General features: G+C 40.9%; 3 protein-coding genes and 2 long non-coding RNA genes across 10 annotated transcripts in view; 3 read left to right on the top strand and 2 right to left on the bottom strand.

Annotated features, from left to right (window-relative positions):
• The window catches only part of LOC135096727 (uncharacterized), a 9,860-nt gene extending 7,615 nt beyond the window's left edge, over positions 1–2,245 (bottom strand). Inside the window, exon 1 of the long non-coding RNA XR_010264966.1 lies at positions 1,830–2,245. This is a non-coding gene — a long non-coding RNA (uncharacterized LOC135096727). The remainder of the gene's footprint in view (positions 1–1,829) is intronic.
• A 16,353-nt stretch (positions 2,246–18,598) lies between these two features.
• LOC135096748 (uncharacterized) lies at positions 18,599–20,946 on the top strand. The gene is made up of 2 exons (XM_063998484.1): positions 18,599–19,301; positions 20,479–20,946. Exons 1-2 carry the CDS (start codon positions 18,696–18,698, stop codon positions 20,872–20,874), a joined length of 1,002 nt encoding a protein of 333 aa, XP_063854554.1. The 5' UTR covers positions 18,599–18,695; the 3' UTR covers positions 20,875–20,946.
• On the bottom strand, positions 19,375–21,955 carry LOC135096747 (uncharacterized). Its single transcript, XM_063998483.1, has 2 exons — positions 21,230–21,955; positions 19,375–20,288 (listed from the first exon to the last, which is right to left on the bottom strand). Exons 1-2 carry the CDS (start codon positions 21,761–21,763, stop codon positions 19,521–19,523), a joined length of 1,302 nt encoding a protein of 433 aa, XP_063854553.1. The 5' UTR covers positions 21,764–21,955; the 3' UTR covers positions 19,375–19,520.
• Positions 21,956–24,320, top strand: LOC135096749 (uncharacterized). The gene is made up of 2 exons (XR_010264989.1): positions 21,956–22,634; positions 23,852–24,320. It is a non-coding gene; the product is annotated as an uncharacterized LOC135096749 (long non-coding RNA).
• A 32,772-nt stretch (positions 24,321–57,092) lies between these two features.
• The window catches only part of LOC135096750 (GTP-binding protein 10 homolog), an 80,692-nt gene continuing 65,695 nt past the window's right edge, over positions 57,093–72,089 (top strand). For all 6 annotated transcript variants that reach the window (XM_063998492.1, XM_063998489.1, XM_063998493.1 and 3 more), the window contains exon 1: positions 57,093–57,484. The gene's annotated coding sequence lies outside the window, so the exon portion shown is untranslated. The remainder of the gene's footprint in view (positions 57,485–72,089) is intronic.

The following is a 72,089-nucleotide window of genomic DNA, read 5'->3' as shown; positions in this document are numbered from 1 at the left end:
TACGCGCCAGTACGGTACACCCAATAACGGAAGGTCTAGTCTGGCTGAGGAGGCGAGGCTGATATGGAGGAAATGCTGGCCTATGTTCAGAAACTCTCTGCTTTCCCACCATGACTATTTTCAAAGGCCACAGATGATTAACAGTATTCAAGAGTGTTTCTCCTGTTAATAATGTAGAAAATGTTACTCTGTCTCTAGAAGCATAAAAACACTCTTAAAAATCCTTTACATTCTGAAACTTTTTGTAATTAGGGAAGGTGTGGTGAAGGGTGTCAGAATATGGTCCATTACCGCCTCCGTCACAACGCCCGGGTCACTGCAGCCAGCCAGGAAAGTATTACTCTGATAAATCTTATACGACTTCATGCTGCTGAGGACGAATTGTTCATTGCCACCCTGTTGCTGAGGCGTCTTGCGTTAGCGAGTCTTGTTCGTGGCACTAACACTGACAAACGTCTAACACCAGCAACATACTATAAAGAATATCAACAACCAACACTGATATCGCTAAGGAAGCTCTGACACGAATAGAATTATACACCTGAGCACATCATTAGAATATACAGCGCAGTGTGGCGTCCTTGTCTAGCCCAGGTGTCATTCGTTATCCTCATTATATATCTATTTAATATTTATTCTGCTCATGGCGTGTTGAAGAGAACAAGAAGGATGCGACAAAACAACAGTCCCTGTAGAATACAATACATGACACGTTCTAGAGCACATGAACACAATTGTCACTAGACCAGTGGAGTTTTCATCCTTGTCCTTGAATTTATCTGGTCTTAATTTTCCTATAGATTCTGCATTAACATCTCAATAAGTAGCATTTAGAGAAATCAGTTGGCTTATCATCCCTGTTCTGGAATTTCCCCAAGTAATGTTCCCTATTCATTCTACCCGAAAAATCTGACAAGTGAAACCATCGTTGCTGGCTGGTTACAGTGGTGGTGATTGTTTTGGTTACCTTGTTAGTGGTGGTGGTGGTGGTTGTGATGGGGGTGTGTTGGTTACAGTAATGGTGGTAGGGTTGGTGATGGTGGAATTGAAGGTTACAATGGTGGTGGTGGTTGTTACAGCAGTGGTAATGGTGATGGTGATTATGCTGATAACGACCACCACGGCCATTATGATGACTGTCACGTCGTTCACACCACAATGGCAGCCACTCACGCACTCTCTCTCTCTCTCTCTCTCTCTCTCTCTCTCTCTCTCATTGACATTCACCAAGACAGACATGACCTTCGGTGACCTGCTCCAATGACCTCCCTCCTCCCTTCCCTCACCTCCTGACCTTTTCTTGACCTCTGCACCTTCCCTTGATACAATGCCCTTACTTCTTGCCTGACCTACTCTCTCTCTCTCTCTCTCTCTCTCTCTCTCTCTCTCTCTCTCTCTCTCTCTCTCTCATATCAGTACAAGAATATAGGAAGTCAAGCATGACTGTCACTGCATCACGCTGTCCCCTCAACCCTTTCCTCCCATGCCCTCCTCCCTTACAAGTGCAATGATACACGCGACTAAACTATTGAACAATGGTAACGACCAACAATCATTGCCACTAAATACAATTGCAAATAACAGCTTCAAACTATCCGTGACACCACTACACGATATTCATATGTACAGCATCACGGAAAACACAGTAGCGGGGATACAAGCTGCCGTGGGGAGCGGCAGGCTGTGGGGGGTGGGGGGAGGGGACTAGTATCAGTGACGTCACAAAGTCTACTTACCCTCAGTTATCATGTGAACACGTGTTATGAAATAAACAAACAAAACATGGTGACTGCACACCAAAGACAACAAACATGAATCAACAACTGTACCTCGCTCCTACTGCTGTCCGGCGTCGCCACGGAGTAAATCAGACAGGGAACACCAGGCCTCCAGCACCACACTCCCTGCTGCCAGCGCTCAGTACCCACGCAAAGTCAGCTCCATGGAAGCTAGAGAGTCTAACGCTTCCTTTGCCTGCACTACTGCAAAGTACAATTAACGACCACTACACAAACTAATGACACCGGTGTTCAATTACTGAGGTGATTAACGCGCAATTCAGATATCCACGTGACCGCGCGGCGCCTCGTCCCTCGAGTGGTGACGCCAGCGTGGGACCTCCGCCTGGCCAATCTGGGACTCGGTTCGTTCTCGAGGTTCACTGCTTCGAGTCTTTCTCATACCTTTCTTTATTTCCGGTATCTGGTATGCCGGGATATGCCACTCAATTGCTGAATATTACACGGTATACAAAGGACGTATACGAGAGCATGAAAGGTCTACGAAAGGTTTATCTCAGCTCGGTTTCAAACCGCTGACTTGAATCCATACCTCAAACGTCACATTGACAGATTCACCACCAAATTGTACTCCTGTAGTGTTCACGAGGTAAGTATGAGATTACACCTTATACAGAGAACATTTATCAGCATTGCAGGTTCAAGAAAGGCGAATTTTAGCTTGGTTTCAAACGGCAATCCATCCTGACCCGAGTCCTCAACTTTAGCATTACGCTGCCAGATTCACCACCAAACTGTATAAATGTACTATGTATGCAGTAAGGATAGGATTACACGTGTTTTCAATGGAGATATGATAGCATTACACGAATGTGAAAGATGTATATCAGCTTGGTTTCAAATGCCTACTTACGCTTACTCCAATACGTATGTGTGTTGTGTATGTGTGTTGAAGTGCCACGTGCCTGATCCACAACCAAAGTGTATTGTTGTAGTGTGTATGAAGCAAGGATGAGATTATACCTCATACAAAGAACATTCAACCGCATTGCAGGGTTAAGATTACACACTATTCAAAGGACATGATACATTATTGGACTACGGAAAGTAAATCTTACCAAACGGGATCCACCCTGACTCGAATCCCTAAGTTGAAGCGTCGCGTTGCCAGATTCACCAGTAGATATCAATTCAACGCAAATGGTGACCTCCCAACACTATAAAAGAGAACAGAGAATACATACTCTTATCTACTTCTAAGTCATCACGTATCACGAGTGTCCAAACAATGAATAGCGTACGAATTATTTGTTAGATGTTCATTTTCTTGAGGCAGCGGCGACTCGGCACATCTAATCATCCTACTGAAACACTTCTGCGCCGCACCACCTCCACCAATCAAAAGGCTCTACGTAGTTAAAGTTACACTCATTTTTGAGGGTGTTTTTATGGTGCTAGTGACACACTAACAAGATTTCCACATTATTAACAAGAAAACTTTTGAGAGAGAGAGAGAGAGAGAGAGAGAGAGAGAGAGAGAGAGAGAGAGAGAGAGAGAGAGAGAGAGAGAGAGATTTAACTTATTACGCATAAAGGCGTCAGTCCTGACCATATGCAGGGAACAAGCACATAACAAGTGCATAATTGTTTGAAAGACGTATACAATATATAATTCAAAAGAAGTTACAAACACTAAAGCAAACGGACGTCAGCATCCACCAAATTTAGAGAAGCGTGCGAGGATGTCGTCGAGGTTATCACCCATCAAGAGGTGGCGGCACACATCAGTGATTGGGACTCCATGGGGTAGCAGACTGTCCAGCTGAGGGCAGTGGAGAGAGTGGTGCTCCAAAGTGTTGTTATCAGGGGCACCTCAAAGGGGGCAGGAGGAGAAGTGCTGCACGTGTGGCAGTCCCGCAATCTCCCACACCGACCTGTTGGTAAGACGAAGCCTAGGTGACACCATATTCTGCCTCCTCACCAGAGAGAGAGAGAGAGAGAGAGAGAGAGAGGTTTACATAAAAGCGTAGCTGCATTATTCCCAAGCATTCCTCGTGGTGACGCCTCCTCGCTCGCCCAGCATAAGATTTTTGTAAGCCACAGACAGCTTATGGCGAGACCTTTTCATGGTAATTTGGGTTGGTAGGGGGAGCGCGCGATGGGCAAAGGCGAGGGGCGTAGGGAGGGAGGCATCTTTGAGATAAATATAAAGAGATGACACTCAGCGGGAATACGGCTCCTCCGCGCCACCTGGCAACCTCGCCTCCCCCTCGCCTCGGCTCGGGATAAAGATTTAACGCTAAACTTTCCCAGCACAATATAATGAGATGGAGAAATGAGCGCACACTAACCTGCCCGCCTGGCAGCCTGAGCCCGTGGTGTGTCTGTGTGTGTGTGTGTGCGTGTGCGTGTGAGAAAGAGAGAGAGACTGCGTTCACCACTCCCAAAAAGTATTCAGGCTAACAGCACTTGTCACCAAAGCTAGTAACACTCTCTCTCTCTCTCTCTCTCTCTCTCTCTCTCTCTCTCTCTCAACTATTATTAGAATCGTTAAGACAACCTTGAAAAACCTAATATTGTTCACTGGGGCTAAGGCACTAAAACATTTCAGAGTGCGCTTCATTTTGCGAAGGTTCACGTAAGTATTTTCATTTTCTAGACATCCTTCCTTCAGGGCAATCACACACAGAGACAGAGAAACACGTCTCTCTCTCTCTCTCTCTCTCTCTCTCTCTCTCTCTCTCTCTCTCTCTCTCTCTCTCTCTCTCTCTCTCTCTCTCCCCTTGTCCATAGAGTAAGGGATTGGCATCATGCACGAGACTCCTCCAGTTGTTTCTCTCCCTTGCGTCTTCCTCTGTGACTCCCATCCTTTGCAGTTCTACCTATATTCCATCCCTTCATCTCACTCTGTCTCCCCCTCGTAGAAGAGATAGGAAGGAAAGCATGGAAAAAGTGGATAGGAAAAGGAAGACTAAGAAAATATGAGGCTAAAAGTTAGTAGATGAACTGCTTAAAGGCCTCCAATCTTTACCTGTGATCCTCCAGTCATGAAAGATACACAGTGCAATGTTTCAATAATTCCACGCCTTGGTCCGCCTCCTCGCAGCAGCAAAGGTCACAGCCAGTAGTTAAGGGACGTTGAACTCATCTAATGAAGACACATGGGGGGCGAGGCGACCATTTCACGAGGGCTAATGAACGGTGAGTCAATAGTAGTGATAGTAGTGGTGCACGCGAGGGTTGGAGAGAGAGAGAGAGAGAGAGAGAGAGAGAGAGAGAGAGAGAGAGAGAGAGAGAGAGAGAGAGAGAGAGAGAGAGAGAGAGACTATATGAAGGCAAAAAATTATTGATGGGTATTCACTAATCCCGAAAATGGTGGTGGTGGTGGATGGGATGATAGAAGAGGAAGAAGAGGAGGAGGAGGAGGAGGCGCGGAGAGAAGGAAAAAGGAAGAGAAGGGCAAAAAAAAGCTACAACAACAACAACAACAACAACAACAACAACAACAACGCTTAGAAAGAGAAGGTAATTATAATAATAGTAGTGGTGGCAGTGGCGGTCTTCATGGTGATGGTAGTGGTGATGGTGGCGGTTTCATTCTTTCCAACCACTGAAGTACAAGACAAAAAACAGAAAAAAAAAAAAAAAACTTCCTTCACCAGTGTAGTAAGATCTTTATCTCATCTTCCTCTCCTTCCATCTTCCCTGCACCAAAAAGTTAAATACCGTCTGAAACCACACACACACAGATAAAAATAGCGCAAAGAATGTATGTAGTAAAAGCATTGAGTTACCAACGAAATAAAAAAAAAGCAATACCTTTCCTCATCAGTTTACGTAGTAAGATCTTTAACTCACCTTCATCTTCCTCTTCCTTTCCTGCATCAAAAAATTAAACACGGTCTGAAATCACACACCGAAATAACGCAAAGAATGCACGTAATAAAAGCAGTGAGTTACGAACTTCCATCTCATACCTGCAGACCTCAAAAGAATCCTTAATTGCTCTCCTCGGCGAGAAGAGACAATCATTGAGTCAAAAGCTTGGCATCAGCATAAATCTACATGAAAAAGACAGCATTCTTTCCTCCTAATGTCACCGCCTCGCCCGCTGCTTAAAGGGATGCTCTTGTCCTGCACACACAGTGAAATCTCGTTGTGGGAACCAGGGACGCAGGGCCTTTCTTTGACCACGTTAAACCCTTTCACTTGGGTATGTAACTATTCACAACACTAAAAGCAATGTATGGAGCCTTTACAAACATCTACAAGAAAGAAAAAAAATATACAAAAAAGAGTAGATTTTGCTATTTCCAGCCAGCACAAAGTTTGCATGTGGCTGTAGAATAAGAAAAGTTGCATTTGGAGTGATAGTGATTAAAGAAAGATGTGCCAAATAGCAGGAAAATTATTAAGGCAAGGCTAGTTCAGGCTAAGATAGGTATGTCTTGATCCATTCAATAGCTATATCAAACTTATAAAAAGGAATATGTAGGTGTATATAGGTAGGTATCTTTTTATACACCAACTGTCAGTCGTATGTCTGGGGGGGCTTCTTACAGCTTCCATTATTTTTCTGTATTTTTAAAGGTTCAACTTACTCGTGATTATTGAATAGGTTATATTAGGTTGGCTTAGGTTAATATACAATGCTAAATAAGGTGATGAAAGAGAGAGAGAGAGAGAGAGAGAGAGAGAGAGAGAGAGAGAGAGAGAGAGAGAGAGAGAGAGAGAGAGAGAGAGAGAGAGAGAGAGAGAGAGAGAATGATTATGAAAAAAATACAATTCTAATTTTTGTGTGTTACTTTGAAATATCACCAGCATTTCTCCAACTAACACATTTTTATTATTTATAATTTAATTAATATTTTTTTATTTCGTTATCCACACTTAATTAGCCTGGAGTTTATATTTAGCGGTAATTAATTATCAGTATTTTTGTTCATATATTTATTTATTTCATAGTATTTTTTGTGTTTGTATGTATGTGCGTGTGCATTTTTTACTTGGTACTCCATTCATTATTTGCATTTTTATTCATACAGTTGCATATATCATTGAATTTTGTTTCGCGCGCGCGCGCATGTGTGTCTGTGCGTGTGTGTGTGTGTGTGTGTGTGTGTGTGTGTGGTTTGTATGAAAAAATATGTGCTATACACTTTAATTATTGCCATCCTAACAGTGCCCCATCATTATTGTTTATAGATTAGGTAGAGAGTGTCCAGCAACTAACCACAAGATGTACACAGACAAACACAATCCATCTCGTGAACAAGGAACTGTTATGAAATCCGCGAACACCTAATAACTCACTACATCATGTTAAACTATCAATAAAACTATAAACATCTATGAAGACCGTAGTTTCCTAAAGAGCTTGTTTAACTATCACTAAATTCATGCAAACATCCTTGAGAACTCCAATATTTTCACAAAACCCTACAAAACTATTACTAAAATCATGAAAACACCCTTGAAACCCCCAATAACTTCAGCTAGACCTTGTTAATGGTAAAGTTAATACGCTTACATCTTTAATCATTCAACATTATTACTAAAGATTTGGGATGCTGTGTCTGTCGTTTTTCATAAATAAAATCTTAACAAAGCGTCGGACAAGGATGCTATTTTGACAGTGGATGTTTGAGACCCTGACCTAATTGGCAAAAATATTCGTTGGTGTCATATGGAGATAATAAAGGCAATTATAAGAGTAAATTTAGGGTAAACTTAGCTAAAACTTACAGGCACTGGTAGCGAGACTAGTAAGTGTCGTCAAGATAGATGACCTCTTCACTGTGGACAGCGCAGTGAAGGGGATTTCTTAACACCAATAAAGTGAGTCATGTTCCCTTGTTTTGTATTGATAATGTTCTGACAAAGCTCATAGTCGCCATTATTGAAGATGGCCCTTCATGAAACACTACTGATATGCTGCAAGACTTAATAGCAATAGTGTAGGACAAGGACGACAGCCTTCCAGAGTGTTCCCCCCGCTTTACTTTCCATTACTACAGGAAGGAGGTGATTGCAACACAAGCACGACAGGAATGACAGCTTCATGCAATAAATTGTCAACATACTGGATACGCATTTTCATATATTCAGCTGCTTTACATATGTTATTGTGAAAATTATCTGGGGTTTCCTACCGGTGAGCGTCAAGATAATATTGGGTGACTTCAACCACTGTGACTTTCAGGAAAAGGTACCAACATACGTACAAACGGTTAAGTGCCCCACAAGAGGAAACAGAACACTAGATAAGCTGTTCTGTAATGTTAAGGAGAGTTATCGTGTTTTAAAAAGGCCCCCCCTAGGTAATGGAGACCATAATATGTTGTTCTGTGTGCCAGTGTATAAACAAGTTCTGAAGAGAGAAAAGTGTGAACAGGTAACAATTAGAAAATGGGATGAAGATAGCAGCATGAAACTTCAAGCATGTTTCGAGTGTACCGACTGGTCTGTTCTTATAGACAATGAGATGGATATCAATACAAGCGTAGACATCTTTAATTCCTATTTTCAGTTCTGTTTTGATATGCTAGTACCTACAAAAGTAATCAAGATATACCCTAATAATAAACCGTGGGTGACTAAAGAATTGAAAACTATGTTGAATGAAAAAAGAAGGTACATGGTTAACGGTGATAGCACACAACAAAAAGCAGTACAAAAGAAAATCAATAAGAAAATAACTGACTCAAAAAAGGACTATAAAGAAAAGATCGAGGGTTTATTTAGAACGAACAGTACTAAAGATGCTCGGATAGGACTGAAAACTTTATGCGGACATAAAGAAAAGACAAATATACCATATCCACAAGACATAACCACTTACGTTAACGAAATGAATTCCTTCTTTGCTAGGTTTGAGAGGTATAATTTTAGTGAGGAGTGTAATAATATTATATCAGACACTCAGAACATTTCAAGTGAAAAGATTTTAATAACAGAAAAATGTGTATTGCAATCCCTAAAGCGGGTTCGAGCTAGCAAGGCGACAGGTCCTGACGGTGTGCCAGCCAGGGCACTCAAGTGTTGTGCAGAACAGTTAGCTCCAGTGCTGAGGTCACTCTTTCAGCACTCTATAGACCACGGTATCGTGCCACTCAAATGGAAGGAGTCCGAAATTAAACCCATTGCGAAAGTGAAATTTCCCAAAGTTTTTAATGACTTTAGACCCGTTGTTTTAACTTCCAATATCATGAAATGCTTAGAAGATATTTTAAGGAATATTATATGTGACAGTGTTGACAATTTTAAGGACCCCTTTCAATTTGCATATTGTAAAAACAGATGTGTTCAAGATGCAAGTTTAACTTTAATGAATGAAATAAGTAAACATTTGGATAAACAAAATACACAAGCTAGAATCTTGTATGTGGACTTCAGTTCTGCATTTAACACTATGCAACCCCACATTCTTTTAAACAAATTAATAGCAATGAACGTAAATAGCTATGTTTTGAGATGGATTTTTAGTTTTTTAAGTGAAAGACCTCAGTATACCACGTTGTACAATGTTAAGTCCAATATATTAACAACTAACACAGGAGCTCCACAAGGCTGCGTCATGTCCCCTGTTCTTTTCAGCCTATACACTGACGACTGTAGAAGTGTATGTAGTAATTGTACAATTGTTAAATATGCTGACGACACTGTAATACTTGGTAAAATTTCGGATGATAAGTGTGATGAATATGTGTCCCAAGTCAACCAATTTGTGGATTGGTGCAAATCAAACTATCTTGATCTCAACATAAAAAAAAACAAAGAGATGATCATAGATTATAGAACCAAAAATCGCAGCATACCTGATCCTATTATAATTGATTCAGAAACTGTAGACCGAGTAGAAGAGTACAAATATTTAGGTCTTATGATTGATAATCAACTAAAAGGTAGTGCAAATACCAATATGGTATTCAAGAAATGTAAGCAGAGACTTTATTTTTTACGTATTTTAAACAACCTGCATGTAGATAGACATATAATTAGCCTCTTTTATAAGTCTACAATAGAGTCACTATTAGGTTTCTCCTTAACCACTTGGTATGGCAAGCTAACATGTCATGATAAAAGTAAGCTTAAAAAGATTGTGCGAAAATCACGGAAATTAGGTGCAGAAACAAAACCATTAGATAAGCTGTTCCTTGAACAATCTATGAAGCAGGTTGAAAAAATCATGAACGATTCATTTCATCCCCTCCACTCCTGCTATGTATTCCTCAGGTCAGGCAGAAGATTAGCTCTGCCGACTCAACGCACGAACAGATATAAGAACTCATTTGTGCCAAAAAGCATCATGCTCTATAATCACCAACACTAAAACAGCAATTGTGCAATAGATGTGTGACTGTGATATATCTAATACATGTATGTAACCTTAGTATGATGTGCAATTATCTTAACTTTCAATCATTTTAACTTTTATTTTGTAAATACTTTTTAACATAATTTTTATATACTTTTACTCAACTTATATTGTACGGAGCTCTGGCCAAAGCAAATTTCAATTTGTAAGCTTATTATGCTGCATCTTGACAATAAAGTTATCTATCTATCTATCTATCTATCTATCTAATTAATATTTCTTTCACGTATTCCATTTTGAAAGTGTGTGTGTGTGTGTGTGTGTGTGTGTGAGTCTAGCACCGACACCAACTCAGTGCACCTAAACACACTGAGCTGTAATGTGCTGTGATTACTGGTGTTGGTGTCACATGCTGTAATATAATTAATATTAACAAGTACCTCGTGTCATAATGATGGCGCTAACAATACTAAATGAAACACTTCATTATTCATGTTGTTATTATTTCTTACCTATTTGCTTATTTATATTCGAAATAAGCTCACACCCAAAGTCAGTGATAACACACGTCATCTTCCCACATCTCAGTATATTTGGTAACTTGAAACACAACTTGATCATCGAATGTGAGGCAAAAAATACGATGTTTATTCCTCTCCCAGCAATGCCAGCAAAGTCTAATCCTCTCTTTTTCCTCTCTATTCCTTTCTCTCACACAATCCAGCACTGTCCTTCATTAAATTTTATTCCTGTCCTTCCATTTCTCCTGTCATGTTCAAATCATCTCATTCTCTTCTCGACCCTTTTCTCTCACTTAATCCAACACTCTGTCCTTCATTTATTTCCGTCCCTGCATTCCCTCCTTGCGTGCTCCAATTATCTGATGCTCTTTTCTAGCATTCCCCTCCTACTCCAACACTCTACTCTTCTGTTTCACTATAGGTTTATTTGACATGTTTACTTTCTTCTTTAATTTTTGTTCTTCTGTGTCGTGTTTGTGAGGTATTTTGAAATGAGATGCCTTGTCAATTGTATGATGGCGTGAAAATTGGTGAGGTTTGCGGTGTGAGAGTTTGTAACAGCGGAAGTAATAGTGGTAGCAGTAATGTTGGTGTTGGTGGTGATGATGCAGGTGGGTGTACATCGTTGAAACTGCGTCCGTGTATAAAGGAACACGTCCCTACATGTCGCTCTTCACTGCTAAGGCAACAGGCTACACAAGACGAGGCTATCTCTCATCAGCCAACACGCCGCGATCTTGTCACGGCGGCGTCTTCTTGTACCATTGAATCATTACTGAATATCTGGGGCCGTGTCGAAGGAGATGTCTGATATAGTGGTGACGTCAGCAGCGTGTGACATCACCTGCTACACCGCCACCAATTGTCCATAGTCTACTACAGTCTCTCTCTCTCTCTCGTGATAGCCCTTTCCTGCCTCTCATTTTCTTTAATTTCCTCTTCCTTTTGAGTCCCTCTTGCACTCAACACACTTCCTTCAGTTCCTTTCTTTTTCTTTACTTCCTTCGGACCTACATAATCTCTCTCTCTCTCTCTCTCTCTCTCTCTCTCTTGAACTAATGGTTGCTGTGTGTTGTGTAATCGTCTTTACCGAAGCCAATTGATTCAGATATTACCAGTATAAGAGAGAGAGAGAGAGAGAGAGAGAGAAAGAGAGACTGCTTCACTCACTGATTCACTGACAAACAAGAGGACGAAGCTGCTTCGCTTATATTTACGAACCATATTTAAAGGTCAAAAATACACACTAGTCATCATCGTCAGCATTTCAGGAATCCCCCGCCAGAGTTAAATGCAGCTGCCAAATTAATTCGTTTCGTACAGGCGTAGTGTATAATTTAGTGTGCATAGTTTAGGCAGATACATAAGTAGTGTGGGTGACTACAATGGGCACGCATGAGGAAGCAAGTTTACATTTAAATAAATATGAATGCTGAGATTCTTCCTTCTTTCCTTCTCTTCGCTAAGTGTGTCCAGACATAAAGCTGCGAGTCTTGTACCAAAAGTTAGGACGCGGGGCAGAAGTTGCCTCGTTACGGGCTGCGGGACGCGGCGGGAAGAGGCGGCTGAGGTCCGACGCTGAACAAGTAAACAGCAGCATTACTCACCATTACGAATACTTACCGGAGGGACTTTATGGAAATGCTCTCTAATGTTCACTTAAGTCGCGCCAAATTGCGGTTTTCCGGTAATAAGGTCGACATGTATTAAGTGGAGAAAAAACAGACAAAACCGGAAACTGGTGCCACTGTGCGGGCATTAGTGCAATGACAGCTTCCCACGCGCCAGGTTCTCAGCGCCTGTCTGCTTGTACAAGACGGTTGGCTCCCGCTCACTTTCACTCGGTGCCAGCGGACAACTTACGACCATAACAAGAACGTAAGAATATAAAAGACGCTGCAAGAAGTCAACAGCGGCAGTTCGTGTATGTATATACAAACGTAGGTCCAAGTATATTTCTTGAAAAAAATCACTTCAGCTAGAGCCTCTTGAAAGTAGTGGTGGTGCGGCGCGGAAGTGATTCAGAATAGGCCTATGTTGCAGACATTTGCCGCAAGAAGCATTGGCACGGCACTGCACCTCGAGCTGCGCCAGATAATTCTGTCACCGTAATTAATTACTCTTCAGATAAGGATGTTCATGCTGACTTGTGTAAATGTGTTGCTCTGCTTTCCAGGATCCTAGAGAGAGAGAGAGAGAGAGAGAGAGAGAGAGAGAGAATAAATAAAAAGAGGAAGAGAATTACATACTGAAAACTTTGCTTTTATTATTGCTGCCACCACCATCGCTACTTTGGACGTGTGGAAAGTAAGGTGGAGGGGCAGAATACCAGAGTGGCAAGCATCTATTATTCCTACAGCATTATTAAATACTGATTGTGCGAACCTGCCCACCAATACACAGTTTTGCTATTACATATATACTGTTAACCTTACCTGCACTGGGGACAGACGAGAAATGAGAGAGTGTTCCTCGTGTTTGGTGATGAGGGACTAGACAGAGCAATGGTGTACTTGTAACACGTGGTGTTTGATGGTGGTCACTATACAAATTATTTCTGTATATTGCTCGTTTCATATTTGTTTGTTTCATAGTATTTGCTCGTTTCATATGATAACTACCTGGGAATAATGAGTGGTAATGAGTGTTTCATTCGTGTATGAATCCCTCGAGCGGTAAACCGAGGGAAGGTAGCTCAGGGAGGGAGGTCAAGCCGGCAGTCTATCTGTGGTATAGCAGCCGCACACACCTTGTTGCAGTGAAACCTGTGGAATTATTCCCTGTGAGCGCCAGAGATTGGTGAGTGTTCCTCTATTACATTTGTGATAGGATTAGGAATATATTAGGAAGGTGTAGTAATTTGTTGCTTGTTATTCTCTCCTGTTGTATTTACTTTACCTTACACCTAGAACTGTTACATATATGTTGTGTTTTTGTGATATTTCAACGTAAATTGTCGTAGTTAGGTAATTGAACATTCATGTGAGATTTGTGACCCAGAAGGGTCTTTACACCGTAAGGATAGTCACCATAGCTTGTTAGCTAGTAGTTTATTTATCATCTAGTAGTTTATTTATCATGTATTTGTTATTTTTTTTTCTTTTTGACACGTGTTCATAGTGATTTCATTAATGTGTTGCTCCAATGCCTTCATGTGGACTTTGTGATGTTACTTATGTTAATTTTGTATTGCATAGAGATTAATTAAGGGTCCTTTTCCAGTTGGACCGTTCACCCTCGCGTTCACCCTCACGTTCACCCTGTCGTTCACCCTCACGTTCACCATATGGGACAAGTAAACACGCACAAGAATGAACGAGTGTCAATAACGAGGCGTAATAATATACCAAGAAGAAATACCCTTGTGTGACGCCCCTGAGTGGGTGTTACAGTACTCATAACCTAACCTGCAGCTTAGACAGGCGGGAACAAAACCAAGTATTCCTATATTACATTGTGTTTTGTCATAAGCAACAAGACAGAACAGTGGCGGAGGGACAGTAAACTTATTCAGTTAAATGTGCAGTCATGGTGAATAGTTGAGTAACATACCGCTCCGTGCTTACTGTTTTTAGTGTTATTCATCTAAAGTCCTTTAATGTGCTGACTAATTAGGATAAAGAGACTCGTGAGGAGGGAAGTTGTTGTGTGAACAGGACGTAAATGCTGCGTTGTCTGTGATGTATAAAAATAAGAGTGGGAAGGGGAAGATTTTACGTTTGTTTCGTTTTAGCATGAGCGGAAGGTTCCAGCCAGTGTCATTAGTGCAATAAAAATTTTAACATAGGGAAAAGTGCTAGAGAAGCTTAACGTAGAAATATTGACATCAAAGAAAAAAGTTGAACAGAAAGATAATCTTTCTTTGTCTGAGCATGAGTGTTTGTAATCAGAATAAAAATGGTTCTGAAAAAAAAAATGTATGTAATGTTTCTGGATGAATTTTGAGACCAAACTAAACCGCAAGGGAGAAGAAAATATTTGAGTCAGATTTGAAGAGTAAAATCAGTCTTGGCTGGGAAAGTTAGTGGGAAAGAATGTAGTTAGGTATTATTATGAACGATCCGCCGCTGGAAGGTTAAGAAGGTAAAGGAGGCGCATTATTTTAAGGATAAGAACAAAAACACACGAGGAGAGATAGATAAGCATTAGAGCTTATGAGCCTGCGAGTGGGAAGAAGTGGAGAGAGAGAGAAAATCCTTGGATTCCAGACATTTATTAGAAAAATTTAGCGAAATGAAGTGACTGCAATAAATCTAACATGAGAAGAGAACAGTGGATACAGATGAGAGAAAAGAAGTGGAGAAAGAGAGGAGAGAAATTCTTTGCAGATTTCAGAGACTTAACAATATGTAGAATTTTTAAACGGTGAAGAGGGTGAACTGGATAACTGATGCCGAAATAAGAGACACTATAAAGAATGAGGGAGTTGGATAAGTGAAAAGAAGTAAACAAGAAATACATTCTTAGAGGTTTCACATACTTATCAGATAATGTTAATGGAGTGAAGTGACTTATCTAGGAATTTCAGGTGAAAAAAATAACAAAACACCCCTACTTTAATATAATAGGTTGCGGAGGCAGAAAAAAGAAAAGGCCAGTAACATCTTAACCTAAAAGAAGACAAGATGAAAGACGGACCGCCGGTATTTCAGCTAGATCAGATTGCATGAGCTTGGGTGTTCTGGGTCATTGCCCTCAATTACAGATATTCTCCTTCCTCCGCCGCCGCCTCCTACTCGCTGCTGCTCATGATGGAGTGTGCCTCTCCCGTGTGTGTGGGAGGCTTTCACACACACGGGATTACCAAATAGAGTCGGGTCAAAATTCATCATCTCATTGTCTCCTACTACCGCGTACGCTTAATTAATCACAGGACCAACAAGTGTTTTTACCCTGCCCACGAACAATACCAGCTTTATTTTGTACCTTTGCGCTCGCCCCGCCTCTCTCTCTCTCTCTCTCTCTCTCTCTCTCTCTCTCTCTCTCTCTGCAGAACACAGCAGCGAGTGATGTTTTTTTTAATTCGTATATATATTAAAATTCCAGAATATGATTAATATGTTGAGGAAAACATGGCCGAATTTTTTACATCCGCTCCGCGACTCCTGACACACACACACACACACACACACACACACACACACACACAGACAGAGAGGGAGTTACTACTACTATTATTCCTTTGGTCTCAAAAGAAATATGAAAAATTATAGATAAATATGAAATAGATGTAGCAAAAAAGTCCTTGTGCCGGTATTTAGACAAGTGAGACAAGCACCACTCTCTGCCTGCTTCTGTATTACCTCCTGCTTATCACCTGAACTGTTTCGAGAGGAAATGTTTCATGACACTAGTCCTCAAATTTTGGACAGCCCTCTTGACTGCACTTTTTGTGGACTAGAACCTTCAGTGGGCCTTTTTATTTATTTATTTTTCCTATACCCTCTTATCAATAAAAAGTAAATAAGAACATAAAAATACAATATGGAAAAACAAAATCTTAGAGAGGAACAAGAGAGGTGAAAAAGAGACCAAAGCAACATTATATATATATTTTATTGCAAAAAGCCTCAAAAGTGTGCCAGCGTTACAAATATGCTTAGTAGTACTCGTATATCTGTAAGCCTACCAGTACTTAATTTCACTTTCATATCACATCCCATGAATAGTAAGAGGCCTTTTTGTCCCCTGGTGGAGAGCAGAGAACGAGGATTTGAGTACCTGGCTAGCCTTTCACCTCGTGTATTCGAGAAGGATGAGGAGCGAAGCAATGGGGCAGAGAGTCAGCGAGCCAGCGAGTCAGCAGTGGACGTGAGTGACGCTCGAGCGACTGAATCTGGTTGAGGGTGGCCGTGGTTAGTTACTGAACATGTGTGTGTATGGGTCAGCGGTGTCTTTTGTGCTAAGAGGAGGAGGTAGAGTATAGTGATTCTTGTTCGTTATCGTTGTCATGTTGTTCATCTTCTGTTTTTACTTGTATTTTCTTTATCGTCTTTGCCGTCATTTTATTATGCATTTGCTTCTATTTCTTGTTTCTTTTTACCGTTTCTCTCTCTTTCTCTCTCTCTCTCTCTCTCTCTCTCTCTCTCTCTCTGAAATAATAATAAAAAAGAAAGCTAAAAATAAGGACAGGCCAAACTGATTTATTGTTTATGTATTAAGTCCATTTTCACCTTCTGAATTATTGTCTCCAAGTGTCAATTACTAACACTCTTCCTCCGCCTTCTCCTGCTGCTGCTGCTATTATTGTTGCCGTTCTTGCACACCGGTACACACGCGCCAGTCTTTATGTAAGAACTCATCCTTCCCTTCAGTTACCTTCCCTTCAGCAGATAGAATCCTTCTCTTTAAGACGGCCCCGGGCAGACAGCTCGGTGGGCAGCTTTCATGGTCCTCGGAGGGGCGGGAGTGGATACTTTTCTTAGGGCGAGACGACTGACAATCAATACCTGATGACGCTGATGACTGGTTTTGTGGGCGTTGTGAAGGCGAGGACGGGGCTGATGACTATCTGCTACTTGCTGCCGTGCGTCTTGCCACACTGACTTTGGTGAGCTGATGAGGCTGTTCTCTGGCTTACGTGCGCTCAACTTGACCGCCTTCCTTGCTTCCAGGGCTTTGCTTTTTAAGTCAGCTTTGGGAAGTGTCCCCGCCGGTAGGGTAGTGACGCAGAGCTACTCCTCGTTGGGCAGCGCGGCAAAGCGGCCACTTTTTTGTGAATGTGTGGAGAAGAGTCAGGAGATGGTGATGCAGGCCCTTCGTTAAGCATCGTTAGGCATCGTTAGGCTTCCTTTCCTTCACTTCTTGTAAGAGTGCAGCGAGTCACCGTCAGTGGCTGTGATGCAGGTGTCGTCCTCAGTGAAGAAAACGTTACATTGCAATTTCTTTCATTTCTTTTTTCTTTCGTGACGTCAATGTAACGTTCAACTATAACCTAAGAGTAATCAACCATCAAACCAATACTTCCGTTTTTTTGCCTCGCATACACACACACACACACACACACACACACACACACACACACACACAGAGCAGCTATCCAGTTAAACGCGCGCATACACACACACACACATACACAGAGGGCAGACACATAAACATCACAGTATCCTTGGGGCCCAACCTGCCGAGCCCCGCTGAGCCCAGCCCAGCCCCGCCCCGTCTCTGCCACGGTAACAGTTTCTCCTCGTCAATATTTAGCGTAAATTTCAGGATTTCTAGCTGTTTCTAGACTCGTGTTATATAGCAGTAGGAGAAGGAAGAAAGGTGAAGGGTAGAGGAAAAGTATGAAGGGGAGGAAAAGTGACTAGGTACCGAGGAAAGGAGGAAAAAAAAAAAAAAACATTTCGGCTCAATATCCTTATTCTTTCTTTTCTATTAATGGAGTTGGCATTGTTTTGATATTGATTTATTATTAGAAGACTATAACAAGTAATGATTCATAATCAAATCTAGTCTAGCTGTGATTTTATTTTTCGAAAAATAAGTACATTTTACTTATTTTTATTTATCTATTTTCGTATCCAAACGACAGGCTCTTAATATACAGCAGAAGAAACAAGCCTGGGAGGAAATATGCTGAAATGGAGAGTTGAGGAGGTGGGGCAGACATCAGCTCACGACATTGTTGGAACACGCGGTGGTGCCGCTTCTTCCATGTGAAGAGCGTATGGCTTGAGATACCGGGTATTTAACAGTTCTTTTATTTCCGCTTGTAAATAAACAAAAAGTACTTCTTATTCTATTAGCTAAACTAAGACAATAAATGTGAACAGTCAACAGCACAAGACTCGTATCCAGTTTGTGTTGCCGCTTCTTCCATGTGAAGAGCGTATGGCTTGAGATACCGGATATTTAGCAGTTCTTTTACTTCCACTTGTAAATAAATAAAATGTACTTATTATTCTATTACCTAAACTAAGACAACAAATGTGAACAGTCAACAGCACAAAACTCCTCTCCAGTTTGCGCGCGCATTTCCCTGCTGTGGCGTGTTTTGTGGCTCCCCGCTGAACACTTCTATCTCTTGACGCTGTGAGTTAAGGTGCGTCCACACGATCGAACAATGCTCGACGGACAAAATTGTTACCAACTACCAGTGGAAAGCGGAAAGGCTCGTTGATGACGTCAGAAGCGAGCACCAAGTGGTGTACCGGACATTGTCCGTGTTCGCAGCATCGAAACGTCAGACACTGTCTGGTGTGGAATTATACGATACTGCCAGACACTCGACGAGCAAAGTCACTTGGTTACAGGATTTTCAAAGTCCGTCAGTTCATTAGTTCTCATCGTCCTGTGACCATGGCCAGCAGTACCTCAGTCAATGAGAAGAGTTGCCACTGGGACAGAAAAGAGACCCTGCTACTAATAGAACTATACCGGCAGAATCCATGCCTATGGAATGTAAAGTCTACTGTGTACAAGGATAGGAACAAACGTGTCGCGGCCATTAATGAAATAACGGCAGGACTGAATAGAAATGGATTATCTGTTACTGCTTCTGAAGTGAAGAAAAAAATAGAATCCATCCGTAGTCAATATAGGAGAGAACTACGAAAACAGGAGAAATCAAAGAAGTCGGGGGCTGGTGCTGACGACATTTACACCCCCATATTATGGTGTTTTGATGACCTCTGCTTCCTCAACGATGGCGACAGCAAGAGAGAATCCGTGTCAAGTATGGATAGCCAAGTGTCTCTTGTGCCTGAAGAAGTGTCTGATCATGAGGTGAGTACGTAATTGTCGTATATCTGTCTGTTTACCTGTCTTTGAATGAAAAAAAAAATGAAAAACCAAACAATGGCCATACATTCTTTATTGCCACAATCTACCTTTATAATACATTTTGTCAACAAAGCAATGTAAAATATGTTCAATATGCAACATTGGTGATTTTTATGATACATTACTATTATAATTTTACTCCCGAGTTATTGTAACTTAGCCTCATGTATGTCTGTTTTGCCAGATCACAGTACCTTCCTCATTGAAATATTTCATATACAGATTGCGTACAATTGTGCCGTTGATGGTGGTGTGTTCTTCATACTCGAGCGGTAGCATGCCAAGGATTTCATCAGCGTTTTCTATATTTGCATCAGAACACAAAGTTGGGGTGATAGGTGCTTTGCGAAGGTAATTATGTAGTGCAGTGCAAGCAAGAACTATTTTCTCTACTTTTTTTGGTTCAAGGTTAATGGCTTTATGAAACACTTCAAATCTTTTAGCAAGTATTCCGAATGCGTTTTCTACGGTGCGTCGAGCTCTTGACAGTCGGTAGGAAAACACACGTTGCTCAAGGTTTTGATTTTGATGAGAGAAAGGCTTCATGATATGACGCTTCAGAGGAAATGCATCATCAGCAACGATCACATATGGTAATATTTTTGAGCTGTTTGGGAGTACCTCATCATCTGGCATACCGGCAGATCCTGCTTCAATACGCTGGTTGAGAGAACAGTTACCCCACACTCCACCATCCGACACTCTTCCATTAGTGCCCACGTCAACATATATGAAGTTTGAGTCTGCATTGGAGACAGCCATTAACACTATGCTGTGGCTTCCTTTGTAGTTGTAGTAGAAGGAGCCGCTATCAGGTGGTGGCCTTATCAGGATGTGCTTCCCGTCAACTGCTCCGATGCAATTAGGAAAGTTCCATTTCTTGGAAAATCCCTGTGCTACACGCTTCCACTCCTCCGCTGTTTGGGGTGTCTGTTAATGAGAAAAATGTTATTAAAGGTCTTTTGTATGCGTTCTCGATATATATAATACATTATCCTCCTCTCTCTCTCTCTCTCTCTCTCTCTCTCTCTCTCTCTCTCTCTCTCTCTCTCTCTCTTTCACAGGAAATTAAAACGATAATACACGTTGACATACACTAATGGCTTGTATCTATTTCCAGATTTTCAATGATCCTATACTTCAACAAAATGAAGATGGTTCTGTAACCCATACAACACCAACGCCTGTCACACCTGTCCCAAGTACATCGCATGATAATGTACCACCTGCAACGCCTGAGTCTTCACGCATTCAGACTCAAACTACCCGAGGGAGAAAAAGGTCTTTACTCACTGACGAGAGGCATGAGGTGCTTGAAGAAGCGCTTCATCAACTGAAAGAATTATCTCGATCGGAGAAGGATAGCGATGAAGAAAGTGCTTTTGGTGATGTTGTTACCAATGATTTGCGAAAGATGAATGTAGAAAATAGGATCCATGCACAGAAACTAATTTCTGAGGTACTTTATCTGGGGAAATTAGGGAAGCTCACCTTTTCATCCAAGGTTGTTGGCTAATTATGTAGTACGACCATTATTGTCTGTATTGAAGTGGCATTAATATGTTAACAATAAATCTGTGACAGTTAAGTGGTAGTATGTCTTTGTCCCTGGTTTAGAAACAATATTCATGAACAACTTTACATATGTGACATATGTGTAGAGATGCACTTTTATATGACGGGTTGCGCTTCAACGTGGGTAATGTACGAGTGGCCAAACACCAAGCACTTGGGTCTTTTTACATACACCTAACAAGATGTATATAATGTATGTAATTAATCTCGCGTCTATGCTTAACTGTAGAGATGTTCTTCACATTACGCAAGTCATATTCATAATATATGCACCGTCACAAACAAGCATTACTTACCTTTAAGTATGGATCCTTAAGCACATCATAGATGGTTTGGCACATATCAGGAATGATTGCAGACAGACTCTGTTTTGAAATCCTTGTGCTGTATTGAAGTGAACTGTAGGAGCACCCGGTGGAAAGGTACCTCAACGTTGCTTCCAGACGTGCTGCAGGTGAAATGCTCTCCCTCATACAGGTGTCCTGCTTTGTTATAAAAGGTTTTAACTTTTCCAATAAATCGTAGAAGGTATTTGGGTCCATCCGCATATAGTTCGTAAAGTCCGATTCATAGCCAGTTCTCAATTCTTGCAAAATGGTTGCATGGCTTCCCCTTTCATTTCGTTTGTGCAACCAGTCCTTGCACCATTCCCTTCTTGTCATCTCCTCCTCCTCCTCACAGAGTACAGCAATGATCATGCTGCATAGTGCAATTTTTTTTAGCCTTCTTTTTTTTCTTGTGGACCATGGTAGTGATGTACTGCACCACTCGTCCAAGGCCACACACTGACTTAAATGCCTGAGTTGCCAACGGACATCACCTTCGAACATTGTCCACCGGTCTTTGCCCTGTGAGCAGAGTTGAAACAGTGGTAAACAGCCTCATCTGGTACCACTGATTGTTGCCAGATCCACTTCCATCGTTTCACCGCTTATGACGTCATCCTGCTTCTCCTCTGATATGGTAACGATTTTGTCCGTCGAGCATTGTTCGATCGTGTGGACGCACCTTAAAGAGTGCGTCCACACGATCGAACAATGCTCGACGGACAAAATTGTTACCAACTACCAGTGGAAAGCGGAAAGGCTCGTTGATGACGTCAGAAAGCGAGCACCAAGTGGTGTACCGGACATTGTCCGTGTTCGCAGCATCGAAACGTCAGACACTGTCTGGTGTGGAATTATACGATACTGCCAGACACTCGACGAGCAAAGTCACTTGGTTACAGGATTTTCAAAGTCCGTCAGTTCATTAGTTCTCATCGTCCTGTGACCATGGCCAGCAGTACCTCAGTCAATGAGAAGAGTTGCCACTGGGACAGAAAAGAGACCCTGCTACTAATAGAACTATACCGGCAGAATCCATGCCTATGGAATGTAAAGTCTACTGTGTACAAGGATAGGAACAAACGTGTCGCGGCCATTAATGAAATAACGGCAGGACTGAATAGAAATGGATTATCTGTTACTGCTTCTGAAGTGAAGAAAAAAATAGAATCCATCCGTAGTCAATATAGGAGAGAACTACGAAAACAGGAGAAATCAAAGAAGTCGGGGGCTGGTGCTGACGACATTTACACCCCCATATTATGGTGTTTTGATGACCTCTGCTTCCGTCAACGATGGCGACAGCAAGAGAGAATCCGTGTCAAGTATGGATAGCCAAGTGTCTCTTGTGCCTGAAGAAGTGTCTGATCATGAGGTGAGTACGTAATTGTCGTATATCTGTCTGTTTACCTGTCTTTGAATGAAAAAAAAAAATGAAAAACCAAACAATGGCCATACATTCTTTATTGCCACAATCTACCTTTATAATACATTTTGTCAACAAAGCAATGTAAAATATGTTCAATATGGCAACATTGGTGATTTTTATGATACATTACTATTATAATTTTACTCCCGAGTTATTGTAACTTAGCCTCATGTATGTCTGTTTTGCCAGATCACAGTACCTTCCTCATTGAAATATTTCATATACAGATTGCGTACAATTGTGCCCGTTGATGGTGGTGTGTTCTTCATACTCGAGCGGTAGCATGCCAAGGATTTCATCAGCGTTTTCTATATTTGCATCAGAACACAAAGTTGGGGTGATAGGTGCTTTGCGAAGGTAATTATGTAGTGCAGTGCAAGCAAGAACTATTTTCTCTACTTTTTTTTTGGTTCAAGGTTAATGGCTTTATGAAACACTTCAAATCTTTTAGCAAGTATTCCGAATGCGTTTTTCTACGGTGCGTCGAGCTCTTGACAGTCGGTAGGAAAACACACGTTGCTCAAGGTTTTGATTTTGATGAGAGAAAGGCTTCATGATATGACGCTTCAGAGGAAATGCATCATCAGCAACGATCACATATGGTAATATTTTTGAGCTGTTTGGGAGTACCTCATCATCTGGCATACCGGCAGATCCTGCTTCAATACGCTGGTTGAGAGAAACAGTTACCCCCACACTCCACCATCCGACACTCTTCCATTAGTGCCCACGTCAACATATATGAAGTTTGAGTCTGCATTGGAGACAGCCATTAACACTATGCTGTGGCTTCCTTTGTAGTTGTAGTAGAAGGAGCCGCTATCAGGTGGTGGCCTTATCAGGATGTGCTTCCCGTCAACTGCTCCGATGCAATTAGGAAAGTTCCATTTCTTGGAAAATCCCTGTGCTACACGCTTCCACTCCTCCGCTGTTTGGGGTGTCTGTTAATGAGAAAAATGTTATTAAAGGTCTTTTGTATGCGTTCTCGATATATATAATACATTATCCTCCTCTCTCTCTCTCTCTCTCTCTCTCTCTCTCTCCTCTCTCTCTCTCTCTCTCTCTCTCTCTCTCCTCTCTCTCTCTCTCTCTCTCTCTCTTTCACAGGAAATTAAAACGATAATACACGTTGACATACACTAATGGCTTGTATCTATTTCCAGATTTTCAATGATCCTATACTTCAACAAAATGAAGATGGTTCTGTAACCCATACAACACCAACGCCTGTCACACCTGTCCCAAGTACATCGCATGATAATGTACCACCTGCAACGCCCTGAGTCTTCACGCATTCAGACTCAAACTACCCGAGGGAGAAAAAGGTCTTTACTCACTGACGAGAGGCATGAGGTGCTTGAAGAAGCGCTTCATCAACTGAAAGAATTATCTCGATCGGAGAAGGATAGCGATGAAGAAAGTGCTTTTGGTGATGTTGTTACCAATGATTTGCGAAAGATGAATGTAGAAAATAGGATCCATGCACAGAAACTAATTTCTGAGGTACTTTATCTGGGGAAATTAGGGAAGCTCACCTTTTCATCCAAGGTTGTTGGCTAATTATGTAGTACGACCATTATTGTCTGTATTGAAGTGGCATTAATATGTTAACAATAAATCTGTGACAGTTAAGTGGTAGTATGTCTTTGTCCCTGGTTTAGAAACAATATTCATGAACAACTTTACATATGTGACATATGTGTAGAGATGCACTTTTATATGACGGGTTGCGCTTCAACGTGGGTAATGTACGAGTGGCCAAACACCAAGCACTTGGGTCTTTTTACATACACCTAACAAGATGTATATAATGTATGTAATTAATCTCGCGTCTATGCTTAACTGTAGAGATGTTCTTCACATTACGCAAGTCATAATTCATAATATATGCACCGTCACAAACAAGCATTACTTACCTTTAAGTATGGATCCTTAAGCACATCATAGATGGTTTGGCACATATCAGGAATGATTGCAGACAGACTCTGTTTTGAAATCCTTGTGCTGTATTGAAGTGAACTGTAGGAGCACCCGGTGGAAAGGTACCTCAACGTTGCTTCCAGACGTGCTGCAGGTGAAATGCTCTCCCTCATACAGGTGTCCTGCTTTGTTATAAAAGGTTTTAACTTTTCCAATAAATCGTAGAAGGTATTTGGGTCCATCCGCATATAGTTCGTAAAGTCCGATTCATAGCCAGTTCTCAATTCTTGCAAAATGGTTGCATGGCTTCCCCTTTCATTTCGTTTGTGCAACCAGTCCTTGCACCATTCCCTTCTTGTCATCTCCTCCTCCTCCTCACAGAGTACAGCAATGATCATGCTGCATAGTGCAATTTTTTTTAGCCTTCTTTTTTTTCTTGTGGACCATGGTAGTGATGTACTGCACCACTCGTCCAAGGCCACACACTGACTTAAATGCCTGAGTTGCCAACGGACATCACCTTCGAACATTGTCCACCGGTCTTTGCCCTGTGAGCAGAGTTGAAACAGTGGTAAACAGCCTCATCTGGTACCACTGATTGTTGCCAGATCCACTTCCATCGTTTCACCGCTTATGACGTCATCCTGCTTCTCCTCTGATATGGTAACGATTTTGTCCGTCGAGCATTGTTCGATCGTGTGGACGCACCTTAACCCTTAGATATAACAAGACCCTTTCTTTTACTTCATATCTCTTCTAGCAAGAGAAAGACCACAACCTCCTGTAGCAGCAGAAACAGCAATACCTCCTTTTACGAGTAGAAGGAGCAGTATTACCACACACCTCTTATACCAACAGAATAAACATTACCCCCTGTATTCTCAGTATCAACAGAAACAGCATCACGTCCTATAACAGCAAGACAAATATCAGGAGCGGAATAACCTGCCGTACAAGTAAGAGCGGAGTGTCTGAGGCCTTCCTTGCACCATTCACACAGGGAACACACCTTTAGGAGACTCCATTAGGTGCTCCTTTCCCTGAGCACCGCCGCGCCCGTGCTGGGAGGCAGAGAGAGAGAGAGAGAGAGAGAGAGAGAGAGAGAGAGAGGAGAGAGAGAGAGGAGAGAGAGAGAGAGAGAGAGAGACCTGTATCATCTACGTGTTATTGTCGCTGTTGTTGGTGGTGGTGGTGGTGGTGGTGGTGGTACTGCTGCTGCTGCTCTGAAACAGGTGTTGATCAGCATGAGTGTTAACATGCCTAAAAATACCAAACTGAGGCACGGTGCTAGCAAACGTGTCAGCATGTCTGGAAATACAAGACTGAAACACGTGTTAGTCAGCGTGAGTGTCAGCGTGAGTGTCAGCGTGAGTGTCAGCGTGTGTGCAGGCAATGTCTGCGAACCACACTCCTGCACCTTTAGGAGACTCCATTAGACGCTCCTCGTGCTGAGCCTCGCCGCGGCCTGGACAGCGTAGCGAGCCAGAGAACCACGCCGCGCCTCCTCCTGCCTCCTGCCTTTGAGTACCGCAGAAATATTGGTGCCAGAGTGCCGCGGTGCATTACCTGCCGCCACACTGCCCCCTTCTCTCTCTCTCTCTCTCTCTCTCTCTCTCTCTCTCTCTCTCTCTCTCTCTCTCTCTCTCTCCTCTCTCTCTCTCTCTCTCTCTCTCTCGAGGTAGACGTGGATAACATTGAGTCAGAATGAAAAGTAACCTGAAAAATGGAATGGATCGTTGAAATAAAAGAGGCAATGGGAAAAGAGAGATAGAGTGGAGAGAGAGAGAGAGAGAGAGAGAGAGAGAGAGAGAGAGAGAGAGAGGGGGAGAGAGAGAGAGAGAGAGGGGGGGGGGCGGTAAGAGTAAAATCTATACCGTACATCAGAATTCACAAAAGAAATACAGGAAATGGAGGGACAATTTATTTATACCATTTATTCTTCTCAGCTAAATGGAATAAAACTTGACCCAATAAAACAACACTGAATTTTTACCTCGATTATTGAAAACAAAATATATGCGTACCTACAAACGTACACACATACATACACGTTACTGAAATACATATATATTTTTCCACCCTCCTTCATCTTTGCTTTTTCCACCGTTCTTTTCTTCTATTTTATTTTATTTCTTTTTCCTACTTTCTCTCATTTTTAGTTAGGTTATATATGGTGTGTGTGTGTGTGTGTGTGTGTGTGTGTATGTGTGTGTTTGGGGGGGTGGGCGGCGAGTGAGTGGTGCATGTTTCTGTCTGTCTGTTTGTTTGTCTGCTTGTCTATCTATTTCTGTGTGTGTCTGTCTGTCTGTCTGTCTGTCTGTCTGTCTGTCTGTCTGTCTGTTTGTTTGTCTGGCCGTCTAATATTCATCTTATACTTGTACCTCTCCTCCTCCTCCTCCTCCTCCTCCTCCTCCTCCTCCTCCTCCTCCTCCTCCTCCTCCTCCTCCTCCTCCTCCTCCTCCTCCTCCTCCTCCTTTTGCTCTTTTTTTTCTCTCATTTCAGAACTATATTTACATTTCTTGATTATACCATCTTCTAGAACTAAACATCATTACCTCTCCTCCTCCTCCTCCTCCTCCTCCTCCTCCTCCTCCTCCCTGCAAACAGCCAGGTAAGGACAAGATGGTGTTTCACAGTTACATTAGCCAAAGTAAAGTTAAGCTTATTAGGTGGGAAATAATCTAATGTGTTCTTATTTCTTCATCTTATAGTCTCGTTTATTTTCCTCTTGGTTCTCTTCTTCATTATCATCATCATCATTATCATCAGTATCGTCACTGTCTTCGTCATCATCATCATCATTATCGTCATCACCCTCTCCCTTCTCATCTCATCCTTATCCCTGCTACTTTCGTAATATTTTCCTTCTATTCCTCTTGTTTTATTATTATTATTATTATTATTATTATTATTATTATTATTATTATTATTATTATTATTCATCCACGTCCTTTTCCTTTTATCTTCCTCTTTCTCATCTTCGCTTTATCATCTCTTCCTCTTATTCCACCACCACCACCACCACCACCACCACCACCACGACTCGTCTCCTCCTCATCATAATCATCATTGGCAGCCATTACTAGTTCGCTCAGGATCAAAAGACTCCTCAAACTTTCTTCAGTGGTTCTTTTTTTCTCGTTTTTTTTGCGGGGAAGGTTTTTTTTTTTTTCTGTGTGTGTGTGTGTGTGTGTGTGTGTGTGTGTGTGTGTGTGTGTGTGTGTGTGTGTGTGTGTGTGTGTCCCCGATCATGTGGGAGATTTTTGCTTTTTCCTCCCTCCCTCCCTCCCTTCCTCCTTCCCTCCTCTCACTCCCCTTCCTTCCCTCCATCCCTCCCACCCTTCCCTTCCTCCTCTTCCTCCCTCCCCTCCTTCCCTTCCCTCATTTAATTCCTTCCTTCCACCCTCCTCCCCTCCCTTCCTCCCTCTCCTAATTCCTCCACTTCCTTCCTTCCTTCCTTCTTGCGTCTCCATTTCGCTTTCCGTCCACCGCAGAAATCGTAAAGTCGCGAGGCATAAATTTTACGCTCGGCGGCGCTTCCACACAGAGCTCATCTCCGTCTCTCTTTGAAATTGTAATGAGGACAAGACCCTGGCGAGCCGCACTGTGACATCCGGGCCGCCGCTGCTCACCCTTAGGTATCGATGTGTTGTGTGCAGCCTATCAATAACTTTGTGTCACGATCGCCTACTTACCTGCGATCGTACGATCCCGGTTATCTCTCCAAGAAAGTGGACGTTACATTGATCCCGGAAAGTTTTAAAGGTCTGGATTTTTAAAGGCTTCGAGTGCCTACCCGACCTATCAGAAATCGTCAGAATTATCTCTTACTCCACCTTTACCTTGACTCAGCACACCTGGAATTACCTCTAATACCAGATTGTTGTTGGGGGGGTAGAAAACACGATTATTCTATGTTACAAGCACATATATTAATACTAATAATAATTCACAAACAACATGAGGTAGTACACGTTACTACATGACGTTCTCGTCACTTCCCACGTCACCAGAACCCGTTTACACCTCCACCAGTCACAGAAATATTTCCCCTCAACCGCAGGAATTTACCCGGACGCCATTTCCGCGTCCCCAGACAATAATTCCCGTATTTCACCTCCTCAAGCCTCACAAGAGATTACCATCATCACCAAAGATTACCCTTAACACCATAACATCGTCCCCAAAATCACCAGTACACCACAACACCAACTTCCAAGATTAACACCACAACCTCCACTCACAAAATGGCTGCCAGTTTGACCTATGACCCCTCCCAACAGCGTCAGCGGCACAACTCAACAACCGAATTTCAGCGGACAAGAGCTCTTGGTACCACAAAAGACTCACTAACCTGATCCTGGATATCAAGGTTATACCGCTACACCACTAATACCTCCACAAACTCACTCCATCACCAATCCACACCAAGATCCTTCCCTGAGAGACGCCTTCCCTCCACCTTTCCTCACGACCTAAGGCGCTCTGATTTTTCCCCTCCTTGGAATGTGTTGTTGCCCACTCAAGCTCCCCTCGTTTTCAACGTATTTCACCTCAATTGTACTTCCTTCCTTATACATACAAAGATATAGAGAACTTAAATTATGAAGAGGATAATACTACATGATATAAAATGGGTAAATAAGCCTTACACTACTTATAACAATAATAAGGATAATGCCCGAATGGCAGGTAAACGGAACACGGGGACACTAAGAAAACGTGATCCCATTCAAGGTAAACTCGGCCAATAACACGACACTTTGTAAGAGGTACACTCAGTGGGGTTTTTTCTCGTGTGTGTGTGTGTGTGTGTGTGTGTGTGTGTGTGTGTGTGTGTGTGTGTGTGTGTGTGTTACATGCATGAACGCTGTGGCAATAACCAGTGGAAGGGTCAAGTCTGTAGTCTCAGTCCTGTGCACTTAGTAAATCTGATAAACAAACAAAGCATCATGTGGTGTTCGCATCCCGCCACACCAGTCCGGGGCTCGTTAGAAGGCTCCGTAACCTTGAGCAGAGGGCCAGATAATTACTGGAGCCACGCGCGGGAACTCGGGTTTGTGCGGGGCGGCAGGTGTGGCGGGGTGCGGCAGGCGGGGCGAGGCGATGTAAGCTAGGTAAGGAAGGTAGGAAAGGAGAGCGGGCTGGGGAAGCAGGCGAGGTGTTCAAGGCAGGCGGATGTGCAAGGCGAGGCGGCTGGAGCGAGGCGGGCGCACAGGATATATCGAGAATAGAGCGCAAAATATGTTGTGGCAAATATTTACGCGTGTGTGTGGAAATATTTATCAGAAAAGTGTGCCATCAGTGCCGCGGCGGGTGGTGGCGCTGCCCGTTCTTGCGGCATTTTTGCTCCAGTCATTATAAGGCTTGTGTTTAGGTGGTGAAAAACTGTATGCGATGCTCAGCGGTGCTCGTGCAGGAATGGAGAGCTTGGGGTAATGTGTCTGTCGTGTGTCTGTCTCGCAAACACACACACACACACACACACACACACACACACACACACACACACACACACACACACACACACACACACACACACACAGTTAAAGCAGTTAAAGGGTTAAAACAAAGAAAGCGATAAGAGCATAAACAACAAGTATTTTAGAAACGTTGATATTTTAGTTTTTATTTATTTTATTTTATTTGATGGCTAGAATAATTACGCTGAGATTAAATATTTTATCTCTTTACGTTAGGTTTAAAGATTTCGCCTGTTAATATAAGAGAAAATTCTATCTGTTGCGTTCTTCTTCCTTTGATTATTACTATTTTTAATGCTGGACTGGTACTGGTCGAGGGCATAAAAAATACGACGAAAAAAAAAATAAAATAAATAAAAGCCCCACTCTAGATGCCAGTCCTAAAAGAGAATACCCAAAAAGAACATTCGAAATTACAAGAAGTGCCACGAGATTTAATGAAAGGCTCCTGCTACCTTCACTCTTACGCGTCACACACGTCACACACACCACCTTCACCTGTATAATATAATGATAATAATGCGCATATAAATTAATAAAAAAAAGAACCCGGAAACTTTAGATGTAAGAGATGAAACCTTCCTGTCCTTGAAAACTCTGGATAAGATAAATAAAGACAGACAGACAAAAATAATCCACGTGTTACCTGTAGATCTAAAAAAGAAAAAGGAGTAGAAAAATTAACGTATAACAATGAAATATTCCACACGTTACCTTTAAGACGCAAAAATCCTCCCCATGACCTCCATGGGATACTGACAAAAAAAGGTCTACGTGTTACTCTTTTAATTAGTACTGCCAGTTATTTTTTTTATTTGGTATATGAAGTCCACGTGTTGCCTCTGGATATGAAAAGGTCAGCGTGCTATCTTAAGATGAAAAAGAAAGGAAAATTAGTAAAAATTGTGACCTTCAGATAAAAAAAAAGATTGATCATGTTACCTTTAGATTAAAACGAAAAAAAAAAAATCAAATAATTAATAAAGAAAAAGGAAATCTACATACCGTTAGACTGAAGAAGAAAATTGTGTTGTCTCTATATGAAACCCCATCTGTATTCAGTCAGCTTTACCTTGATATTCATAGCGTTATTATTGTTATTTGTCGTTTTTTCGTGTCTTTAAACATTGTAGAGAGAGAGAGAGAGAGAGAGTAGATAATGAACAATAATTAAGAGAGGAAACAGGAAAGGACTGGTAAGATATAAAAAAAAAAGATAAATCAGTCTGCCAGTCAGTAATTCAGCTAGTCAGTCAGTCAGTCAGTCAGGACCAGTTTGACATAATACCTGGTCGACAGCAACGCAGACACACCCATCAGTCAGTCAGTCAGTCAGTCAGTCAGTCAGTCAGTTAGTCAGTCAGGTACTCAGCTTATAAAAGAAAGATAATAATAATAATAATAATAATAATAATAATAATAATAATAATAATAATAATAATATGAAAGAAAAAAAACTTAAATATTACGAGTTGTATTGAATAATTGAGCGACTTACAGATGAATATTTTAGTGGCGATATATTGGCGGTGCGATGGAGTGCTGTGAACCAAGTCAATCAAGTGTTAAATGTCCTGACGTACATACACTTACTGGCGTGTTTGAACCCGTCACTACTCCCCCGTGATGACTCGCGCAGGGTGGCAATGGGAGGCTGCCTGAAACAAATAATTAATTTAAATACGAAAGAGTGCAAGATTTATCTGCTCGGCTTATTGGACTTACATGTGGGAGGAGGAGGAGGAGGAGGAGATGGGAGGGAGGGATAGGTTGAGAAAGAAGAGGAGGAGGTGAGTGATAGTAGAAGAACGAGAAGAGAAGGAGGAAGAGGAGGAGGAGAGGGATAGGTAGAAGGAAAGGAGGAGAGGGAGAGATAGTGGAGGAGAGAGAAAGATAGGTGGAGGAAAGAGAGATGAAAGGATATACAGGTGAATATCCAATGAAAAACGAAACCAAATGAAAAGGAGGAAGAGGAAGAAGGAGGAGGAGGAGTAGGAGAGGGAAGGATAGGTGCAGAAAGATGAGGAAGAGAAGGAATATACTAATGAATATTCCTCCACCACCACCACCACCACCACCACCACCACCACCACCACCACTCCACTACTACTACTACTACTACTACTACTACTACTACTACTACTACTACTACTACTACTACTACTACTACTATCACCACCACCACCATCAGCTCATCTGCAGCATTAAAAAGAAAAAAAATAAAAGCATTTCGGAAAACTTAATTAAATTTTGTTGCCATGACGCTTAATATCTTAGATGCGGATTGGAGCAGGAGGAGGAGGAGGAGGAGGAGGAGGAGGAGGAGGAGGAGGAGGAGGAGGAGGAGGAAGAAGAAGAAGAAGAAGAAGAAGAAGAAGAAGAAGAAGAAAAGAACTTGTGTTTCTTTTCTTTATTTTTTTCTGATTTTTCATTCCACATTACCTCCTCCTCCTCCTCCTCCTCAAAATTCCCTTTGTTTCTTCTCTCTTCCCATCTGCGCACACCTCTCTTCCTCCTCCTCTTCTTTCTTTTCCTTCCTCATTTTCTTCCTCTGAATTCCCTTTGTTTCTTCTTTTTTTTCTTTTCTGCTGGCACCTTTCTATCTCCTCCTCCTCCTCCTCCTCCTCCTGCAGCCAAGGCCAGCCTCCAGGAATCCATAATTTGGTCTGAGCAGTCCTAATTAAAGGTACGGCAAGTTTAAGGAACGACGCCACGCTTTGTAAATAATCATAATTACTTTTCTTCTTCTTCCGTTTGCCTTCTGCTGTCTTTGTCTGTCTGTCTGTCTGTCTGTTTGTCTGTCTGCCTGGATGGATGGATGGATGGATGGCTTGATGGATGGTTGAATGAGTGGATGAATGGATGGGTGGATAGCTGTTTGCCTCTCTCTCTCTCTCTCTCTCTCTCTCTCTCTCTCTCTCTCTCTCTCTCTCTCTCTCTCTCTCTCTCTCTCTCTCTCTCTCTCTCTCTCTTTCAGGGGATGAGTGATTTATCAAAAGTTTGGAAATAGTGAGGCAAATATTTAGGCAAACCGTGACAATTGAGCATGTTTGTCCATCACTAGTGACAGACGTGGTGCTGTTTTGCTTTCCACTTCCTCGCCCCAAGTCAGCTTTCAGTGCAATGGGTGAGTGATTTATCAAGGGTGTTGGGCAATAATGGGGGTAGTATTTACACAGAAGCAAGACTAGTCGGGAATAAATTCACTTCATAACATGTATTTTTTTTCCTTTCACCTCCGCTTCCCGACTTGCATGTGTTAGCAAGAGATAATATTAATTCCACGGTAAGAGTGGAGTGAGAACATAACATCTCGCTGCTAATATGAAGGGTTATATTTATGGAGTTGTATTCTGTGCGTTGTCAGTTCTTGCCCGCCCTCGCCCGACACATCAGCTTTCAGTGTAGTGCGTGAACGATGCATTAGTGCTGGGAAACAATAATGCGTGGTGGTGCAGCAGAAACAAAGAGCAACACCAGATGTATTAGGAATCATTTCGAAACCCCCGCCTCAGTCCAGGTCAAAAATTTCGCTCACTCCGTTTTCTCTTATATTTACGTATTTGCTGCCGAGTGAATGGAAAAAAAATTGCATTTCGGCCGCCAAAGTCTTCGGGAAATTAATGGAATTCAGTAAGGAAAGCAATTATGGAAGTTTCCAAAATATTTTCTTCCGACACTTGGCACCGCTGAAATGTCCCGGTGGCCTTAATTATTGGGGCTTCGGGCGCTGGGTGGCTTGGCGCGGCGTTGCTGTGCCTTGCGCGGCGTCGAATTGCTTTGCGTGGCGTTTCGTTGCCTTTTGTTGTCTCGTGTTGTGTTGCTTTTCGTGAGTTGAGTTGAGTTACGTTTTCTTTTCTTGCCCTGAGTTGCATTGCGATGAATTGCGTTTCCTTGTGTTGCCTTGTGATGCTTTGGTTTGCGATGTCTTGTATTATCTTGTGTTCTTCGTGTTGCCTTGCGTTGCCTGTGTCGCCTTGTGCTGTGTTGCGTTGCTTTACGTGACTTTGTGTTGTATTATTTGTGTTATAGTTTTGTTTTGTGTTGCGCGACTTTGCGTTTCGTGGCGTTGTTTTGTGTTATCCAGTGTTGCGTTCCCTTGCGTTTTGTTGTCTTGTGTCATCTTATGTTCCATTGCGTTGTGTTGCGTTTTGCGTGGCGGTGCCTTGGTATGTTTTGCGTTTCAAAGCGTAGCGTTGTGTTGCCTGCGTGGCTTGCTAATCCCAACACGGGCGGCGGAGTGTTCTGTGGAGCGGCGCCGCGCACTGAGAGGATTACTGCCGCCACGAACATTATGCCGGTGGTGGTGGTGGTGGTGCTGGTGCTGTTGCTGACGCCAAGGGTAATAGAGTGATGTTTCATTGATGTGTGTAATCTCTCTCTCTCCTCTCTCTCTCTCTCTCTCTCTCTCTCTCTCTCTCTCTCTCTCTCTCTCTCTCTCTCTCTCTTTCTCTCGTATCAAGGTTACTCGGTCTTATCAATTTCTCGCTAAATTCTGCAACATTTCTGTATTTTTTTCCTTTTCTTTTAACTTTCCTGCCTTGGAGAGAGAAAAATTTAGGCCACCTCCAAAATTCAATTGATTTCTGCCCGCTTCCTCTCTTCCTATTTCTTTTTCTTTATTTTCTTTTTAATGGAGCGGAAATAAGTGGTTTTGCCCTAAATTGTTTTTGTTTTTGCTTTTGTTGTTGGTGGTGGTGATGGAGGTGGTGGTGGTGGTGGTGGTGGTGGTGGTGGTGGTGGTGGTGATGGAGGTGGTGGTGGTGGTGGTGGAGGATGAGAAATAGGAGGTGGTGGTGGTGGTGGTTGTGATGGTGAGGGTGATAGTTGATTTTAGGGACTCGAAAAAAAAAAAATAATTAAAAAATAAATAAATAAAAACCCACACTAAGCAAAAAAATAAAATAATTCTGTAGTATCTTTCTTTTTCGGAAACGGGAAGAAATATAAATGAATAAAAACTGTCCTTGTCTGGTTTCGTTTTAAAAATAACCATATATATATTTTTTTTTTCTTGGCGCATCGAATTGAAAAGAGGATTAGAAAAATTTTATCCCACCAATGAACAGTATTAATTCTTGTACGTTCCTTCCCTTAAATAAAATAAATAATGACAATGATACTACTGCTACTACTACTACTACTACTACTACTACTACTACTACTACTACTACTACTACTACTACTACTACTACTAATAATAATAATAATAATAATAATAATAATAACAGATAGATAGATAAGAACATAAGAACATAAGGGAAGCTGCAGGAGGCCATCAGACCTACACTGGTAGTCACTGCATCAAACACATCTATTTCCACCTTCTAATCCTCTTTTGAAAATTAGAGGGAAAAAAAAAATGAAAACGAAGAGTAAGAAAAAATATAGTGCACATAAATTAATAAAATAAGAAAAGTGTAATTAATTGTGATGATTAAATAAAAAAAATCATAAGAGGAAAACATCGAGCAAAAATTTGAAAGGAATTAAACATTTTCAATAGAAAATAATAATGATGATGATAATAATAATAATAATAATAATAATAATAATAATAATAATAATAATATACACTTCCGTAGTGCAAAAATGTTAGAAAATAAATAGATAGACAAACAAAAATAGTAGGTGAAGCAATGTCTAAGATCCCCATTGAGAGAGAGAGAGAGAGAGAGAGAGAGAGAGAGAGAGAGAGAGAGAGAGGTAAAGTGAACTCTTGCTTAAGAAAAAAAAAACACATGACCTGAATAAGCTGGGAGGGAAAATGAAGGCCAAGGTGGAAGGGTTGCGGTGAGAGGGGAGGCAGGAAGGCAGGAAGGCAGGAAGAAAGTTTGCAGGAGTATCGTCCGTGAGAGCAGTGATAAGACCGAAAAAATATTGCCAGAGAGATGCGAGGGATTGCAGACAGAGGCAGTGGGAAGGTTGATTACTTGAACAGCGGAAGGAGAGTGAGGGAGGACTGAGAGAAATGAAGAGATGGACTTGTAGGCAGAAGAATTAGAGTACCGGAAGATTGGGTTTAAAGGGTGTTCTGTTTTGATTTGTAGTGTTTTGCGTTTTGAGTAATTGTAGGAAAACATTCTACGACGCATTCATCCATTTGTTATATGTTATTGCAACAGAGTTTGTTTGTCACATCCTGTTTTAACCAATTTCATAAAGTGCATTTGATTTACAGTAATTGTGTTTTGTTTTTTTAGTATTTTATATTGTCAGCAATTCCAAGAGAGCAAATCAGAACGTATTTATTCATGTTTTGTATACGTAGAATTGCAGGAAAGTGTTATTTTTATTTATTTTCTATTGTTTTATTTTATTTTATTTTATTTATGTATTTATCTTTAGCGGGTTCAGAAAGCGTTACCATATGATCTCGATATTGCGACGCTAATGGACCAGTGAGTCGGTTCATTATAGAAAAAACAAAACACTCAAATCGTACAACTTTAGAAGAGGAGACAGTTACAGTAGAACGATAGTGATATGATTGAATAATTGACGAAAAAATCTGCTGTCTATCATTAATTCAGTCATTAATGTTTTTTTTATTTTTGCTTTGAATAATTTTCCTTATACAAATACTAAATAAAAAATAATATAACTTTTAGGAGAGAAAGCAGACGGACCAGTAGAACAGAAATGCAGCTGAAATTAACGAAAACAGGTGTCGTACATCATTAATTCAGGTATCAGTGTAAACTTCTTTCATCCTTTGAGCAAATTATTCCTATACAGATACTAAAGAAAAATTAATAATGGAATTTTTAAACAGAAGCACGGTTGAATAATTAACGAAATAGCTGCTATCATTAATTCAACCACCTCTATTTCTTTTATTCTTTGAGCTCATTCCTTCCTATATAGATACTAAAGAAAGTACAAGTTTAGCGGTGAAGACAAACAATGCAGAACAGAAGTGACATTGAATAATTAACGAGAACATCTGTCGTGTATTGATTCAGTCTGTGTGTATTTCTCTTATTCTTTGAGCTATATTTGCCATACAGATAACAAACACAAAGTAATACAACTTTTAGAAGGGAAGACAGACAAATTGGCACGCAAGTGAAGTTGAATAATTCACTAAAAGATCTGCAGTTTGTCATTAATTCAGCCTTCACTGTGTATTGCCTTTATTCTTCAAGTAAATTTTGTTCCCTATATATATATTAAATAAAAACATAACCTTTAGTAGGTGGGACACAGGAAAGATAAATGACGAAAAACAACAGCCGTCTATCATTAACTTAGCCATCAGTTACCACTACCTCTACCCTATAATCTAACTTTACCTATACAAACACCCAAGAAAACACAGTCCAACTTTAGGATGTGACACTGACAAAGAACAGAAGTAAAGTTGAATAATTAAAGAAAACAACACCCGTCTATCATTGACTCGAGCATCAGCATGAATTTCTCCTATTCTAACCTAATTTTCCTATGCAGAAACTAAAGGAAAAACACACAACTTTAGGAGGTAAGACAGACGGACAGTGCTATGGGGTGACTGACGCTGACAACTGGCCTCTACCTGCCGTCAGTGTGTCAGTCAGCCAACACTTGAGACACGAGTGAGGGGACAGAGGAAGGTAATGACACACCAAAGCTCCTGCGTGTTGCTGGACAAGGAGGAAGTGTTGAAATGCTGATGACTCAATGAACTTTTTAGATCTAATTGGGGCGAACAAGGAAATGTTTTAGCTCCATTCAAAGTGTGTGTGTGTGTGTGTGTGTGTGTGTGTGTGTGCGTGTGCGTGTGTGTGTGTGTGTGTGTGTGTGTGTGTGTAATAATAATAAATAATAATAAACGGTTTATTATTTAGGCAGTTAACAAACTGAAAATGTACATAGGGGATGGGGAAAAGCTTAACATTAATCCTAAAGGTAAGTCTAATCTAGGAGGGAAATACTATTGATTGATGGCTCGCACCATGGTGTGTGTGTGTGTGTGTGTGTGTGTGTGTGTGTGTGTGTGTGTGTGTGTGTGTGTGTGTGTGCGTGTGTGTGTGTGTATGCAAACAATATACATAAATTTAAAGGAAAAAGTATGATCATTTGATATTAAAAAACGGGACATTACGAGCTTGACTCAATCCTGTTAACATGTAAATACGTAAACACACACACACACACACACACACACACACACACACACACACACACACACACACACACACACACACACACACACACACACACACAGAAAGAGAGAAACCGAACTCGGAATGTAGGAAAGAAAGAGCAAAAATCTATCGCTCTTTTTGTAACAAAGTTGTTCTAGTGATGTATTCAAGTACAGACGAACAGACTGACACAACATTTAGACAGAGATACACAAATATAAATAGAGACAAAATAACTAACGAGCAGGCAAAAAGAGACAGTGACAGAAACAAACATAGATATACAGTGACAAAAACAAAAACAGAAACAGGGGCATGAAGACAGACACAGAGAGAAGCAGTCACACTCACAGAAACAAACTTAGATAGGAATAGAACCAAACAAAGACAAACAAAGACAAACACAGACCCATACAGACAGACAGGCAGACGGGGGGAGATGGAGCGTCGGCCTCTGAGTGCAGACGTTGTAATACGCAACTTCCAGTCCATTAGTGTGCGTTAATGACGTTACATCCAGGCAGATCACCGTCAATCCGGGCACTGGAAACCTAATCTTGCGACCCCTTGAGCCCTTTTAGTGGTGAACCTTACGGGGCGAGGAACATCATGGGTCAGGCTAAGGGGTGGAAATGTTACGGGTCCCGCTAAAAGGTTATTAAAGGTACTGGGCTGTATTTAAAGGGTTTGGAATGTTACTGGTATTCTAAAAGGGGGTGGAAATGTTACGGGTCCCGCTAAAAGGTTATTAAAGGTACTGAGCTGTATTTAAAGGGTTTGGAATGTTACTGGTATCTTAAAAGGGGATGGAAATGTTACGAGGCACGCTAAGGAGTAGGAATGTCACGGGATTGGTTAAGGAGCTGGAGATGCTACGGAATGGTTGCTTCCTGCCTGGGTAAACAACTATTTGTGAAACAATTTATAGAATTATAAAAGAAAAAGAAAATCCTTGAATGCGCCGATAACTTTCACTGTAGCCTCTTCAAAATATTCGATATAAGACACCAGCAGCCACTAATCCATCCACCCATCCATCCACTGTTCACTGACCCTCCAACAACTTACTCATTCACACTCATCCTCCCAAACACTTCTCCATCCATCCACCTACCCATCCACTCGTCTACACTAAACCCACCATCCGCATCTCACCCACACCCTCCACTCACCCATCCCCTCAGCCATCCACCTACACACACACATACCCATCCACCCACGCATCTACACACCAGATCACCCACCCACCAATCCAACTGCCCATTCAGCTGACCACCTACCTGTGTGTGAGTGTGTGTGTGTGAGTGTGTGTGTGAGTGGGGTGTATTTAAACGACAGTTATAGAAAATGAGAGTGAACTACTTATTGTCTTATTATTAAAACCTTGTCCTTGACCAAGATACATTGTTGCTCACAACAGACGATCATCAAATCAAAAAATATTTCGGAACTGTTGATAAACATCCAACAACAATGTATCTGAAAGGTCGCTCAATAGTTGAGCAACAATCCAAATTTGTTGCCCTAATGTGTTTCTGTGTTTCCCCCTGGATATGGGAAACACGATACAGTGTTGCTGGCAACACGACTCACCATCTGGTTGTCACTGGTCAGTTCGACTCAGTGGTTTGCTGGCTCGTGCTGTTAAGGGTTTTGAGGGAAATAGTGAGATTGAATACAGAAAAATACACTTGCCATGGAATTTATGGAATCTACATTACACTCATAAGTGAAATTTCTACGTTTTTTTTACAGGAGAAGTTGCACTAGCAGGAGAGAAGGGAAAAAGTCTGATAAAATGCAAAAAATAGTACCGTATCACGCAGATGTATTGTCTCACGTAGCTTATTGTTGCTCAGTTGTTGAGCAACTGTTTCGCAACACTCCAGATACATTGTTTTGCAACACTCCAGACACATCGTTGAGCAACTGTTTCGATACAAGGCATCTTGGTCTGGGCTAGGCCTTGGGCGTCTCTGCTGCAGCATCCACAGAGTGTAGAACATGCCGGGAACACCCTCATCAATATATAAATGGATGCCGTGGCAGTAACGCGGTTAGTATTGCTTACTGGGGATCCGCTGAGACACGCCCGGGGCTCAGTCTGGGAAGGAACAGAGACGCTCACACACTGCTCCTAGACACCCACCAGTCCCTCCCTCTAGTATCAACCCTCGCGAACTAGTAGGTGTTAATGAGGCTCTTTGAAGTATTAGTGGTGGTGGTGATGGTGGTAGTGGCTGTGGTGTTGGTGGTGATGATGGTAGTGGTGTTGGCGGTGGTGGTGGTGGTGTTTTTTTTTTCTTTTAGGGTCTCCTGTTCTTCCGCCTTCTCTTCTCCTCCTCCTCCTCCATAATATTACTACCAACCATCCACCAAAGAACAAAACTGTTTCCCAAGTTTGTTTCCACTACTAAGTATATTTTTAATCTTTTCAGATCTGCTCCCAGGCCAGTGAGACTTCCATAAGTAAGTCAAACAGAAATATATATATATATATATATATATATATATATATATATATATATATATATATATATATATATATATATATATATATATATATAGAGAGAGAGAGAGAGAGAGAGAGAGAGAGAGAGAGAGAGAGAGAGAGAGAGAGAGAGAGAGAGAGAGAGAGAGAGAGAGAGAGAGAAAATGAATATATATGCAAATACTTAAATATAAATGAAAACAAGGCTGTATTATGCATAAGAGCCGCGGAGGACAGGACGAACTGGTGGAAAGTTAGACCTCGCCACATGGAGAGCGAAGGTACAGGAGAAAAAGAAGTAAAAGAACAAGGGCTTGGCATTAATTATCCTCAGTCTGTGTGAACTGGAAGATAATTATTACTTAATCGATCCACTGAGGGAGGAGATGAATGATTGGTGGATATAAGTGGTGAATTACTGCGGGACACTTAGCGGTGGTGGTGGTGGTGGTGGTGGTGATGGTGGCGATGGTGGTGATTCTTTTCTTTGTTTCATTTTTCCTTCCTTTCGTTCTTCCCAGCGTAACCTAACCTGACTGATTCATTAAGGGAGGAGGTGATTGGTGGGCATAAGTGGAGAATTACTGCAGAAGACTTAGGTCGTGGAGTTAAAATGGAGCACAAAGGTAATGACGAGGATTATAAAAGTGATAATGATGATAATAATGAAAGCCTGTATTCAGAAACCTGGCTTTCAAGAGTGTTTCTCCTGTTAATAGTGTAGAAATATTGTTAATGTAGCACCAGAACCATAACCTAACGTACAATCCCGTGTCACTTCAACTACAGCCTTTGGAGCGTCTCGGAATATGGTTCAGAGACAGGCGGGGAGCAGCTTGAGTCTTGCCTTAGCGTCGTGGCGTTAGCAGGACTGGTTTACATTGCGGGGGGGAAGTTGTGTTAATAGGGGCTGAGAGGTGCGGCGCGTCCCGGCTTAGCGTGATGCGTGGCAGGATGTCGTGGATGCGTGGCGGCTTACCAAAGGTGAGACGAACATGCTAAACTCTCTCTCTCTCTCTCTCTCTCTCTCTCTCTCTCTCTCTCTCTCTCTCTCTCTCTCTCTCTCTCTCTCTCATTATGATTATTTATTATTATTATTATTACTTATATTATTATTATTATTATTATTATTATTATTATTATTTATTATTATTATTATTATTATTATTATTATTATAATTATATTATACTGCTTTTATATACTATTTCACTGGGAATTGGTGGATACAGTACGTATCACAGTGACAGTGCACAATCACGTGCACAGTCACAGTCACGGCGGGGAACTGCTGCTGGAGTCGCCTGACGGTGGCACCATCCGGTGGTTTTCATAATTCTATCAGTAATTTAACAGCATTCTGGCTCATGAATAACACTTCCGCTGTTTTTTGGTGCCGTCTTTCTGAATCAATAACTAATAATACATGATATAAACTTACAAGCCGTGGTCCGCTCACCATAATTTCTTTTATGAACCTAAAGTTTTGATCTTTTGTTGTCTGTTTTCGGTACGAGAGAGAGAGAGAGAGAGAGAGAGAGAGAGAGAGAGAGAGAGAGAGAGAGAGAGAGAGAGAGAGAGAGAGAGAGAGAGAGATAAAGTGTGTAATATCTGCGTAGTGTTGTGTGATGTAGGTTATCTTGGCGGCGGGGCGAAATGCACGCGGCGCCTCACTGACGGGGAGGAAATTACCGCTCCCAGGGATGTCACGGGGAACCAATGGAGGAACTTAGATTGACAGGGCGCGCACTCAATAATATTGCACTGGTGTCCTTTAATATATATATATATATATATATATATATATATATATATATATATATATATATATATATATATATATATATATATATATATATATATATATATATATATATATATATATATATATATATATATATATATATATATATATATATATATATATATATATATATATATATATATATATATAAAGGATAATAATGATATTCGTACTATTACTTCTGTCTGTCTGCTGCTGCTGTTACTAATTCCTCGATCACAAAACACACTTAAGGCATTTCTCTGTTCACTGTTGTATTAATTAATCTTTCACTGCATTTTAACACTTAATATTTAAGTAAGAAAAAATAATAAAATATCCTTCTGGTGACTGTTGTGTTAATTAATCTCTCACTGGATTTTAACACATCATGTCTCGATCACAAAACACTCAGTCATTTTTTCTTTCTCTCGTTTTGTTTCTTTTCTTAAATGAAAGCAAAAAATATGTAGGTGAAATAAGAAGTGAATGAATAGAAAAAAATAAAAATGACAAAAGTTAAATCATTCAGCTGAGCAAAAATGATTATACATATATATATATATATATATATATATATATATATATATATATATATATATATATATATATATATATATATATATATATATATATATATATATATATATATATATATATATATATATATATATATATATATATATATATATATATATATATATATATATATATATATATATATATATATATATATATATATATATATAACGGAATAAGACAGAAATGACCAAGGGAAATAATTTGTATTCGAAACACACACACACACACACACACACACACACACACACACACACACACACACACACACACACACACACACACACACACACACACACACACACACACACACACACACACACTAATTACTACTTTTCTTCTTTCTGTACACTCAATAGAGTTTCCGTATTTTGGATAAGAATTCAGAAGGAGGCATTTTATGAACAAATTGGAAATGAAAGGCAGAAATAGACTAAGTAGATACGTCCTAAAGTGAGAAAGATTATATTATATAGAATAGAAACCAAGAATAACTTCAACATGACACCTTTACTCCCCGCAGAAACAGTACTAATAGTAGTAACAGAAACAGCAACATTAACAGTAGCACTTGTACATCGCATTCACTCAAAACTCACTCATAAGCAACCACTGAAGAGTAACAGGGTAGAATCCACTGAAATTCCCCATAACTCACTATCTTAACTCCCCAATTCAACGTACAATGCAAGCTAACAGGCTACATTCATCCTCAGCTAATACAACACTTAATCAGGAGCGCGAGAGTCCAGCTTCCCTCGGCGCCTCTCGTCCAGCCCTTCACTGCTGTCCGGCACCTTCACTCCCTTCACTCTCCTGATTCCCTAACTCACGCCGGGCTCCTCGTTACCTTAGACTGCAGGACGTGTTTGCTCGATTAACTGGCAGTGTTGGTGCAGACGTAATTAGCGTCGCGACACACGGAATCATGTGCTCCCAGCCTCCTTACTTCACTAAGGAGGGATGTGTGTGTTGTATTGGGGGGAAATACGATGGTTTGTCTTCTTTTGTATTGGTGTGTTTTAGTGGTGACGTGTGTGTGTGTGTGTGTGTGTGTGTGTGTGTGTGTGTGTGTGTGTGTGTGTGTGTGTGTGTGTGTGTGTGTTTTGTTATTTAATCTTATCTACTGATGGTTGAAGCTACTAAAGTTGATGGCAACAACAACAACAACAACAACAACAACAACAACAACAACAACAACAACAACGACGACGCAATAGGAGCAACAACAACAAAAATTTACCAAGCTGCAGTATATGAAATTTAGAGTTTGTATTGCACCGTCTGCCATATCTGTCATCTTCACCACTGTCTTGAATCCCTTGACTGTTCTCTCTCTTTGTGTGTGTGTGTGTGTGTGTGTGTGTGTGTGTGAGCACGAGGAAGTGATGGATTATTGTGAAAACAGACGTACGATATCATAAGACACTATAAGACAACATACTTTAATGTACCTATTGAAAGAAGATGTGATAGATGAAATAATAAGAGAACTGCAAAAAAAAAATAAGATAAAAAAAAAACTACTCGTATATATACTCTAGTTAATTAGCATTGCAGTCCTCAGTGTAGAGTAAAATCCTGTAAAAAGTAATAATGAACACTAATTAAGGGGCTGAAAGACGGAGAGACGCCTTGGTGGTCTATGCGGTGCGGGAATAAAAGCAGGAAGGGAATGAAATGGCGCGGCGTCGCACTCAGCGGGACGCAACGAATGCATGGAATCTGTCAGTCGGGTCGACCATTGTGGCACGGAACGCTGAGGCGGAAAGCGACGAAGTAAATCTTATAAAATACGGACAGTGCACCGACCGAATGGTGTAGTGGAAGGACAAATGAAAGACCGCCACACACAAATGCTGTATGTCTGAACTCTATCCAGAAGGGTCAAATAACAGAGCGGGGCTGATGACCAGGGCGAGGTAATGTAAAACCCCCCATGATGATGTACAGGAAGGCCACATGAAAGACTGTCACACCTAAATGATTCACATCTGAACACTCTATTCACGTGGGTGAAATAAGAGGGAACCGCTGATGGCCAAGCAGGGGCGTATTACTGCTTTCTGAAATTGGATGTGACCTAATCTTATCTTACTTCCTTCCTTTTTCCTTCCCCTGCCTATCCCAACTTAACGAAAAGTAAGAAACGAAGACTGAATTGAAGCGCACTATTCTAAAATTTGAACCAACGTAATCTAACATAACGGAATAGTTCAGCCAGATATGAAATTTAAAGTGTTTGCGGATGAAAGCTCATACATGTACCTACATGAGAATAAACACACACTCAAATCAATCTGCAGATACGTTTTACGAGTACAATTACAATTTGAAACTCTGGATACACGTTCAGCGATGAAATAAAAAAAAAGTCACAATATTCTTTCAATCCAAATACCCAATGTGTGCGTGCCACAATTTCAGCAGTGCTGCGAACGAGGATTCAAAGGATTGTTAGAATTTAAACAAGACACCCAGAATCTCGACAGAAATAGGATCCACCAGCGGCTGGAGTGATTTATTGAAGCTAGGCGGCGGACAGTGTGGTCAGTGTACTTGGGGAGGAGGCAACGACAGGGGCAGCGACTCACTGAGAATGGAACGTTGTGGATGGTAACGAATTTATCTTACTTCCCTTTAGTGACGTTGACCTGCGTGGGCCTCGCTTAGTGTGTGCAGTGTGGCTTCGTGACTAGAGGAAGTGGGAGGGAAAATCTTCGTTGGAGTGACAGGTGGCTGCGGGAGCCTCACTACACTGAAGTTTACGTACAGTTATGTCGTACATGTAGCAGAATAGGAGAATATGCCCAGTGTAAAGGGCAAGCATCATTATTGTGACGAGGAGGCTTGTTCTGTGGGGAAAGTTACAAGGAAATTCAAGATATGAAAGTCTTCATATGCTCGGGCTGGGAGAGGAGAGAAACAGGTGTGCCTTGTCATACAGGAAGGAGCGAGTGTTGGAGAGTACATGTGTACCATTATTGAGGAAACTTGTTGTCTGGGAAAGTTACAAGGAAACTCAAGATAACCATAGTCTTCTACAAGATACACATACCCTGTTTCTCGTGGCCAATCACACTCAAGCGTACAGTACATTTGTGTCGGAACACGTGTAAAAGGTGCACGTTAGAGAAATATGTACTAATACTGTGGCAGAGAAACTAGTTCTATAAAGTTATAAGGAAACTCAAGATAATTATAGTCTACAAGATGCACATATGCCCTACCTGGTTAAGAGCGGACTTGAATGGGTGTGCCTTATTATTCATGGAGGAGTGAGTAACAGAGAGCATGTACCAGTATGTGCCAGAAACCTGATCTTTGGGGAAGTTAAAAGGACTCTTAAAATAACCATAGACTTTTGCAAACTATATTTATACCTTGTTACCCTGTCTGCCTTGGAGACGAGAGAAATAGGCGAGTCTTATCACTCCGGGGTGAGAGAGAGAGAGAGAGAGAGAGAGATAGAGAGAGAGAGAGAGAGAGAGAGAGAGAGAGAGAGAGAGAGAGAGAGAGAGCGCTGGAAGCAAGGAATAAACAAAGGCTTGGTGTGCGGCGTTCCTTCAAGTTTCAGGATTGCAAAACAGGCAAATTCAATTTAGCTCTAAAGGCAACCTGATATTCCGCTCTTGAAAAATGTGAAAAGTCATGGAAAATAAGAAATGCACCGAAGGAGTCTGGTCCAGAATTTGCCGGCGAGAAGAATAAGGGAGAGAATGTGCGACTCTTTATATACTGAGTGACGAACGCAACATTTCTCGGCTATGAGAAGACGACCTCCACCTCAACACAACCACCAAGACTTTCGACCTTAACAGTGACCAACACGACCCTCACTTTGCTATATACAGACCACCACGACCCTACACCTCAACACAACGACCGACATGACTTTTGACCTTAACTCAACGACCAACACGCCCTTCGATCTTAACACAACGACCAACACGACCCTTGACCTCGACCTCGAAAATTTTGGGAAGGCCTAAATTGCAATACACCAGTCTTCGACGATCGGAGAAAAGAAAATGAATAGCAAAATATTACAATAAACTCACTAGTAACAAGAGGACGCAATAAGCAGACTCTTATTTAATGACTAAAATACTGGGGACATAAATTTCAATGCATAAATTCTGTACATACGAGAAAGCAAATCAAAACCACAATTTTATAATAACCACAAGGAGACAAGAATCAGGCACTTCTCCAATAACGACAATATTGCAGGGACAGAAGCTATTACCCATCCCATACGTGTTGGAATATGTAATAAGTGTGATATCAAACACTCAGCGGGTCTCCGTTAACAAGGCTGATAATACTGAACCGGACACAGGGAGAGGCACTGACTGACTGACTTACCGGATACTAAAAACAATAAGAAATAACTGATGCTATACAATAAATAAACATTTGAACTATCTGAAACACGTAGTAGAATATAAATTACCTTTTACCACAGAAATTACGACAAAAATTAAAACTACAATACTACAAACCAAAAATAACACAAGAACGTAAAATGCAGGAACAAATTTGACTGTATTTGATAACGAAATCACTGGAGACACAAGATGCAACATACATATTACTGTTAAGACACGAGAGGAAAGACACTGCAAGAGGAACGACTTGCCAGAAGGAAAAGAAAAAAAACCTCGAGGCTGTGTCGTTACCAAAGCGAAACGTAACTGAAATCGACTCCCAGTAAACTGAAAACTGAACTATTTTTCCACTTGACAGCTGCTCGTTGACACCCTCGGCATATGAGCGACGATTCAGCAATGCATTCCTAATATTTGCATGATTTAACGCCACTCCTCTTAGCGTCCAGCACTTTCTCGCCTTTCTGTTGAATCTACAAACACAGCTCTACTTGTTTATTTATTTGCAGGAGGAGTCATGTGGAAACCAGGGGCTACCAACTGGTGACGCGCTGCTGGTCCCGGCTTCCCCTGGCTCGTGGACCGCCGTGCTTTCATCAACGTTGGGAATCGCTTTGGCAGATATAATGAAACAGAATTTAGATGCCAAAGTAATGACTTGCTGCTTCTGACATCAAGGGAGCGTCTCTCTCTCTCTCTCTCTCTCTCTCTCTCTCTCTCTCTCTCTCTCTCTCTCTCTCTCTCTCTCTCTCTCTCTCTCTCTCTCTCTCTCTCTCTCTCTCTCTCTCTCTCTCATGGACATTCATTCAAACAAGACAGCTACGGTTTTTAATCTTAAGTTAGCGTTTAGTTAGGTAAATATTTCAAAATTACTCTGGTTGCATGATCCAGTTATACAAATATACGAGAGAGAGAGAGAGAGAGAGAGAGAGAGAGAGAGAGAGAGAGAGAGAGAGAGAGAGAGAGAGAGAGAGAGAGAAAAGTCAAAAGATACAGCTTGGAGAGACAACACTGACAACAAAAAGAGTAATGGAGTGGCTCAGACCTTTTACTGCCTGTTGTTTTATTCCTCCCTTGAAAAATCGTGCAGGTTTTACAGCAAGCCACACTCCCACGAGACACGCAATCCTGAGCCTCGACACAAGTAGATTGGCCAGCTTCTCCGCTTTTAACCTTCCTAGTCATTGCAGACCGGTACTGGATTAAACTAGACTGGATTGTATAGGAGAGGATAAGAAAGGACTGAAGTGAACACGAATAAGGTGAACTGGAAATAACAGGAGTGGAGTGAAATAGGCTGGGCTGGAACTGACAAGATTGCACAGGAGTAAGGTGACCAGTTGCTTCTTCCTTTGCTTTTAACCTTCTCAGCCATTGCAGATCAGTCCCCATTGAACACTCACTCTTGTTAGGATCTGCCCCTCCGGTCCTCGCACAGACGCGGAGCTGTGACGTTTTTCTTTCCTTTTTCTCCTTTCTCTGCTTTTACTAATCACCTACATCTTTCACATACTTTTACAATACTCGAATCGTTCTGTAGTTTCCAAAATACACAAGTAATCTGAAGATACAGAAGCATCCACCAGAGAGTGCCCAAGGATCTGCCCGTCCGGTACTGGTGCAGTATTCAGAAACTTTTTGCTCTCACCACGACTCTTATCAAAGGCCACGGTGAGGATTAGCCGCGTTTTCAAGTGTTTCCCCTGTAAATAGAGTATAAATCTCGTTAATCTGTTACTAAAGCCACGAAAACATCCTTAAAAACCCATGTCACTTTAATTAGTCTTTTGGAAGTAGTAGAGTTGTGGGCAGAAGCGTTTCAGAATATGGTCCACAGACGCAGAGCTGCAGACTCGAGACTCGAGACTCGGGGGTCGGGGGTCGGGGCGTTAAGCTCTTCACGTCCTCGCGGCATCAAGTCTCCGCGGATGGCGAGGATGTGCACCGGGAGTGGAGTGGCCTCGCATTATCGCTGCATGCAGGCAGAGTTGCAGTATTGGCACTTTGATTTTTGTGTTTGTTTTGCACTAAAGGCAGCGGAACCAGCGTGCAAAAGTGTAAAGTGTTGCGGAACTTCTTTTCATTTGCTGAGTTCAGGTCACGCCTCGCTGCTCTGACTCTTTAATGCTACTTGTTTTTCAGACTGCGTCGATACATTTTTTTTTTTTTCTTTTCTTTCTCCCGGGTTAATTGCGAGACTAGAAACAATTTGTCATACTCCCGTACTGCTGCTCATTCTTCCAGTGGTACGCACAACGTACTTCACGATGCGGCCGGCGTTCTATTTGTAGGTGAGACGCTACTGACTGAGGAGCTTGTGTGTCATCTTTATTGCATCTCACAGTAATCACTTGAAACAATACTATCTGTTTATTATTTTCTTGCATTTCAGCCTGCAACTGACCTTTCATATTAATTAAAATAATGTGTAATGTTCATCCTACAAGTGTTTTTTTTTAATATTACGTTAGACGTAAGCTTCCTCACACATTTGAGTAATATTCAGGTATACATTATTAATCTGCCTTAACGAGAAAAAAAAAAAAAAAAAAAATATATATATATATATATATATATATATATATATATATATATATATATATATATATATATATATATATATATATATATATATATATATATATATCTGCACCTCTGAAAAATGTTTGTGCATCGGCTGGCATTTCTTTCTCCGTCGAAATTCTGAACCCCGTTCATTCTAACACCTTATCTATTTTAGCTATATGTTTGCAATGTTATCCATAACTTACACATGTACAAACAAAAGTAAATTAATAAACTGAATTAAAAAAATAAATAGGTGGCTGGTTCATTTATATACATTACTTTATTGAAAAACGGTAAAGTGTTTATTCCACACGAAACATCCACGCCAATTCTCCCCACACTCCCAGACGCCTTCACTGCCTTAACAAACTCCAGCACTCCCAAGTTTACTTTAGTTCCACTTGAATGGCGAGTCTTGAAGCAAAAAAACAGATTAATTTAACTTTACATTTCATCTCCCGTCCCACTGGAAGCTCACGCCCTTCCCTCCCTGAGTTAGGGTGTCGCGCCGCCCCCTGCCTGTGATACACTCGCCCTCCATAAAAGATATCGCCGTCTTTTTTTTTTCCCCCGCACACTTTTTCATGATCTCCGCCACCACTGTCTCCCCCTTTTACTCCGGCACGGGGAAAATCCAAACTGACTCTTCCCAACCCGTGAAATCCCGCTTGCAAAAAACAAACCTTTTCACATGAGAGCCGCGGCGGGGAGGCACCTCTGCCGACACATTTTTAAGGCAACAGGTAAGGGTAACGCTAACAAAGAGGCTTCAGAGGAGCACACGAGCTGCAGCAAGGCAAGAGTGTGGCGTTTTATCGAAGCAGTAACGTGAAGAGACTCTTGAGAAATGTGTCCGTATTCTGAAATGCACTGTTCCTATAGTGGAGAGATTCTGGCCCTCTGACTCTGGGCTACAAGACAGAAAAAAGGCTCAGTGATGGTGCTAGTCCTTAAAGAGTAGAGCCAAAAGGATCTTGAAAGGCCACAGATGATTTAGTCAGGTCGTAATAGGTATTTTTCTCATTAATTATTTGAATCCACAGTATTTTCCTCCAGAATCCGTTAAATGCAGCCATCGTAAGGCACCATAACGTCACAGAGAACAAGACACCATGACATCAGAAACACGCGGAATGTGGAATAAACACTACGTAGAATATCTGTAGAAGCAAATAAATATCAAGAGCGTAGAACAAGATGCCCTGCTAAGTACTACCAGCGGAACATTAGGGAGAAAACACCATTGCGCGAGCTTAGAAAGAGATAGAATGATGGAATAATGGAAGCAACAGGTGCAAGAATCAATTTAATCACAGAAAATTTAAACAGCAATACAGAATTTACTTTACTAAACAGCATCTAATTTTCTGTTGGCAGTAAGTGCAGACGCAAAACAACGAAGAAGAGTAGGATAAACCAATAAAAGAGCATATACGAGTAATAACAAAAGAAAATAGAGACTGCAAAACCCCAGTTGACCCACACACAGCGACTTTTGACATTCCCACAAACTGAACTGAACAACGAAAGAGAAAGAAGAGCAACATCACGAAGACAAAACAAGAAAGAACAAGGCAAGACAACTTCAGATGCATATAAAAACAAAAGAAAACAGTGACTACAAAAGCCAACTGACCAACATGCGGAGACATCTGACATTCGCACGAGCAATACTGGACAGGACAACACAGTGAAAGAAGAGAAACATTACTGGACTGGACAGCAGAGAAAGGTGATGACATTGTGAGAAATTGGATGTAGGTGGTGAAGAGGGCAGGCACAGTCCTCTGAAAAAGCTACTGCGAGACTAGTCAGGAATAAAGTACACATTTCTCAGGTCGTGTTCCCTTCACCTACCTCCAACAGGGTGAATGTAGGATGATGATCATTACTGGATGAAAAAACAGAGTGAACATGAAGAACTGCTTGTTGGAGATCTGCTCGGCATCACGGCTGGCAGCTTTAGCATATCTGAGGAGAAAGGTGAGGAAATAAAGGTTACAACTGGATCTGATTGCCTTTAAAAGCTGCTGTATTCAGGCAACGTCTCACAATAATTTGAAAGGTGACCTTTATATCTGCCTGCCTGTCTGTCTGTCAGCCTGTCTGGGTGTTAGTCCATCAGTGTGTCATGTTAAGGATCAATGTCAAGCTTTGTGTCCTGTTGCTCTGTTCCTTTTGGTCTACGAACTCCCTTGGTGTGAGTTCGAATCCCTTCATAGCTTTTAGTTACTGAGTTTTTTGCAATTAGATTTTTCACTCAGCCACTGATCAATCACTGTGTAAATTTGCAGAAACTTCATCATAGAAACATACTGTGTTCTTTTCAGCTATTACCTGACTTCATGCAGAATACGCTCTGCTTTAATTGCTGTTAATGAGTTACCTCCAAATATAGGAAGAAGTAAATATCTCTGGCTATCTTGTATTATTAGTACTAGTTAAGTATTCATTTTAGTCTCAGCCTCCACTAGTTAAATGTTCCAATCGTCACTTAGTACTGTAAGCTTCTCAATCTCCATCATTTAGCTTATCATCATCTATCACTTAAACTTTAAACTTTCTAGTCCGTACTTGCTAAACTTTCGTACCTTCATCAGTTAAGCTTCAGAGCGGCGTATATACGTGCGTCTGTTTTAATTTTTGCTCACTGTACATCTTAATTTCCTCTGAATCTGCCCGGGCGAGGGAGAAGGCAAGGTTATAGTAAGTTTGCCATACTGTTTTGGTCCCATCAGTCAGCCAGCATTATTTGGCAGCATTATTTTGCTGTGGACAATATTCTGACGACGTGACGTGTGTTGTTCCAAACTGAAGCAAAACCCTGGACTCAATCATCACATACCATTGCGTTATTAGAGTGTGTAGTACAGACTGCCTGCCATAATGCCCTTTTACTGTTCTTCATCCTGACAGCACCTCTACTTTGTCTTTCCTTTTCCGTGCCGGAGTGACAATCTTGTGACGTGTGTGTATTGAGCGTCATCTCCCTCTGTGATCATCCCTGGTCGGGTACTCGGCGCCTATCCGTCCACAGTGTACTCTGAAAGCTGCTTTACTTGATAAGAACATCAGAATATAAGAGTAAGCAGGTGTTTGTAATCACACAGAGCTTACACGTAGCAGTCTCTTTATAATAACTTATTTATCTATATCCATCTATGATCCTTTTCCAAAAACTTTCCTAAACTTCTGGCTGTCAGTGATCGTGTTGTATATAATCTTTTAAAGCTTCATTTTGACTCGGCGCCAACAGTCTGAGTACTGATTCCATTCCAATCATCTGTCAGTATCTGAGAACCAGTTTCTTCATATCTCCTTGTTGAATCTAACTTTGTCAAGCTTGAACCATTAGTTTTTCTATATTGGTTACTAATCTTAGGAATTTTATGTATATTCCGATTTGCTGACCGTAAGAGGGTGAGCAGCCTGTCAGTGAGCTCACTAAATAGGATGAGGCAGTAGACACCTGCCAAAACGATAATTACTCCCAGTAAGGCGTTGGGCACAAAATCAGGGGGTGCTGCGAACTTATCAGTGACCCAGCTGAGGCGGGGCGTCTACTCGAAACTATTGCACTACAAGTTATATCAGTCAGTCGGAGGTGACCATAGTACTAGAGAAATGTTTCGTTTCTATACAGACACTGAAAACAGTCCTGATGAGGGAGTAAAGTGTTTCAAAATATGGGGCAGGGTGTCTACAGGGAACTATCGCACTACAAGTTATATCAGTCAGTGCGAGGTGACTAGAGAGCAAGAGGTGTTTGGCTCCCGTACAGACACAACGGCGACGAACGACTGCACTGCTGTGTGTGTGTGTGTGTGTGTGTGTGTGTGCTGGCTGCATACGTGATACTGAAGGAAAGGAAAACATTTACATACTTTATAGGTGAAAATGAGGTTACGGAACAAAGCTTATGGGGGTTACAGTCAAAATTTCAGCGCAGTGCAGTGTGTCTGTAGAATCGTCATAGGTCAGAAAAACACAGAGAAAAAGAAAACAGCATATCCAAACATTGCGGCGTCTTGTGTTGACAAGCTGTAGCAGACACCATTGTTATGTGTGCTCAAGGGTGTTTTCATGAGTCTAGTGGTAGTTGAACAAGGATTCTGCGTCAGTATTGGATAAAGGAGACCCATGAATCTGACAAGTTATATATATAGTCTTTGAGAATATTCCTTATGGGAGAAGAAAAGCGATTAAAAATATGTGCCCAAGACAAATGGCTGCACAAGTATTCACTCTACTCTGGAAGAGCGGAAGTGGTTCGCTGGTTCAGTGTTTGTCTACGTAACCTGTTTCCGAGCACTGTTTCAGTACTACATTCCGAGACATTGAACGAGATTCCCCTCCCTCACACACACACACACACACACACACACAAGAACATAGACTTAAAGGAATAAAAGAAAACTGTTGCAAAGGCTACACCCAACACGCACACACACACACACACACACACACACACACAAACAAGAAAATAGACTTAAAGGAATAAAAGAAAACTGTTGCAAAGGCTACACCCAACACGCACACACACACACACACACACACACACACAAGAAAATAGACTTAAAGGAATAAAAGAAAACTGTTGCAAAGGCTACACCCCGAAATGTTATTTCGTATGTCCCGTGTTCAGAAACGAGTACTTTCAAATGCCACAGAGATTAGTCGGGCTCCCAAGAATGTAGAAATTATGTTAATCTGTCATTAGAACCATAAAAAGAAAAAAAAAACATCCTCAGAAGCCCGTATAGCTTCAAGTAAAGCAGTGTGAATGTACTGGAGGTCCAGCGCCCGCGTGTTTCAAAATATGGACCCTGATCTGAGTGACGGTGCAGAACAAACACTTAAGCCAAACCATATGATGTAAAACAGAGTAAATATATCCAATAGAATTATCTTCCTGGTGGTTCTTGAGCTGTCGTGGTGAAAACCGGCGTGCCTTCCTGCCATCACCTCCCTCCCCACACACAATCCCTGTTTGGCGACACGCACGCAATCTAATGAAGTCTTCGCTCGTCGTCAGTCGCCAGAGCCCCGCAATCCCCCGCTCGCTGCTGAAGGACGGCCTCTCGCAGCCCCGAGCCCCGTCACCCGCTGGAAGATCAAAAGTCAGACACGAGTGAGCGGCGCTGAGCCTCCGCCACTCAGCCAAATTTAAAGAAGGATAAAGCACCACCAGTGGAGAGCTGCCGTCGCTCAACAACCGCTCCACCTCCACCTCCACCTCCACCTCCGCTTCCACCACCACCACCAACCCTCCGCCATCACCACCCAGCTCATCAATCCCTCTTACTTCACCACCACGGCCAGCCTTTCGCCTCCTCCATCACCACCACAACTGCCACCACTAATACCAGCCTTCCACCATCGCCACCGCCACCACTACCACCACCGCCTAGCTCATCCAGCTCCCAGCAGCACAACACGAAACAAAGGCATCTACTTCATGTATTTTGATGAGTTAAGTAAATATTTACGTCAAATCTGTTGGCATTAAAAAAAAAAATATATATATATATATATATATATATATATATATATATATATATATATATATATATATATATATATATATATATATATATATATATATATATACATGCTGCACAAAAACGTAAAATTAATGAAATTTTGAAAATGTCAGAATTTTACCATTTCGTTGCCATGAATGTGAAAGCTTTTTTTTTTTCCCCCCGAGAGAAAGTGTAGATTGTTTAAATGTTTCATAAAGCGTGCATTGTTATATTTCGTAAATGTATAAACGAAGTGACACATGCAAACAAATTCAAAAGAAAAGTACACGAGCAGGGGAAAAAAAAAGGAAAAAAGTAGTTTCACACCACACACACACACACACACACACACACACACACACACACACACACACCAGAAGAATTACGCCATGAATCATAAAATCTAGTGCCTCTTCGTGTCGTCCCGGGAAGTCATTAAAGCTGATGAAGTTCATTGTTGACTCACTGCACCTCTCAGCCTCGCCTCGCCTCGCCTCGCTGCGGGAAGGGCAGGGTGAACCATTCCTGCCCTGCGCTGCCCCGGGACTGCCTAGCGGCGGCATCTTTTCCTCAGCGGTCCCTTCCCTAATTCATAATGTTGGTAGTAAAGGAGAGGGGAAATGTGCGTATGGTGGAGTTCAGGAAGGGATGGGTAGTGATACAATGATACGTAGGGTAGGGTTATGAAAGAGATTGGTAGTGATGTTTGCTACTCCTTTACTAATTCATAATGCTAATAGTATAAGAGGGACACGTGTTTAATTAGGGTGGAGTTTAGTGATAGCGATGACATCCAAGTGTGAGTGGCATGAGCGTCTCCTGTCAGGGCGTTCAAGGTCGATGCAGAGACTGGCAGGGTGAGGCATTATTTAGAACGCGCTATCGAAAGGGCAGTTTGAAGCTTCACCTCACTGTAACTCCACTCCTCGTCCTTCTGTTCTTTCAGTCATTCTCTGCTGTCTTAACCTTCTCTCCCTGCCTCGCCAGACATCGCCAGTAAACAGGTGGTAATGTAGCTTGAGGCAAAGGGCTTACATTAAGCTCTCGTCAAGAAGAGGGTGAAAATTGACTAACAGGAGGAGGATAGCGAGGTGAAGTTCCTTTCGGTCAGTGTTTGAGCCAAGAATCGCGTCTGCAGTTGATAATGGTTCACGATACTTTTTCTTGTCAGGGTTCTTGGTCGTCTCCTTGCTCTTGTTGATCAGTAACATTTTTCCGGTGTAACAAAACAATACTGAATCCCGAAGGTTTATAAGGCATGGCAATCCTGAACCGAAAATCGGCACCACGCATGATTCTTCTGGGCTCGGCGGCACAGCCAGGCGTATGACGCAGTGTGAGTTCTGCCGGGCTGATTCTTCCCTATACGGGCTTCCCTTGGCGCTCCTCGTTCTATAATACTCAAATCGTTTCTTACCGCGTCTTAAAAGATTATATTAGTGGTATTATATATCAGTTAGTAGCCTCTTGATGGCTGTGATCCAGCGCGACACGTTGGTACGCTGCGCGGCGCTAACAGGTCACGGAGAGAGTTGACGCTTAGTGGCACTGAGCGAGTGATGGGTGATTGTGTGCGCGGCTCGCCACTTCCCCCGCCCGAGGAAGTTCAGAGGACCGACTTGTAGACTTGTAACTATGTAGCTTCGCCCTTATAGTTTTTGAAAAAAGTTAATGCAGTGCAGTTGATTACTACTGAAATAGTACTCCATGTTTTTACCGAGATTAGTGTGGCGGGGAATGTTGCAGAGTTGATACATGAATGGGAGTTTTAGTACAAGCGAACATTAGTTTGGCGACAACCACCTGTGAGTGTCTTGTGATCGCGTAGTGCTGCCTCCAGGTGCTGGCAGGCCCCTGTGGTGATGGGGGCCGCGCTGCACATACTGCTGCTCATCGCTCACGCAGCCCTCGCCGCCGCCACCAAGGCAGGTGAGTACAGCACAGGTGAACGCAGGGCGGCTCTCGGCCCGGGCTGCTACTGGCGGGCGAGGCTGACACGCACTGCCTCTCCTGTGGGATTATATTTGTAACTGTAATTGTCACACCTAATTTACTGAGTAGATAACAATTGCAAAGATATTGGCGTTTTTTTTTTTTTACTCATTTTTCATTTTTTTCTTCAAATTTTGATGTTTGTTGGAAGCACCTCGGCAAACAAAACTATTTTTCTTTTATATTTTCAAAAGCTAACAGCCAGCCGATGCGCTTTCAATTAATCTGTTTGACGTTTCTGTTGTAAATCACCAGTTTATCTCTGCCTCCTCCTCCTCCTCCTCCTCCTCCTCCTCCTCCTCCTCCTCCTCCTCCTCCTCCTCCTCTACCTTCCCTCCAGAGCTAGCGATTTGCAACTGAAAAATGAAAGTAGATTAAAAACAAAAGGAAAAATGAACTAAAATGATGATTGTAAGGTATCATTAAGAGGGATTTGTGATGGAAATGGTAGGCACGGTAATGTAAAGGTCAATATCTATGCATAGTTACATATTGATTTATCGTAGTCGACCTCCCAAGTGAGACAGACAGGTGTAGTTTCGTAATGGTGCCGCCACTGTAGGGAAGACGTGGTATACTTTGTTAATCTTTTATTGTGATGCAGCACTTTGGCCACGTCACGTCATATTAGTTATTATTGGGCTGCGTCTGTCTGTCCGCAGTTAGTTACTCAGTTATCACAATACTCACCTTAGTTATTAGTTGGTGGGTCGCGTCTGTCAGTCTACCAGCAGTGATTTACCGACACATCTATCACAATAGTCACTTTCATTATTACTCACTGGGTTGTCTCTCTCAGTCTACCAGGAGTTACTGAGTTACCACGATGCGGGCTTCATGTAGACATTAATTATTTTACGTTTACATGCGTTATTTCAGTTTGCCTTAGTTGCACGTTTGTGTGTGTGTGTGTGTGTGTGTGTGTGTGTGTGTGTGTGGTGTGTTTGTGTGTTAGACTTTTGAAATAGCTCAAAGGAAAGCAAGTGTTAAGCGTTTTTACAGAGATACAGTGTCCTGAGTTGGTTACACAATCACCACGGTCTCGCCTGTTCATGCCTCCACCATTGTGCGTGTGTTAGACTGTATTGGAATTATAGAACTAGCACATAAGAAAATGTTGAGTTTCTGGAACACGCGAGTACCTATGATTTCTGGAACTGTTTCTTGTTGCAATCCTTAGTCTCGCTTGTTCTTACCTCCAGGAAATTGTTGAAGCAGAAGATATTGAAGTAACCTTGAAACCTGGAAGCTAAAAAGGCTAACAGTTTTTTAGATGCACTGAAAATGCTCTGTATTTTTAAGCAGACTGGAAAATGTTACGTTTTTTTGAGAAAAAAAAATCCCAACTCTTTTTGGCAAGACTGAAAAAGGGCCAACATTTTTTGACAATATTTAAGTGAGTGGTTACTAAGTCTTGCTTCATGTGTGTGTGTGTGTGTGTGTGTGTGTGTAACCCTACATCGTATCTCTATTTTTAATAGACAGTAGTGGAAATGAGTGAGGTTTTCAGGGGTATTTATCAAGGACAGCGCATCATCAATGAGAAGACACGCATGAAAACCCGACCTGAGTCTGGTCTTTGATAAAGGTTCTGGTGAGAAAACAAGCAAAGCAAAATAACTTTTAACACATCTAAACATATTACAAAGGTTACAAGGGTGATTTTTTTTTCTCAACCAATGAACTTTATTCTTAAACCTTTCGTCTTATTCTTGCAATTAACAGGCTCAAGTCGAAGTTACTGTAGTTTTCAAAGGTTATTAATGATTTTAGGGATAGAGTATTAATGACCATGCATCTTCAATGGGAAAACACGCATGAAAACCCGACCAATTATCTGTGTGGCCTTTGATAATAGTTCTGATGAGAGAACAAAGCGTTTAAGAACGCGAGCCATTAAGCGCTCTCCCTTGTTATAAGCTCTTTGTGTGCTGGCAGACTGCAATGAATGAAGTACAGCGAATGTAGCAAGGTAGATTTTACAAGCGAAAATGTGAGGTTTGTTTTATTTTGAGTTGCTTGCAGTGCCTATGGTTAACCCTGAGGAAGATGCTATAATCTCATGGAGTTATTTAGTTTAACCACTACGCTGTGTAATGAATGAAATGTAACAAATATAGCTAAATTTTTTTTTTACAAACTGAGATGCGAACTTTGTTTTATTTTGAGTTAATTTTTTTTTTATGTAGGAGGGACACCGGCCAAGGGCAACAAAACTGTAATAAAGAAAAAGGCCTACTGAAGTGCCGATCTCCGAACAGAATCAAAAGCGGTAGTCAAAAATTACAGGATAAGTGTCTTGAAGCCTCCCTCTTGAAAGATCTCAAGTCATAGGAAGGAGAAAATACTGAAGCAGGAAGGGAGCTCCAGAGTTTACCTACAGTTAATTCAAAGGAAGATGCTATGATTTCATGGTTATTTAGTTTAATAAATACGCGGTGTAATAAATTAAATATAGCAAATGTAGCATGTTGTTTTTACAGACGAAGATGTTAAGGGTTGCTTACATTTAAGTAACGGAGTCCCAAAAACTAAGCTATAGAAACGTGGTATAACTTTTAGAGGTAACTTAGCTCAATCACTACACGGGGCAATAATGTAGCAAAATATTTTTAGAGAAAAGATATGATTCTTTCTATTCAAAGTTAGTTGTAGTGTCTATAACTAACCAATAGAAAGATGATATAATTTGAAGAGGTAATTTAGTTCAGTCAATACACGGTCTCAAGTTAGTTCCGTGAGGGTGCTGGCAGACTGCTCTGAATTGTGGTAGAGACTTGCAGAAGGAAAAGGAAGGAAAGGTAGCAAGAAATAGAAAAAAAAAAAGATATCAAACAGCTTTCCAATATACAGGCGTTTATTTCTTAAGGTGATTTCTTTCTTAATCGTTACTGTGCTGTCACGTTTGTTCTTACCTGCTTTGTGTGTGTGTGTGTGTGTGTGTGTGTGTGTGTGTGTGTGTGTGTGTTTCGTAGGTTATGATGATATAATACCAGTGCCGTTATGTATATTTAACTCTTAGAAAAAAAAAATGTTCCTAAACGGTTATAAGCATTTCTCTAAGCAATTTCCCTCGAGAGAAAAATATGGCAACCGCTTTCCTACATACAAGTAAAGGCATAACTTCTAGAATTAATATCCGTCATAATCATTAACCTATCTCACTATCTCTCAATTCTTACCTTCTTGTGTGTGTGTTAGCAGACTATAGTACTTCCAGTGTAGCGTGCATTGCCTCCCTCACTCACTCTCTCGCTAGGGATACAAAAGGCACCTCATGCTGGGAAAACACAACGTATGATCGCCAGTTCCCTTGTGTTGGGGCTTAACAGGAGGTTGTTCCTTACCATTAGCGACCGTGCCAGGGAAATGACCGCGACGTTACGAGGTGCAAACTTTGTGAAGAATGCTGCCGCTACTTTTTCCTCTCTTCCTACCTGGGATAAACTTTGCGGGTGTGAAAGGAAATCTGAAAAAAAACGGTGCTGGGTTTGCGGGTGGAGGGAAGGAAAGAGGAGGTGTGGTGTGGTGGGTAAAAAGTGCAATGTTGAAGGAAGGAAAGTTATGTGTTCGAGTTGAAGGGAAAGAAGTGGAAATGAAGTTAACGAAGTGGGGAAGAAAGTGAGAGTGAGAGTGAGAAAGAAAGAAAGAAAGAGGAAAAGAGAAGGAGAGAAGAGAAGTCCGGATTTGTGCTGAGTGAATCTGAAATTAATTAAGTTACGCAAAGGCTAGTAATAACACACACACACACACACACACACACACACACACACACACACACACACACACATACACACACACACACACACATGCGCGCACAGGTAGATAGATAAATACATTGATAGATTGACACCACACCGTACCACACACACACACACACACACACACACACACACACACACACACACACACACACACACACACACACCTATACATTACCTCATAAATACACACATACGCATCAAACTCAAACGTATTAGTCATACACGCACGATATAAATTTGGCCAACAAACTACGCAGGGACATGCAAAGCGTACACTGCACAACACAACACCACACTTCATTACACAGCTGGGAGGTGCGTGTGTGTGTAGTAATGCATACTTTTATTTACTTTCTTGTTGTCCTCGTTATTTTTCTCCAGCTATTGTTGTTGTTCGGCTCCTGTCTTTTCTTCGTCCTCATCCTTTTTTGATCCTGTTCTTGATCTTATTCTTGTTCTTCTTTTTTTCTTCTTTTCAACTACTACTACTACTACTACTACTACTACTACTACTACTACTACTACTACTACTACTACTACTACTATGAAATAATGTGTAAAAATTGTATCACACTTAAAATTTGCCATTATCTACGTCTAGAGTGGACATGTTACTAAACCACCACCACCACCACCACCACCACCACCACCACATACACACGCACTTAATAGACTCCGCCTCGTGAAAAGTGCGCTATGTTTTGATGATAATTTTTCCCCCGTGAGGTATTTGCGTGAAAGGGAGCAGCGGCGCGGCGTGTGTAATATGATCGATGGCAAATTGAAGAGTCTAGGGTGTGGGAGATAAAAAATAGTGTTGGCAGGGAGTTAATTTTGACGTGAGCCTCGGGGCGGACGGGGCTGGGCGAGTGCTGCTTATGATGTTAATGCTGTCACGGGGCGGGGAGTGCTGGGCTTGCCTTGCTTGGGGGAATGGGGGAGGGGGGGGTGAAACACGCTATGGTTATATGTACCGTACCGTACTTTGATAAACACGCTATGGGTAGACTGTTATACTTTGTTACTCGTGTGATTTTGCTGCTGGTTGTTGTTGGAGAGTGGATGTGTTGTTCTTTGTGTTCTTTGTTGGTGGTTTTTGTGTTTTGATTTATTTTTATGCAGTATTTGTGTATTTCCGGGATGTAAACTATATTTGTAATAGTGAAATGTTAAAGGCTGCTGCTGTGGATTTTAACTTAAAGTATGGAAAATGAAAATGTGCCTTTAAAACTCAGACATTATATATAAAATGGATACGTGCTATGTATATTTTCGGTGTTCTTATGGTAAAGTGTTGGTGAATGCCTCCATAGACTTAACAATGTATGGAAAGTACCTGTGTGCAAACTTAAGTGATATTTTTGAAGGATAAGTGTGTTATTGAATGTTCAGAGGATGTTATAGATGGATGTTCTTTGAAATATAGAAAATGTTAACGTGCCTTGAATCATAAACTGAAATACTGTTGTTCTTGGTGTATAAAGTGAAGGATGTTGCTCTTAATGCTGAAAAACAGAACGTTGAATATTGTAATGGCTAAAATTTCAAATAATACTCAGTGGAAAGTGTAAATGTGAAGAGAATCTCAGCAGAAAATGACTAGATACTGTGGAGGAAATTGTGGTGATTCGGTGAAGAAAAAGTAATGTATAAAACTGAAAACTAAACACAAGTGAATAGCAGAATAAAAAGACTACAAAGGGAAAATTAGATTGGAGAAGGAAAGTGCAGTAGAAAAGTAAAATTAGATCTCGAGAAGAGGAAAACGTAGGTAAACGGATGTAAAGGGAGAAAGAAAGAATGATACAATTTAACTCCACGAAAAGAAAGTCGGCTAAAAAGAAAAAACCTAGACTTGAAAGTAAAAAAAGAAGAAAATAGAATTCCAGTGAAAAAGACTAAAAAATGGAAACATGCCGGAGTAAAAAGCGACTCAAAAAAAAATAAATAAAAAATAAGCAAGACATTTCTATTCCCAAAAGAGAGAGAGGAAAAAAAAGTTGATAACCAGGAGATGGAAAGAGAAAATGGAATCCGACGAAAAAAAAATGCTTCTAAGGAAAAAAAAAAAAAGGAGAGGTAGAAGACCAGACATTAAGGAAGAAAACTTACTAGACACAGATAAAAAAAAAAAACGCAATTCCAGAAAAGAAATCTCCGAAGAAAAAAAAAGGTGAGGTTTCGAAAAAAAAATATTAACCATGATAAGGAAAGAAAAGAAGGAAAAAAAACGAAATACTGATAAAAAAAAAAGTCACTGTAAAGGCAAAATGAGAAAAAAAGAACGAAATTATTTTATTACCGGGAAAAGATGATAAGAAAAAAAAAAGCAACAAAGAAGAAACCAAATCCTGTTAAAGAAAACATGAAAGAAGGAAAAAAAGAAGGAAAGAAAGAAAAGAAGCGAAATTCCAGCAAAAGGAAAGTCAAAAGGGTGAAAAAAGGCTCTGAAGGGGAAAATAAAGAAAGTAAATTAGGACTACATCAAAACACGAGATAGATAAGCGACGAGGGAAAAAAATAAGGAAACGAAATTACAGGAAAAAAAAGACGCGAAAAGGGAAAAGATCGAAAAAATAAATTACCTACGAGAGGAAAGAAAGAAAAGAAAAAAAATAACAACAGAAAAACACGAAACAAAATTGAAAGAAAAGTTACTCGTTAAAGGAAAAAAAAAGAAAAAAGAAAAAAGTACATACAAGTTTCTAATGACAGAAAAACAAGAAAATGTACGACAGGCAAAATTACATAATGATGAAAAAAAGTTCAGAGATGAAAAGAAAAAAAAAACGTTAGGGTAAGATCTTAGGAAAAGCAACAGCAAATAATGAAGAGTGATAAGAAGAAAAGACTGGAAAATTTAACGATCAGGTGAAATCGTGTGATAGGAAAAGAAAACCACATATGGAGAAAGAAATCGTACCTGATAACGAGAGAGAGAGAGAGAGAGAGAGAGAGAGAGAGAGAGAGAGAGAGAGAGAGAGAGAGAGAGAGGCAAAAAAGACTAGAAGAAACCGACTTGGTAAAGGAAAAAAAGAGGAAAAAAGTGACATTGGAAAACGAGATCTCGGGGAAAAAACAAAAGGTAAGCTAGTAATACAAAAAATAAATAAATAAATAAAAGGGAAAAAACTAGAGGTGAGAGACGGGAATCACATGTCAAAAAAAAAAAAACGGAGATAACAAGAACACAAAGAAAAAAGTGGGAAAAAGGAAACGGAATAAAAAAAAGAAACAGGAAAAAAAGTCAAGAATAAGACTAGAAGAAAGAGGAGTAAAAAAAAAGAGGAGGAAAAAGGAGAAAAGAAAGAAAATAGAAAAGAAAAGAAAAAGAGAGGAAGAAAGAACAAAGAGACAAGAAAGAATTGAGAACTAGACGAGAGAGAAAGAGAGAGAGAGAGAGAGAGAGAGAGAGAGAGAGAGAGAGAGAGAGAGAGAGAGAGAGAGAGAGAGGAGCAACAAGAAAAACGTGACAAGAAGAAAGGGACATAAGAAAACAACAACAACAACAACAATAGCAACAAAAGTGTCAAGAAAACGAGACATCGAAAAAGAAAACGGAGAAAGAAGCGGCAGCAGATAACCACACGAGCTGAAGAAAACGTAACAAGTAAATGGGGAGACTCGGCTAGACTTAGCGAGGCTTGGCGGAGTAAGGAGGGATAATGTGCCTCGATATTGGAAGGCAGTGATTGGCAGCGAGATTATTGGTGACTGAAAATTTCATAGAGTAAAGAAATTGGCGGCAAGTATATTAAGTGCGAGATAATAAGCTGACACGAATACCACCTTTGTGAGAGGAGGGGAGTGAGAGAGAGGGAGGGGTATGACACTAAAGAGAGTAAGAAAAAAAATCAGGTAAAGAAAAAGGTTAAAATTCTAGAGGTGAAGAAAAAAAGTGGAAATTCTTAAAAAAAATAAGGAAAGATGAAGGAAAAAGGAAAGAGTGAGAGATAAAAAGAGAGGGAGAAACAAAAGAAGAAAAAAAGGGAGAACACGAGAAGACTGAAAAGATCAAACGATAAAAAGGAAGAAAAGAAAAAAAAACAGAGAGAGAGAGAGAGAGAGAGAGAGAGAGAGAGAGAGAGAGAGAGAGAGAGAGAGAGAGAAGCCCCGTATGATATGATGTGATTGTGTGACGCCGCTCAGTGTTGGGTGCTGTGTGGTACTGATCAATATCAACACGAGCTCTTCTTTACGTGAATACTGTGCGTTAGTGAGGTGAGGGGCGTAACACTGCATAGAGAAGGCTTGTGCTTGCTTCCTTTACGCGAATACTGGCTTAGTGAGTGTCAATGGTGTAAGATGGTGAGGTACAGGAATTGATGGTGCTTACGGGATCTGCTTGGCTTGATTGTGAGAGATTTAATGTTTGTTGTGCAGCTTTCTGGTTTTGTGTTTTTTTTTTTCCCTTGAGTTGCGACAATAATCTCTTAAACTCGTGTCTCAAGTTTGGTATTGTGTCCGTAATCTCTTCCTTCTGAGATGCACGAGTGTCATAATCAAGTTTTCGTGTTTCTGTTTGTCTTTTCCTCCTCCTATTTGTTGCTGAATCTCGACAGTTGATAATTGGATTCGAAATTGTCTTTTTGGATGTGGTACTTTGCTTTCTCTCTCTCTCTCTCTCTCTCTCTCTCTCTCTCTCTCTCTCTCTCTCTCTCTCTCTCTCTCTCTCTCTCTCTCTCTCTCAACGAAGCTTATATATTTTTTTGTTTGTCTTTTTTTTGGCTCCTGCAGGGTGAAGTGTTTCGCTGCCTTGTTTAAATTCCTTTCAGCGGGTTCAAATAAAAGCTATGTTTTTTTTTCAATGATGTTTTATGGTTCTATTAGTAGGAGAAAAGTGTCTGAGTAATTCTAGACCATGAATAAGAAACTAAACCGATAATTCGCTTGATCGGTTTCTTTAAAACAGTCATTATGAGAGAACAAAATTACAAAATAGTGAGTCAGCCAGAAAAAGCTTTTGGTACTTTTTAAGTTAGTTTTATTGTTCAAGTGATACAAAGAAAGCTAAAAAAATTAACACCATTAATTGTAAAGATAATCATGGCTATTAATTCGTATAGTTTCAAATCCAATCCTTTTCAGAGAACGGCTACAAAAATACAGGTCTTTGTCATGCATGAGGCAGCCAGTGCAGAGCAAATTAGCAACAGAATGATGCATAATTGAATGAGCAAATAGCGAGTTTTTAAAAGAAAGTAGAGAAGTGGACGAACATGGAGCAGGTAAACACAACATTTATGAAGGTAAATACAAGTAAAGGAAAGACGCTAGGAATATGTGGAGGTGAATAATGAAAGTAATGCACGAAGGCTGAGTTAGGAATGGCATAGTAGGAGTAATTTACGTCTCTGAGGGAGGACTGTGAATGGAGATTAAGTAGTTGAGTGAATGGGCAAGGGAAAACTAATTAGGGGGTTAAGGAAAGTTGTGTGCTTAGTACTTAAGTAACGCTCCATTTCCTGCTTGTTTATTTATTTGTTTGTTTATTTAGTTTGTGTCTACGTATGTTGTATTGACATTTATACCAGTATGTTTTGTTTTTTCTTTCTTTTAATGTCTCTTTTCTTTCTCATTTTTACCTTATTTCTTTTCTTTTGTTTATTTTGTGTATTTACTTTTTCAGTCGTAGAAGAAACTGATCCTTGGCTTCGAAAAATTAAAAACAGCACTTGTACCTTCCTATAACATTGCACTACAACACTTAAACCAGCAAGACTGTAAGAGTGTGACGACTTTCTGAGTGAGGATCATCCTTCCTGATGCCTCGTAGTGCTCCATCGCGGCCCTCAACCTCCCTCCAGCTCTCATAGCCCCGGAATCCCGAACGATCCCTTAAGTCTTAGGTCCATATTCTGAAACACTTCTGCCTGCACGTCGACTACTTTCAGAAGGCTTTATTTGAAGTGAAGCGTGTCTCTAAGGGTATCTTTATGGTTCTAGTGACAGATTAACAAGAATTTTGCATTACTGAATGGAGAAACACACTTGAGAACCCGACAAATTGTTTTCAAAAGGGTGTAGTTAAAGTGACGCGGGTTTTTAAAAGATGTTTTTTAAAGGTTTTGCTGATAGGTGAACAAAATATTCATGTTATTAACTCTGGAAACACACTTGAAAACCCGGTAATTATTTTCAAAAGTTAGTAATTGAAGTGACGCGGATATTTGAAGATGTTTTTTCAAGGTTTTAGTGATAGATGAACAAGATTTTTACATTATTGACATCGGAAACACTTTTGAGAACCCTGCTAATGACCTCTCTTAACTTTGAAAACAGTCACGTTGAGAGAGCAGTATTTCTGAACACGGGTGATGGCCCTGGCAGGTACATCGCGTCTCTTTCTCCCTCCAGCCGTGAAAGCCTTGGGAGTTTGAACGATCCTCTAATCGCCTCCTACGGTGAGATTTAATCCGGGAGTTTACGAGTTCACGTGGCCGATCCTCCCTCCAATCCCGGTCTTGTCTGTCTTATGTTGTAATTAAAGACTCGAAATTATGATGTGGTGTTAAGTGTTTTCGCAGGTAATATATTTAGTGTTTATTGGATAGAGGTGTAAGTTATTAGTAATGTAAGGTTGTAAATTAATGCTGCTTTTTTTTATTCAAGTTTTCTTACCTGACTCCTCTCTCTCTCTCTCTCTCTCTCTCTCTCTCTCTCTCTCTCTCTCTCTCTCTCTCTCTCTCTCTCTCTCTCTCTCTCTCTGTGTGTGTGTGTGTGTGTGTGTGTGTGTGTGTGTGTGTGTGTGTGTGTGTGTGTGTTTCTTTACGTCTGTCTGTTTTTCTTTGTCTGTCTGTCTGTCTGTGTCTGTCTGTCTGTCTGTCTGTCTGTCTCGTGTTATCGCGGAATTTGTTTTTTTATCATCTATTTCTTGCAGTTATCAGTATTTGTTTGTCCGTCTGTCGGTTTGTCTCGCTGTTTCCAGAAGTCGGTCTAGTGTGTAACTTTCTGCATCACAATGTTTTTATTGATCTGGTGTTGTTGCTGTTATTATTATTATTATTATTATTATTATTATTATTATTATTATTATTATTATTATTATTATTATTATATTTAGTTTTCAATGTTCATTCTTGCATTCCACATTCATCATAAAAAAAAAGATTTTACCCAAATCTGATCGCTATTGTTTCTTTCATTTAGCTTCTTTCATATGACAACAACAACAACAGTAGCAACAACAACATCAACAACAACAAAAACAACAAATGGAAAAACTAGACAGACGTGTTATTAGAAACGTGAAATTGTTGTAACTTATTTTGTTGGTAGGATTTTTTGTTGTGCTTTTTTCTCTCACTTGCCCTTCATATTTGTTTTCCTTTTAGCCAGAAGGTAATCACTTTCACATGAAACAACACCAACAACGAGATGAATTTGTTTGAAGTGTTTTTGTTGGGAGGAATACTGACGGTCCTTAAGTTTTTTTCTTCCTCTTCTTTTCTTCCTTTAAGAGATGTGGAATTGAATTGTTTTTGTCTGCAGAAATCTAGAATGTTGGTTAAGTTTTACGTCCCTTTCCTTCCTTTTGTTATTATTATTACTATTATTGTTGTTGTTGTTGTTGTTGTTGTTGTTGTTGTTGTTGTTGTTATAAGTAATAGGAGTAGTAATCGTCGTCGTCGTCGTAGCAATAGTAATAGTCGTATTATTATTATTTTTATTATTATTAGTTGTAGAAGTCGAAGTAGTAGTAGTAGTAGTAGTAGTAGTAGTAGTAGTAGCTTTTTTAGGGACAAGGTTCAATGATAACGTTTCACACACGTGGACATAATTATTTACATTTACTTATTTATTTATTTATTTACCTATCTTTTATGTGTTTACCGTGCCTTCACTGGAAGCCGCGGGTGTGATCAGTGTAATTCATGGCAAATGCTTCGTTAATGAGGGTGAATTTGTACAAGTCCTGCGTTTAATCGAATTTGGGATTGGGTCATTATCGTCTCTCGTCTAATTAACCTGCGCATTACGTGGATCCACCAGGTAAATAATATTCGCACTGATCACACCTGCCTACCTGCCTTGTGTCCTTCGTAACCCTGCCCTGTTCCTAAAACCTGAATCTGAATTTCTCCTCACCCTTGTTTTCCCTTAAATTTTCTTCTCCACCAAGGGCTAAGGACTAACTGTGTGTGTGTGTGTGTGTGTGTGTGTGTGTGTGTGTGTGCTGCTTTTTGTCTGGGCCGCCTCGTGTTTGATTGCCAGCCTGTTATATAGAAATAGATAGAATAGTCTTCCCTTGTAATTATTTTGAACTGTTTTCTTTTATCTTGTTTTCATGTGGTGCTTTCATCTGTTTCCTTTGTTACTCTCACCTTTTCCCTGATCTCTTCCTACTTGTTTTCCTTTATTTATCTTTGTTTTGTACTGAATATTTCTTGCCTTCATCTGGTGACCTCCCTGCCTTTTGAGACCGTCACCTTCTCCTTAAATCACCCTCTATCTTCTCTCGTCACCCTTCTCTTCCTTTTCTTTTCCACTGCCCTAACTTGCCACTAAACCCTACCTCGCTTTTTCCTATTTGTGTCTTTCCTTACTATTTTTCCACAGCCTGCATTATTTATCCTTGTCTCACTTTGTTTTCCTTTGTTTCTCCCTGTTTCCTTTGCAGACTTCCTATGTAATCTTCCTTGATTCCTCTTGTCTATGTACCTTGTAAATTTCCTGCTCTTGTTTTCCTTTCCCTGGTTTCCTCTTTTCTCCTTTGTAAACTTCATAACGTATCTCCCTTATTTCCTCTTGTTTCCCTTTGTTTATCTTTCAACCCTCATGCACTGTCCTCTTTGCCAACCCTTATCTCCCCCTCCCCTTGTAACTCGCTTGTTCACCTTGCAGTCTGCGCCTTACCCTCCCCCTCTCCCCTCTTAACACCGTCCCTATCTCCTTATCTACCCTTGTTTTCCCGTTATTTCCACTTATCTTGCCTTATTGTATTAATTTTTTTTTCCTTGCTTGTAATTTTAATGGCCTGTTTCCCTTGTTTATCCCTTGTTTCCCCTTACACTGTTGTCTCGTCTTCCTTCCCTACCCTTTGCAACCTTGTTATTTTTGTGCCTTTTTCTTACCCCCTTTTAACATTGCTTCCCCTGTTTCCCCTTGCCATTTGCCTTGTTTTCCTTGTTACCTGGTGTCCTTTTCCCCTCGTGTTTCCCTTGTCTTCCTCTTGAACCGTTCTATCTCTCCCCTTTTAACATTGCTGTCTCTGTTTCCCCTTCCATATTCCACTTATTTCTTTTGTAACATTGCTGTCCTTTTGACCTTCCTTTGGTTATTAGCCTTTTATCATTTCCTATCCTGATTCCTCATGTTTATTTTGTCTCGTCTTCTTTTCCCTTTTTCATGTAACCCTGGTGGCCTCCTCTTCTCTCGTCGCCTCTTGTCTTCTCTTGTCTTGTAAATCATGTGGCCTTGTTCCTATTACCTCTATTGTCTCTGTTGTCCTTGTCTTCCTTCATCTTTTTTTTTCAGTTCTCGTCTCACATTTTCCTTTGTATTGTAAGAGTTCTGTCCTCACCCTTCGTCTTTCCTGTTTTCCCTGTATGCCTTATGACTCTTCTCGTCACCCCTCGCCTCTTCCTTGTCTTCCCTGTAACTCTGGTATCCCTGCCGACCTCCTATAGTTCTCTTGTCTTTGTCTGTATTGAAGATAAACAATAGGATCCAGAATTGTTGAGTGCAGTAATTATGATGCAGTATAATGCTTCCTGCTGCCCCTAATTCCTCGCTATTATTATTTGTGTAGGAGACAGACAAACAGATAAAGACTCGGGTATTGTTCTTTGACATTATTCTGTTCTACTATAACATTTCGTATTATTTAAATATGTTCGGTTTTTTTTTTTTATTTCTATGGAAGTGAAATAGAAGAATCTAGCTTTGGTATCTCACATTATTTCCATCTAGTCCAACATTTCGTATCTCTTACTACTACCACCACCACCACCACCACCACCACCACCACCACGTACTGAATATAATAAAATCAAGAACTATTTTCAGACATTTTGATCTAAATATACCTCATTTCACTTGACTTCACTTCCCCATCACTCATGCTTACGGTCATCAGGGAGATGGAGGAGTGTCTTAAAAGATCTGACGCGGGGGAATGAAATGAGTTTGTTTGTGTGTCTGTTTGTCTTTCTTCATTATATTCTCATTGATTAATCTTTCCTTTTTGTTCCTTTTTCTTTTCAGTACCGATTATGTGTCTGCTCTCCTCTGTCTGTGTGTATCTGTCTGTCTGTCTGTCTGTCTAATTGTCTTTCACTATTATTCTTATTGGTTTTGTTTTCTTATTTTCTTTATTGATTATGTGTGTCTATTCCTCTCTGTGTGTATTTTTGTCTTTATTTCTATTTATTTATTTTTTTTAGTCACGATTCCTGTCTGTTTTCAATCCCATTAACGTTTTCTTTCATTTTTTTTCATTATTTGTACTTTGTTATTTATTCATAGTTATTTTTATTAAGATATGTACTTCTTTGCTTGAATCTCTCTCTCTCTCTCTCTCTCTCTCTCTCTCTCTCTCTCTCTCTCTCTCTCTCTCTCTCTCTCTCTCTCTCTCTCTCTCTCTCTCTCTCTCTCTCTCTCTCTTCTATCGATGACAGGTGAGGTAACTTTGCCTCCGTGCTCCTCGCCCACACCTTCCCCTGCAATACTTGATGTGCTCTTGTCTCGTACCTGCCTCCTTCGTCTCTTGTTTCCCTCTTTTCCTGGAGCGTATCTACCTGTGTGTGTGTGTGTGTGTGTGTGTGTGTGTGTGTTTG

Source organism: Scylla paramamosain, unplaced genomic scaffold (genome assembly GCF_035594125.1).
Source record: "Scylla paramamosain isolate STU-SP2022 unplaced genomic scaffold, ASM3559412v1 Contig6, whole genome shotgun sequence".
NCBI classification, from domain to species: Eukaryota; Metazoa; Arthropoda; class Malacostraca; order Decapoda; family Portunidae; genus Scylla; species Scylla paramamosain.
The sequence above is the reverse complement of the archived record's forward strand: the minus strand, read 5'-3'. Positions and strand labels throughout refer to the sequence as shown.

Bases quoted from the DNA above. Each gene is read 5' to 3' on its own strand.
- LOC135096747 (XM_063998483.1), bottom strand. From the start codon at position 21,763: ATGTTCGAAGGTGATGTCCGTTGGCAACTCAGGCATTTAAGTCAGTGT. The intron at 20,289-21,229 runs GTAAGTAATGCT...TCTCATTAACAG, and splicing joins TTAAGGATCCATACTTAAAG to ACACCCCAAACAGCGGAGGA.
- LOC135096748 (XM_063998484.1), top strand. From the start codon at position 18,696: ATGACGTCAGAAGCGAGCACCAAGTGGTGTACCGGACATTGTCCGTGT. The intron at 19,302-20,478 runs GTGAGTACGTAA...ATCTATTTCCAG, and splicing joins AAGAAGTGTCTGATCATGAG to ATTTTCAATGATCCTATACT.